The 72,089-nt window shown below is 35.1% G+C and overlaps 6 protein-coding genes across 6 annotated transcripts; 5 read left to right on the top strand and 1 right to left on the bottom strand.

Annotated features, from left to right (window-relative positions):
* The first annotated feature begins 15,749 nt into the window (after positions 1-15,749).
* On the top strand, positions 15,750-18,182 carry LOC109788474 (uncharacterized). The gene is made up of 2 exons (XM_083070641.1): positions 15,750-16,138; positions 17,430-18,182. Exons 1-2 carry the CDS (start codon positions 15,831-15,833, stop codon positions 18,085-18,087), a joined length of 966 nt encoding a protein of 321 aa, XP_082926767.1. The 5' UTR covers positions 15,750-15,830; the 3' UTR covers positions 18,088-18,182.
* A 1,787-nt stretch (positions 18,183-19,969) lies between these two features.
* On the bottom strand, positions 19,970-21,184 carry LOC145956130 (uncharacterized). Its single transcript, XM_083071693.1, has 2 exons — positions 20,735-21,184; positions 19,970-20,260 (listed from the first exon to the last, which is right to left on the bottom strand). Exons 1-2 carry the CDS (start codon positions 21,182-21,184, stop codon positions 19,970-19,972), a joined length of 741 nt encoding a protein of 246 aa, XP_082927819.1.
* A 446-nt stretch (positions 21,185-21,630) lies between these two features.
* LOC109788467 (putative UPF0481 protein At3g02645) lies at positions 21,631-22,905 on the top strand. Its single transcript, XM_083070642.1, has one exon. The coding sequence runs from the start codon at positions 21,661-21,663 to the stop codon at positions 22,369-22,371; it is 711 nt and encodes a 236-aa protein (XP_082926768.1). The 5' UTR covers positions 21,631-21,660; the 3' UTR covers positions 22,372-22,905.
* A 3,354-nt stretch (positions 22,906-26,259) lies between these two features.
* LOC145956129 (uncharacterized) lies at positions 26,260-26,859 on the top strand. The gene has a single exon (XM_083071692.1). It carries the CDS (start codon positions 26,260-26,262, stop codon positions 26,857-26,859), a length of 600 nt encoding a protein of 199 aa, XP_082927818.1.
* A 33,566-nt stretch (positions 26,860-60,425) lies between these two features.
* On the top strand, positions 60,426-65,119 carry LOC109788473 (UPF0481 protein At3g47200). The gene is made up of 2 exons (XM_020347203.3): positions 60,426-61,129; positions 62,384-65,119. Exons 1-2 carry the CDS (start codon positions 60,819-60,821, stop codon positions 63,753-63,755), a joined length of 1,683 nt encoding a protein of 560 aa, XP_020202792.2. The 5' UTR covers positions 60,426-60,818; the 3' UTR covers positions 63,756-65,119.
* Positions 65,120-65,575: 456 nt separating this feature from the next.
* On the top strand, positions 65,576-67,321 carry LOC145956127 (uncharacterized). Its single transcript, XM_083071691.1, has one exon. The coding sequence runs from the start codon at positions 65,576-65,578 to the stop codon at positions 67,319-67,321; it is 1,746 nt and encodes a 581-aa protein (XP_082927817.1).
* The last annotated feature ends 4,768 nt before the right edge of the window (positions 67,322-72,089 follow it).

The following is a 72,089-nucleotide window of genomic DNA, read 5'->3' as shown; positions in this document are numbered from 1 at the left end:
GGGACATCAAGAAAAACATTATTAAATCAATATAATATTAAAAAAAAAAGTATCATTAAATTATATAAAATATTATAAAAGCAAATCAATTACAAATAACTAATTAATTCATAGATCATTTACTATCTTTTAGAAACAAACCTATTCATAACATTAGAAAAATCAACGAGAAAAGTGTAATATATATTATTTTTTTATTTCAGCATGAACCTTTGTTAACATAAAATTAGAAATAAAGTTTATCTAAAATTTCCTATTTTTCTTTTTATATATAATTTCTTTAATCGTGATGTGTCATTGCTATCAATACTTTTTTTATTGCACAGTTGTTTTTAAGAATAATTTTTAGAACAAAACTTAGGTAAAATTTATTAGTTGCGATTGATTTTCTTCAAGTTTTATTTCGATAATATGTTTAAATATATATTAATGAAAGTTGCGATTGATTTAAATTCTAATTAGAGAATAATATTAACTGTATCTAAGGAATTGTACTTAAGTTTTTTCCTAATTTTTATCTCATTAAAAAATGAATCTACTATATTCTAGTCAGTTTTTTTTTTTTTTTTTAATTTGGAAAATGTTATTTAATCTTGGAGGGGCAAAAAAATATTATTTAGTATATATAACATAAAAATAAGAGAAAAATTACATCAATAAATTGAATATAAAAAAATTATTATAGAAAATAAAGTTATTTACAAACAACTAATTAATTGATTGATGATTTTTCATCTTTCAACAAAAATCTACTCATAATATGAAGAGGCAAGTGTGATATATATATTAATTTTTTTATTTTTTATTTTTATTTTTATTTCAAACGTAAACCTTTGTTAACATAAAATTATAAATAAAACTTATCTAAAACTTTCTATTTTTTACTTTATATCTTATTTCTCTGACTCACCTTTTATTCTCTAAAATGCAACCTCTCTTAATTTGCTTAAATCTCAAATTTAAATTGTGATGTTTCATTTCTTAGTTATTATAAACTTTTTTTTATGATGTATCACTATTAATTTTTTTTTACTATGCAATTGTCTTTAAGAATAATTATTGGTCTCATACAAAATGAAATTACTATAAATCTAGTATTTTTTTTTTCAACAAATGAGTGTTTATTGTTTTTTGTTTACATTTGAATTTGAGAATTGAAACAATAAATAATATTCAAATAATTTATGTGGACTTCATTTTATGATTCGCTCAAGACATCAAGAGAATCTCAGAGTCAACCTTGACTGTCAGTTTCAAATATAATTCTGAGTTAAAATTTAATCTAAATAAAAGGTTGATTTTAGTCAACGCAAAATGTCTTTGCAGTAATATTGCACACCACATGTTACACAAAGTCACATTAAATCCTATGAAAGTATTACCTGCAGATAAAATTTCACAGAAAAATTCATAAGAATAATATTTGCTATGAATTTTAATACAAAATTCACATGAAAAATTATATGTAATAAGAGAAATTTTAGTAGTAGACATAACAAAAGTGATAAATAAGAAACGAAACTCAAAAGGAGAGAAAAGAGGACGAAGACGTTTTCCTTGATATATAAAGCTATTGTTTTATGGAAGGAAATGGCCAAATCAATAAAACAATGACAACAATAACGTCCCAAGCAGAGGTTGAGTGGAAAAACAGTACCAATTATTGATGGTAGTTTTCAGGAGATAAAAAGTGTGGTGCTTCACGAATCACGGGAAAGAAAGTTTTTCTCAAAGGAAAAAAAAAAAACCTAGTAGTTGTTATGAATAATAATTAGTAGTTTAATTAGTGGAAGTCAATATTCATTAACAACCATTACCTTTTATATTTCTATTATATATTATTCTTTTTATTGTGTAATTATTCAGTTACCACATGTATTTATAAATAAATTAGTCATTTTCCAAAAATAATGCACAAGTCAGATTTTTTTCTCCATCTCATATTGTCTTATTTGTTTTCTCTATTTTTCTTTTTTTTATAATACGTTATCAGCACGATAGTCTTTTATCTATTGGTGTTGCAACTACAAGAGAAAGCTGTGAAGAATTTTCTTGAAAAATGTCATTTTTTAAGACAAATATTTTAAGGTTATCTATTCATCTCCCATAATAAGAACTTTATCAAATATTTATATTATTTACATTATTATGAATCAAAGTAACCTTGAAGATATTATAGTAGTTCTGAAGATACTATTAAATAAAGAAATCCTTCATACATTTTTTGAAATGTCTAGAAGACATTATCAAAGAAGAATGTTCAACCTCTATTACTTTATTAATTTTTTTTTTCTTTCACTAGAAGGGAGAAATATCTATGTTTTATTGACGTGATACATTCTACATATTACATATATTTATTCTGCCTAATAATAATAATAATATGACACATATTTTATGCTCATGTTATTAATTTAAATATTCTGCAATAATTTTTTTAATGTCATATCAATATATATATATATATATATATATATATATATATATATATATATATATATATACCATATATTCAATTTTTTTGTGTGTGATAATATATATTAAATCAGAGACAATTTGATTTCCATAATTAAAACACTATTAATAATTAATTTATAATTTTAATTTTATGGCTATTTATGATTCATTTATTTTTTTTATCCTAATTTTGTCTCTCTTTTATTATAGTATTGAACATGTCAAATATTGTGAAACTCGAATTTGTTGCTCTTGACATTATGGGAAAGAATTATTTATCTTGGATATTAGATGCTGAAATACATTTAGATGCAATGGATCTTGGAGACTCTATTAAAGAAGGAAACAAAACATCTAACCAAGATAAGACTAAAGCTATGATTTTTCTTCGTCATTACCTTCACAAAGGGTTAAAAGTTGAATATCTTACCATAAAAGACCCACTTGTTCTTTGGAACAATTTAAAAGAAAGATATGACCACCAAAAAATTATGATTCTCCTAAAAGCTCATTATGATTGAATGCATTTACGGTTATGAGATTTTAAATCTGTAAGTGAATATAATTCTGTAATATTTAGAATTACTTCTAAATTAAATTTGTGAGGAGAAAAAATTACTGATGAAGATATGTTAGAAAAAACATTCTCCACTTTTCATGCATCTAATGTGCTCCTGCAGCAACAATATCAAGAAAAGGGGTTTAAGAAATATGCCGAATTAATTTTCTGCCTTCTTGTGGCTGAACAAAATAATGAGCTTTTATTAAAAAATCATGAGGCTTGACCAACTGGCTCTGCTCCATTCCCAGAAGTGAATGTTGCTACACATGATAAAGAAACTAGTGGTCATGGCTATGGTCACGGTCGTGAAAATAATCGTGATCGTGGTCATGGTTATGAGGTAAAAAATAATTTTTCACACCATAAGTGGAAAAATAATGGAAAAATAAGAAGGAAATGGATGGACATGGTAACAAACACGATGAAAATAAATGTTATCGTTGTGGTGCCAAGGGTCACTAGTCACATACTTGTCGTACACCAAAGCATCTTGTTAAACATTACCAAGAATCAATTAATAAGAAGAATAAGATAAAGACACATTTTGCTTATGAAGACAGTGATTTAGATTATGGTCGTATGGATGTTACTCACTTAGATGTTGCTAATTTCTTTGCTGATCCAAATGGAAAAATTGATCACCTTATTGGTGATGGGAGTGTTCAGAAATAATTTTTTCAAATTTTATTTATTGGATTTTGGGTATTTCTTATGGTTTGATGTTATTAGATTATGAATTTTTTTAATATACAAATTATTGTTAGATTTTATCATATTGCTTATTTACATTTTTTTTAATTTTATGAAGAATGGATATTGACAATAACATCAATAATGAAGATATGTGTCTCCCTGATAGTGCAACAACTCACACGATTCTCAAGAATAATAAATTCTTCTCAAATTTAGTGATGCAAGAAATCAATGTTAATACCATATCTAGTACTACAAATATAATTGAAGGCTCCAGAAGAGCTAACATATTGTTACCGGGAGTAACAAAGTTGCATATTAAAAATGCATTATATTCTTCTAAGTCTTATAGAAACTTATTAAGTTTCAAGGATATTCGTTTAAATGAGTTTCATATTGAAACAAACAATGAAGGAAATGTAGAATATCTTTATATCACAAAAATCCACTTGAATAAAAAGGAAGTATCGAAAAAATTACCTACTTTCTCTTATGGACTGTATTGTACATATGTTAATATATTTGAAACACATACTATTGTAAACTAGAAGTTTACAAATCAAAATAAATTTGAGGTTTGGCATGATCGATTGGGTCACCCTGAGACTATCATGATGCGAAAAATAATTAAAAATTCATGCAGAAATTTATTGAAGAGTCGGAAGATTTTGCAATCAAATATTTTCTCATGTATTGCTTGTTCTCAAGGGAAGTTAATATTAGACCATCATCAGCAAAAAATGGAAATGAATCTATCTTATTTTTAGAATGGATACAAGGTGATATTTGTGGACCAATACACCCCCATGTGGACCATTTAAATATTTTATGATTTCAATTGATGCATCAACAAGATGGTCACATGTTTGTTTATTATCAACTCGCAACCAGACGTTTGCGAGATTATTAGCTCAACTAATTAGATTAAGAGCTCATTTTCTTGACTATCCAATTAAGAAAATTCGTTTGGATATGGTGAATTCACATCTCATGCTTTTAATGAGTATTGTATGTCAATTGGATTGATATTGAACATCCAGTAGCACATGTTCATACACAAAAATGGATATACAAAATCATTTATCAAACGTTTTAAACTAATTGCAAGACCATTACTCATGAGATCAAAACTTTCAATGCCAACTTGGGGGCATGCAATCTTACATGCCGCAATATTAATTCGCATCAGGCCAACAAGTTATCATAAATTCTCTCCTTCACAGTTGGTTTTTGGTGAGCAACCCAATATTTCTCATTTGAGAATCTTTGGGTGTGCTGTATATGTTCCAATTGCCCCCCTCAAAGAATCAAAATGGTTCCTCAAAGAAGGTTGGGAATATATGTTGGGTATGAATCTCTATCTATAATAAAATATCTTGAATCATTAACAAGAGATTTATTTACGGCTAGGTTTTCCGATTGCCATTTTAATGAGTTGATTTTCCCAACATTAAGGGGAGAACAAAAACAGCTGGAAAAAGATATTAGTTTAAATGAATTATCGTTATCTCATCTTGATCCTCATATAAAACAATTGGAACTAGAAGTTCAAAAGATAATTCATATGCAAAATCTAGCCAACCAATTACCAAATGTATTCACAGATCCAAAAAAGGTTACTAAGTCATATGTACCAGCGGCTAATGCTCCAATAAGAGTTGAAGTCCCTATTGGATAATTTAATGCTACAAACGAGTCACAAATACGCCTGAAGCGTGGTAGACCAATTGGTTCCAAGGATAAGAATCCTCGAATAAAAAAATGGAGTTAAAGAGCAAAATGACCAAATTGAGGATGTAAAAACTCAAAAAGATTCCTCTGACATAACTAATATTCCAGTTCCAGAAGAAACTCATGTATCTGAAATTATTGAAAATGAAGAGATCTCAATAAATTATGTCATGAATGAAATACAATGGAATAGAAACAATGTCAATATTAATGACGTTTTTGCATATAATATAGCATTATATGAAATAAATGATATTGAGGATCAAGAACCAAAGTCCATCAACGATCGTCGACAAAGAAATGATTGATCACAATGGAAAGATGCAATTGAGGCAAAATTAGACTCGCTTGCTAAACAAAATGTAACAGCCCAATTTTCACTGGGCCTTGGGCCCAATTCGTTGCCTGGAACGGGCCGTTTCAAAAGTGAAACGGGCCGTTCCGGAGTAAAGAATTTGCCTAAAAATGTAGTTGAGAACAGGCCGTTCCGGTTGGAGAACGGGCCGTTCTGAAACTGGAACGGGCCGTTCTGCTGGGATTGTGAACGGGCCGTTTTGGTTTTAGAACGGGCCGTTCCAATTCAGAAATTTACGTAGGTTTGAAGGGCCCAGAACGGGCCGTTCCGCTTTTAGAACGGGCCGTAGTGGTAGGTGAGCCAGAATTCCTATAAATAGGGGGTTTCACTTCTCATTTTTCACACACCTCTCATTCTCATTCTTTCTTCTCTTCTGTTCTCTATTCTTTCCCTCTCCTTCTTTCTGAAGACCAAGAGGAATCTAGAGGAGGAGGTTCTACCCTAGTTTTAGTTCCGGTCCCTGTTAAAGGAAAAAGAGGAGGAGGTTCTGCCCTAGTTCCTATTTATCCAGGTACGGGGGAAAAGGAGATTATTTATATGTAGAGTTACATGAGGGAATTGGGTAGAGAAAGAACCCTAATTTTATAATTATTTCTGTTTAGAGAATTCTTTGTTTTATGTGATTCTGTATGAATTTAGGATTATGAATATATATTTTATTTGTAAAAATGATGCTCTAAGAGAGAGAACGAAATTATAGAAAAGTGCATGTAAGTTAGGTTTTAGAAAAATTGGACTATTTCTAATTGAGAAATTGAGGATCCCATTAGATTCTGTATGTGTTGAGGATTAGAAATATATATTTAATTTGTAAGAATGATGATCTGAGAGGGAGAACGAAACTGTAGAAAAGTGCCTATGGGCTAGGTTTTGAAATAATTGGGAGTTTTACTGTTTACGTTAAAATTATATTAAATTGATAATTTCATTGATTATAATATTAATTTATGAATGTTATTGGTATATTATTTGATAAGAATTGATGATCTAGATGTGAATTGCTTGAGGGGTGTGTAAACCCTTATTTTGTTGGACTTGTCTGTTGTGTATGTGATATGGAATTGTGCATGGAATTGAGATATGAAATGAGATGTTGTATGGATGTGATTATGATTGTGATTGTGGTGCCTCACATCAATGACTAGGGATGGCACGGCCCCTGGGTAGGTGGTGCTACAGGGAGGGCGTGACCCTAGCATGGTGTGGGACGAGTAAGACAGTTAACACACACCACTTATGTCGATTATGGCAGCCCAGACATAGGGTTAATTGCAAGAGATTGTGTGGATTGCGATGTGATTGTGGTTCCTCACATCAATGACTAGGGATGGCACGGCCCCTGGGTAAGTGATGCTACAGGGAGGGCGTGACCCTGACATGGTGTAGGATGAGTGAGGCAATTAACCCGTATCACTTGTGTCAGTTGTGGCGTGGCCTTGGCATAATGTTAATTGTATGATTGGTGTGGATTGTGATGGATTGAGATATGGATGTGAAATGAGATATGTGGAATGTGAATAAGATGTGAGTGTGAATTCTTGTATTGATAACCCGTATCACTTGTGTCAGACGTAGCGAGGTCTTGGTATAGTGTTAATTGTAAGATTGACTTGAATTATGGATGTGGAAATGATATTGTTAATCGTAAAATTGTGTGGATGGTGATGGATTGATAAATTATGATACATGCTTATATATATGAATTATGATGAGATTTCATTATGATATGTTGTATGTACTTTGCATATAGATATTTTCTTTTCTGACCGTATAAATTGTGGATGTTTTAGGTGAGGAAGATCCGACTACGAGTAGAATGCCAACAGTTGAATTGTGGGTATGCTCTGATATTGTGACATCGGGACAGAGGATTTTTAGGACATAGATTTTATATGGATTTGGAATTGTAAATATGATTTTGAAAACAATTTGTAAACTTTCAAGTTTAATTTTCAATTATTATGTTGGTTATTGATAAATGAATATGAAGGTTTTATGTGAACCCTTTTACCAACGTTAAAATTTTTTAGTTTATTTATATGATTAATATTTATATATGTGTTGGGGTAGTAAAGGTGTCACATTTAGTGGTATCAGAGCTGGTCGATCTAATCGGCCGTGAGTTATGAGTCTACTATGCTTGTTTGGTAGATGAATGATGAAATGAATTGTGGAACTTATTGATGTGCTAATGATGAACGACTATGTTTGTTGTTTATTTAATTGTGTGTACTCTAATAATGTTTTGCTTTATGGTGAAGATAATGATAATGATGATGATGTTTCACTTGCGTTGTTAGTGTTGTGCTTGCACTTATATTGTTTTCTCATAGTTTGGCTAAAAGACATGATATAGCTTAGTTGATGCTAGTCATGATTGCTTATTTGTTTTGATACTTCTTGCTTACGTAAGAAATAGTTGTTGAGTGGTATTGCTCGTGTTGCGAGCATATGTGTCAGTAGTAGTGGACGAAGCCTTGTGCTAGCCAACTAGAACTGTTAGAACCTTGGATATGGGTAAGGCATTCATTTGTCGAGTGTATTAAGAGTTTTCGATTGGTGGAGTTTCCGAAAGCCATAGTTGTAGTGATTGAATCCAAGAGGTTATGTGTTGAGCATTAGAGCTTTGAGCGTTCTTGATGAAAGGTCAAAGTTTTGGTGATTTCCTTAAGTTTTAGTGCTTGCATATTAACCTAGTTAGGGGTTAGGTTGCATGAGGATTTTACTTCAGATATAAGTCTTTTGTGTGGAATATGTGAGTTGTTTTGGTTTAGGATTGTAGTAGAAAGCTTGAATATGAAGTTGAGGAGTGAGTTTGGAATGGTTGAGGTATTTTGTGGAATGTTAGTACACTATCGCTATATGGTATAAGGGATATTTTTGCTGCAGTTTCGTTGTGCCAATATGAGTATAGTATTGACAGAATTAGATTTTTTGGTCTTCATGAAAGTGGTGGCTTTGGATATTATATTTTCAATGGAACTGGATTAAGATAAAATAGAGGTCTAGAACTTCAGTTATAACTGCTTTGATGATCAAAAGTCTAGTTGTAAGCGTTGAATATATTTGTTATAGTTTTTGAATTTTTAGCTAAGAAGATGAATTTTTTTTGAGTCTTATGACTTCATAAGAGTTATAACTTATTCCCTTAGATTTCTTTTGATATAGGTTTGAGATCATTTTGATGAGTATAACTCTTTGTGTGTCAATTGCTTTGACATTGTTGAAGGGAGGTATATGTTGTCATGATGTTTTGAGTTATTAGGCATAGCAAGGATAGAAACTGATTTGGATATGATGTTCTCTGAGGTGTTGTCATTGAGAGGTTGTTTAAGGTGATATGATGCCATGTGGTAAGGTTGATTCATGCTTTATGGTGTAAACGATGATTGATTCGTATATGCTTAGGGATGGTATATATGAAGGTTTAAAGTAGGTATTCTAATATGATTTATATACATGTATGTTGATATGAGGATAGATGACTTTATGGATCAATTAGTGGATGTTTGTGTATTAATGAGATTGGCCTTAGGATGTGATATCATCATATTAAGAGTTAAGTGTGAAGATATATCAAGGATAAATTTAGGATAGATTATCTAAGTATGATTTTTGACTGTATGAGATGAGTGTTCTAGGCCATGTAATTTCTTGTGGAGGTATAACGTAGATCTATCTAAGATAGAAGTTGTGCTTAAGTGAGAGATACATGAGTCTATTAGCGAGGTTATGAGTTTCTTGGATTAGCTCATTGTTGTTGGATATTTATTGAGTAACTTTCTAAGATAGCATTACCTTTGAACAGATTGAGTAAGAGTGTTATTTTTGTGTGAGATAGTAAGTGTGAGAGTAGTTTCCAAATTCTTAAGGAAAGATCGACTAGTGCGCTAGTGTGAGCATTGGCCGATCTTAGTAAGCCTTTTGTGGTATGGGTTGATGTTTCTAAGATAGGTTTGGGTGGAGTATTGATGCAAGAAGAAAGGTAGTAGCTTGTGATTCTAGGCAAATGAAAACTCATTACAGGAATTACCTTACCTATGATTTTAAGTTAGCAGTTGTAATATTTAGAGACACTGCTTATATGATTCTAAGCTTGAGGTATTTATTGATAATTAGAGCCTTAATTATTTGTTGACTGAAGGAGTTAATTATGAGACAAAACAAATAGTTTAATTTTTGGAGGACTAATATTTCAAACTTAGTTGTTATTTGAGTAAAACCATTGTGGTGACCAATGTTTTGTGTAAGAAACCTTCATATTTATCTTCCCTTATGATTAGAGAGATGAATCCTTTTGGCTCAAATTAGAGATTTAAGTTTGGCTTATAAGGTTACTCTTAGTAGTGTGAAACTAAGTATGACTTGAGTAACGAATGGATTGTTGAAGGAAATTGGAGAAACACAATTTTGGTGACAAGATATGAGGCTATAGGATAAGGTGATGGATAAGAGTTTGACTTGGGTGTAGATGGAGTGGTGAAATTAGAGATCTGATATGTATACCTAGTGAACTCACACTTAGGTGCTTAATCTTTAGAGATGATCATAGAAGTAAAACCAATGTTGTGGCAGATGCCTTGATTATGATGACCTCTGGTATATCATTTTTTGATGATTTAAGGGTTGTATTTGATTGAATAATTTAGAGACTTATGCTTTGTGTGTGAGATTATCCTTAGGAGCATTGAATTGATTATGTTGAAAGTGACTAGTGAATTAATGGATGAGATTAGAGAAGCCTAGGAGTTAGAGCCTTTCTTAGAGGACCAAGTGGAAAAGATTGGTAGGAGTGTAGATAACTTTTTTGAGTAGAATCGATGTTGTTTTGAGGCGCAAGAACAAATTTGGGTGCTTAGTAACCTTCAATTAAGAAAGATGATTTTAGAGGAAGGACATTTATTTAGGAGCTACTGAGATGTATCGGGACCTTAGGAGGATGTATCAGAGTGGTGCAGCGGAAGCATGGTGGCCTAAGGTGAAGAGAGGAGTAGAGAAATTGTATGCTCGTGTTTAGTATGCAAGAAGTCTTTTGGAATTTTGTAGCACTTAGACGTCCCATTTTAGAACTGTAATGGTGAGTGGATAAGACCTTAATTGTAGGTTTGTCTGAGACACTTAAGAGATCGATTCTATTTGTGTTTTAGTGGATAGACTCGCCAAGTTTACTTGTTTTACCTTTAGATATCCTTTGGTGAAATTGATAGAGTTGTACATCAATAAGGTAGTGAGGTTGCATAAGAATTAGAAAGTAAGAAGCGAGGAGTCTACCATTGCAAAATTTCGGGGACGAAATTTCTTAAAGGAGGGGAGTATTGTAACAGCCCAATTTTCACTGGGCCTTGGGCCCAATTCGTTGCCCGGAACGGGCCGTTTCAAAAGTGAAACGGGCCGTTCCGGAGTAAAGAATTTGCCTAAAAATGTAGTTGAGAACGGGTCGTTCCGATTGGAGAACGGGCCGTTCTGGTTTGGAGAACGGGCCGTTCTGAAACTGGAACGGGCCGTTCTGCTGGGATTGTTAACGGGCCGTTTTGGTTTTAGAACGGGCCGTTCCAGTTGAGAAATTTACGTAGGTTTGAAGGGCCCAGAACGGGCCGTTCCGCTTTTAGAACGGGCCGTAGTGGTAGGTGAGCCAGAATTCCTATAAATAAGGGGTTTCACTTCTCATTTTTCACACACCTCTCATTCTCATTCTTTCTTCTCTTCTGTTCTCTCTTCTTTCCCTCTCCTTCTTTCTGAAGACCAAGAGGAATCTAGAGGAGGAGGTTCTACCCTAGTTTTAGTTCCGGTCCCTGTTAAAGGAAAAAGAGGAGGAGGTTCTGCCCTAGTTCCTATTTATCCAGGTACGGGGGAAAAGGAGAATATTTATATGTAGAGTTACATGAGGGAATTGGGTAGAGAAAGAACCCTAATTTTATAATTATTTCTGTTTAGAGAATTCTTTGTTTTATGTGATTCTGTATGAATTTAGGATTATGAATATATATTTTATTTGTAAAAATGATGCTCTAAGAGAGAGAACGAAATTATAGAAAAGTGCCTGTAAGTTAGGTTTTAGAAAAATTGGACTATTTCTAATTGAGAAATTAAGGATCCCATTAGATTCTCTATGTGTTGAGGATTAGAAATATATATTTAATTTGTAAGAATGATGATCTGAGAGGGAGAACGAAACTGTAGAAAAGTGCCTGTGGGCTAGGTTTTGAAATAATTGGGGGTTTTACTGTTTACGTTAAAATTATATTAAATTGATAATTTCATTGATTATAATATTAATTTATGAATGTTATTGGTATATTATTTGATAAGAATTGATGATCTAGATGTGAATTGCTTGAGGGGTGTGTAAACCCTTATTTTGTTGGACTTGTCTGTTGTGTATGTGATATGGAATTGTGCATGGAATTGAGATATGAAATGAGATGTTGTATGAATGTGATTATGATTGTGATTGTGGTGCCTCACATCAATGACTAGGGATGGCACGACACCTGGGTAGGTGGTGCTACAGGGAGGGCGTGACCCTAGCATGGTGTGGGACGAGTAAGACAGTTAACACACACCACTTATGTCGATTATGGCAGCCCAGGCATAGGGTTAATTGCAAGAGATTGTGTGGATTGCGATGTGATTGTGGTTCCTCACATCAATGACTAGGGATGGCATGGCCCCTGGGTAAGTGATGCTACAGGGAGGGCGTGACCCTGGCATGGTGTGGGATGAGTGAGGCAATTAACCCGTATCACTTGTGTCAATTGTGGCGTGGCCTTGACATAGTGTTAATTGTATGATTGGTGTGGATTGTGATGGATTGAGATATGGATGTGAAATGAGATATGTGGAATGTGAATAAGATGTGAGTGTGAATTCTTGTACTGATAACCCGTATCACTTGTGTCAGACGTAGCGAGGTCTTGGTATAGTGTTAATTGTAAGATTGGCTTGAATTATGGATGTGGAAATGATATTGTTAATCGTAAAATTGTGTGGATGGTGATGGATTGATAAATTATGATACATGCTTATATATATGAATTATGATGAGATTTCATTATGATATGGTTGTATGTACTTTGCATATAAATATTTTCTTTTCTCACCGTATAAATTGTGGATGTTTTAGGTGAGGAAGATCCGGCTACGAGTAGAATGCCAACAGTTGAATTGTGGGTATGCTCTGATATTGTGACATCGGGGCAGAGGATTTTTAGGACATAAATTTTATATGGATTTGGAATTGTAAATATGATTTTGAAAACAATTTGTAAACTTTCAAGTTTAATTTTCAATTATTATGTTGGTTATTGATAAATGAATATGAAGGTTTTATGTGAACCCTTTTACCAACGTTAAAATTTTTTAGTTTATTTATATGATTAATATTTATATATGTGTTGGGGTAGTAAGGGTGTCACACGAAAAGTTTTTGGACCAGTACTACATACACCAAAAGGTGTAAAACCTATTGGATACAAATGGGTTTTTGTGCAAAACCAAAAATGAAAACGTTGAAATTATGAGATACAAAACAAGGCTAGTTGCTCAAGGTTTTTCACAAAGACCTAGTATTGATTTTAAAGAGACATATGCACCTGTAGTGGATGCAAACACTTTTCAATATTTAATTAGTTTGGTTGTACATGAAAAACTTAATTTCCATCTAATGGATGTAGTTAGAACATATTTATATGGCTTTCTTGATGCTAACATTTATATGAAACTCCCTAGAAGGATTTAATTTTCTTGAAGATGCAATTTATAGAGAAGATTTATTCGATCAAATTGAATAAGTCCCTATATGGGCTAAAGCAATCAAGTCGCATGTGGTATAATCGACTAAGTGAATACTTGTTACAAGAAGGATATAAAAATGATCCAATTTGTCCGTGTATATTTATAAAAAGATCTGAAAACAGATTTCTCATAATTGTAGTTTATGTAGATGACATAAACATTATTGGAACTCTTGAAGATCTTTCAAAAGAAATAGATTGCTTAAAGAAAGAATTTCAAAAGAAATAGTTTATTTAGGAAGGACAAAATTTTGTCTAGGACTGCAAGTTGAATACTTAGAAAATGGATTTTTGTGCATCAAGAAGCTTATATAACAAAGGTGCTTAAAGGGTTTTATATGGACAAATCACATTCATTGTGGACTTCCATGATTGTAAGATCTTTAGATGTTAACAAAGATCTATTTAGACCCCAAAAAAGGATGAAGAAATACTTGGTCTCGAAGTATCATATTTTAGTGCTATAGGAGCACTAATGTACCTTGCTAATTATACACGACCTGATATAGCATTTGCTATTAATTTGTTAGCAATATATAGTTCTTCACCTATACGAAGACATTGGAATGGAGTTAAATAAATCCTTCATTATTTTAGAGGTACAATGGATATGGGGTTATTATATTTAAATGTTCCCAAACCAGAACTAATTGGTTATGCAGATGTAGGTTATTTGTCAAATCCTTATAATGGTAAATCACAAACAGGATATTTGTTTATAAGTGGTGGTACAGCCATTTCATGGTGATCTGTAAAACAAACCATATCAGCCACTTCATTTAATCATGCTGAAATTTTAGCATTACATGAGGCAAGTCGTGAATGTGTTTGGCTAAGATTTGTGTTCAACACATACGGGAAACTTGTGGTTTATCTTATGGAAAAATGATATTGACAGTTATATATGAAGATAATGCTGCATGTAATTGAAAGATGGATACATAAAGGGAGATAGAACAAAGCATATTCTACCAAAAAAAAATTTTACTCATGATCTTCAAAGGAATGATGATATAAATGTTCAACGAGTCCGCTAAAGTGACAACCTAACAGATCTATTTACAAAGTCACTTCTAAGAAAAGTTTTTGAACAGTTGATACACAAGATTGGACTTCGTCGTCTTAAATATTGTATGCATAAGGGGGAGAAAAAAATATTTATGAATGATGTACTCTTTTTCCTTCACTAAATTTTTATCCCACTGGATTTTTCCTAGTAAGGTTTTAACGAGGCACATTCTAAATAATGAACATCCAAGGGGAGTGTTATGAATAATAATTAGTGGCTTAATTAGTGGATGTCAATATTCATTATCAATCATTACCATTTATATTTTCGTTATGTATTATTTTCTTTATTGTGTAATTGTTTAGTTACCATATGTATTTATAAATAGGTTAGTCCTCTCTCAAAGATAATATACAAATCAGATTCTTTTCTCCATCTCATATTGTCTTCTTTGTTCTCTCTGTTTTTCTTTTCTTTATAACACTAGTTATAATTTTGAATTTTTTTCATTGATTGTTTCTTTAACATAATAAAAATTACTTTTTACATCAATTAAAAGTTAAACCGATGTAAAATATTATCTTTTAAATTAATTAAACAATAATAGATATAAAAAGTTGTATTTAGTTTCAAAATTGCTGCCATTTTTTTTTTTGTTTTTACATTGATTATATAGAACCTGAGTGGATAATTTATCAACGCGTGCTCAAAAAATCATTTTTTTTCTTCCTGTCGACTATCTATTGTATTCTATAATATAAGGAATAACCTTTTTGATACATTACACATGTTCCACAGATAACAACCGATCAATAAAGTTTATTTTATGTACCTAAGATCACGTAAATTAACTTATTATACGAGTACTTAGTTTCAATAATATGAATCATTATAGTCTATTTAGTAGTTTGAAAACTTATTATATGCGTACTTAGTGTCGATTTTTATTATTATCCTCATTCTAAAAAAAAAATATTTTTTATTTTCAAAACATTAAATATGCTTTACTTTCATATGATATATTCTTTATAAATAATTAAGAAGATCAAGAGGATTACTAGGAAGATATAATAGTGCTCAAACATGTGGTCCAAAAAATGTTTGTTTTTGTGATTTTCTAAATTAATTTGAAGTAGGGGACCAATATCCAAATTAAAATGCATGTGGAGTGGTTTTCGAATAGACTAGAGAAACAAAAGCAAAACTGCAATTTGCTAAGCAAGGACCACAATGGAGTTTCACAGCAATTCATGGAAACTTGAAGAGTTACAACTAAACAACAATTCAATGCAAGACCTTCATGTTTCTGCCATTGGAAGAACTGAACCCACCATGAAGGAGGAGGTGGAGAGATCTCAACTAGGTGTTAAACACGAAGTTGCGAATACTGTTCTTCAGGTTGAGAACATGATGTTGGAAGCAAAAGGTAGAGATTCAGAACTTGACCAACGTGTTCGGGAACTCATTGACGAACTACAGGATCTTGTTAGTTTCAAAAAAGAATATGGCTCAACTGTGGTTACTTCAATAAACAGAAGGTAGAAAATGTAGAAAATAGTGTTTTTATTTTTTCCTTTCAATTTCTTTCTAAAATGCAATCACATATACTTTTATTACCATTTCTTTTTCAGTTCCCTGTAAAAATATTAAAATAGAAAATGTCCAAACCAAGTAGATACTAGGTTAACTATTAAAGTTTGTCAATAATTTCTAGAGTGATTTGATGAATTTGACTCAGTCATGGTTTACAAATCCTTTTGAGAAGGCATAATCATTCTGTTAAGTTCTAGCCAAATTTCTTATGATAAAGAAGTTATGCAGGTGTTTTTCAGAAAGAGATCATTGAGACCATTTAGGAGATGAAATTAATTTCTCATTTTTTGAAAATTCTTGTCTGGAACTCCTATCTTGTATTTTGAAAAAACAACATCTCATTTTAAAGAATTCATATCTTAAATTTTTTGTCAATAATGTCTCCATCTTCAATGAATTCTTGATGAAGAACTTAAAGTATAATTGTTATTGTATTTAGACTATGAAATTTATCTACTTGTTGCATAACTCTTAAATTATGGTACTATTCTTTCAAAGTGCCAGTAATTCAAGATTAATCCTCCGTTGGAAAGGAGGAGGTAACTTGCATAATCTCATCATCACTTATCTCCCTCAGTTACCTTAATGAGCATTATATATATGACGTTAATTTTAGAGGTTATTTCTCACGAATTCAAATTTTTCTTCCCATTCTTTAGAGCATACGCATACGCATAAAAAACAAAAATAAAAAACATAAAAAAGAAAAAGCATGATAAACTCTCCTTTTTAAAACTTAACTCATATATTCTATAAAAACATTTAACCGTACTTCTCTTTTCCTTCCCTCAATTATTAATAAAATATATTTTAATAAAATCACATATATATATATATATAATACATTTATATATAAAAGTTATTCCCATCATTTATTAAAAATAATATTTAATAATTAAACGAAAATGTCGGAGTGTTAAAAAACAAGCATATCTTGAAAATGAAAACTACTTTCAGAAGATGAAAATAACAAAATTGCACAGTCGCTGGTTGCCAAAATCATGATAAAAACGAATTATACAATCATACAGTACGCAAGCCTCACCAAGACACCAACGTTACTGGCTAATTTAAATACTTGTTATATAAAAATTAGTATTCAAATACAAAACAAGGGAATGTGGGACTTTTTTGTCTTTTATAATATACTATAAAATTGCAATAAATTGTTGGCTCATAATTTGTAAGACACACAAGTGATTCATTTGTCTGATGGTTGATGTGCTTGGTCAACAGGGACAGTGAAATAGAACTTGTGGGGCCTTCTCTTCAACGTGCAACACACCAATATGATTATGAACACATAGTTGACAACATCCCAGACCCAGAACAAATTCATGAGCATTCCCTATTGTCTGAATGGTGTATCTACAAGGTGCCTACTACTTTATTGAAGGTGAAAGAGGTTTCCTACACTCCTCGATTGATCTCAATTGGCCCTATGCACCACAACAAACAAGAACTAAAGGAAATGCAAGAGCAGAACCACATATACTATTATTCCTTTCAGGCACGACTAGTGAATAAGAATAATTTAATGCACTACACAACCTTCCTTGAACAAGAAGAGCAACACTTACGCCGTTGTTACCAAAAGAAATTCTCCAATATCAGCAAGGAGCAATTTGTGCACATGATGCGGTTGGATGCAGTGTTCATCATGGAGCTGATTCTGCGAGAAGCAGAAAGGGAGAAACATAAGAATGACTATCTAGTAACTCAAAGATGTGTTAGCAAAAGCATCCAATGTGACTTGATGCTACTTGAGAATCAGATTCCAATAACAGTGTTGGAAAAACTACATGAATATGATACTGTCCCAAGCAATGTCAAAAAACCCACCAGATTCATTGAGCTTGCCCATAACTACTTTATATCTTATTATCCTCTGTAGAAAAAAAATAAGAGAGACGAGGTAATACTAATGTTGTGGGTGAACGTAGCAACTCAATGTATTTTTTTTATTGAATAAGAGATGACCTTTAAATAGCCATTTTACAACGAACTAAACTAACAAGAAGATAATAAAATATCTTATTAAATCAAAACTTATCAAAAAACTATCTTATCTAATCTGAAACAAAATAACTCAAAAAATAAATCAAATAATTCCAGATAACTTAAATCGGATATCTCGGATATCTCGGAATCTCTAGAAATTTAAGATTTTCCAACAAAACTCCCCCATAAGCTTAAATTTTTTTCATTTTGATGCCTCTTCCACCAGAGCGCGATACTCCTCCGCGTACCATGGCCTCGCGAGCCACACGACGTCCAGCACCCCCGACGCCGCGGTGGCCGATGCCTCTTTTGGGACACAAAAGTACCCGTTGTTCTTTGATCCACCTCTAAACCCAGAAAATACTTCATGATGCCCAAATCGGTCATCTCAAACTCCCTCTTCATCACTTCTTTAAACTCCTCAACTAGCTCAGCTTTGCTTCTTTCGTGATTGATTGGATTCTTGGCTAACTCGATTGTCGACCTGTTGTCTACTCGGGTCAACACTTTCTCAGCTTTCATAATTTCCAGTTTGCTTAGCAAGTTTCTAAGCCAAACTGCATGTTGGACACTCCAAGATGCTGCTAAGGACAGTAATAATCGAATCGTTTCCATCCTTGTCACGGATGCAAAGACTTCATCATAATCAATGCCTTTCTGCTGTTTATAACCTCTCGCCACAAGACGAGCTTTGTAGCGCTCCACTTCGCCATTTGCATTTGTCTTCCTTTTGTATACCCACTTCAAACCAATTGGCCGAGCTCCTGTGGGTAAATTTGTCAGCTTCCACGTCTCACTCTTCTCAATTGATCTGATCTCCTCATCCATTGCTTTCTTCCATCTCTCATCAAGAACCGCCTCTTCAAACTTTATATCTTCTGTTCCTGTCAATAGACATACTACATGTAACTCGTCAGTGGAGTTGTAGATGTTTTGCAAGCTCCAAGTTCTAAGCTGCTCAGGTTCATCATATTTCTCGGAATGCTCATTGGTCCTATCCGAGCTTCTCCCTATTATCTCCGATCTCTCCCTCTCAGAGTTCGAGTTCCCCGAAGTCTCTTCAGAGTTACTCCAGCTCCACTCGCTTTCCTCATCTACCTGGACATCTCGGCTTACCAGAATTTTTCCTGTAACAAGGTTGTACAATTTGTAGGCTTTTGCCTATTCATCATACCCGATCAAGATATACTTCTTGCTCCTATCATCAAGCTTCGTTCTGAGCTGAGCTGGAACATGACCGTAAGCAAGGCTTCCGAAGATCTTGAAGTTATGTATACTCGGTTTTTGTTACCACTGAAGGATGCAGGAGAGATTGGTCCACACAAGTCAGTGTGTATCAGGCCAAGTTGCTCCTTTACTTTGTACTCGGACGAGTTCAGAAAACTTGTTCTTGTATGCTTTCCGAGTACACACGCTTCACAAAACTTCTTGTCAAATTTAACACCACGTAGTCCGTGCACCAACTCCTTCCTTGATAGCTCGGCCAAACCTCCAAAGTTTAAATGCCCAAAACGAAAATGCCACATCATGGCTTCATCCTTCACGTCCAGCTTTAAGCACTTATTTTGAATGATGTTCAGCTCCAGTTTATACATCCGATTCTTTTTCATCTCTACTCGGACTATTAAACGATCATGTTTGTCCTTCAAATAAAGCACTCGATCTTTCATCAGAACCGAGTTGCCTTTCTCCATCATCTGCCCCATGCTTAAGATGTTATTCTTAAGCTCGGGAACGTAGTAGACATTCCTTATTTCTCCAACTCGTCCATCCTTCTACATATGCCTGATGGTTCCACGCCCTTTTACCGCCACCTTGGAATCATCCCCAAATGACACGAATCCAGCCTTCACCTTGATGAGTTCGTTGAAGAAACTCTCTTCTCCACACATATGATTGCTCGCTCCAGTGTCCAAATACCAGACCGATTTGTTTAAGCAACTCGAATCAAGCTCGGCTTCTGACTTCTCATCTGAGTTTGGAAGCTCAACTACTGATCTCTCCATGCAACTCAAGTTTAGCTGAACCTCAGAGGCACAACTTGGACGTAGCTTGGTCTCCGAGCTCTGCGTCATCATCAAAATTCCTGCTTCCTCGTCCTCTTCTTCTGTGAGAAGATTCTTCTCTTTCTCTTCACTTTGGCTTTTAACTCGGCAATACTTTGCTATGTGACCGTATTTGCCACAGTTGTAGCAATTTTCCGATCTGCATTCCTTTGCGTAGTGGCCGAGTTTGCCACACTTATAACATTCCACCTCTGAACTTGGCTGACTTCCTTGGCTACGATCACCTCGTCCTTGTCCACCTCCATGATCACCTCATCCTTGATCACCTCGTCCTTTGCCTCGTCCTTGATCACCTCGTCCTTGTCCACTTAATCTTCGGCCCTGGGTGTTCCGAGTTTCATTCAAATAAAGTTGCGCCTGTAATGCTTGATCAAGAGTACCCTTCATCTTCCTCCTCCTTTGTTCGTGGGTTTCGAGTGACCCAGCGAGCTCTTCCACTGAGAGAACTGACAAGTCCTTTGACTCCTCAATTACGTATGCAATACTCTCGAAATCATTTGTTAATGATCTCAAGATTTTCTCCACAATTCTACTTGCTGGCATTGGCTCCCCATTCCTTCCGAGTTGGTTAGCCAACTTCTCCACCCGAGTTATGTACTCGGATACTTGTTCCTTATCCTCCATCTTCAAACACTCAAACTCTCCTCGGAGAGTTTGAAGTCGGATCTGTCTGACACGGTGGTTACCTCTGTGCGCAACCTCCAAGATCTTCCATGCTTCCTTTGAAGATGCAGCGTTTGCAATCTTCTCGAAACCTGACTCATCCACGGCATTGTACAAAAAATACAAAGCCGATTTGTCCTTCACTCGTGTCTTCTCCAATGCGGCAATCTGAGCCACAGATTGGTCTTCGTCCTCCTTGGGTTCTTGGAACCCCTTCTCCACTATGTCCCATAGACTTTGGGAACCCAACAGGGTCTTCATCTGTAAACACCAATTATCATAATTGGTTTTCTTTGACAGTTGTGGTACGGTCATTCCATTAACAACCTTCGCCATTACTCTCTCTTTCTTCTTTCTTCCCCTTCACATGCGCACACTGTTTTCCTCTCACACTCGGCACTCAGAGCATAAAGCTCTGATACCAATTTGTAGAAAAACTAAGAGACGAGTAATACTAAAAATTGTGTGATCGTAGCAACTCACTGTGTTTTTTTTATTGAATAAGAGATGGCCTTTAAATAGCTATTTTACAACGAACTGAACTAACAAGAAGATAATAAAATATCTTATTAAATCAAAACTTATCAAAAAAACTATCTTATCTAATCTGAAACAAAATAACTCAAAAGATAAATCAAATAATTCCAGATAACTTAAATCGGATATCTCGGATATCTCGGATATCTCGGAATCTCTAGAAATTTAAGATTTTCCAACATCCTCATCAACGAAAAAGCATGTTTGAGCCATGCAAGTGGGAGAACAAGAACATACTACATTTCACTGACCTAATTAGAAATTCCTATCTCCCTAAGAAACTGAGAATCCAGAGAAAACATTCTCAAGAGGAGTGTCTGCTAAGGACTGCCACAAAGTTGAATGAGGCTGGGATAAGCTTTGAGAAGGTTCATAATAGATGCTTACTTGACATAAAGTTTAAGAAGAAGAGATTCTTCAGCTGGTTTCTTTCCTTGGGTTGCTTGCCACGTTGCAAGTTGTTCAAAGCTAGGTTTCAAATCCCCCAGTTGAGAGTGGACCACACAACAGAATGTGTTCTTAGGAACCTAATAGCCTTTGAGCAGTGTCACTATCCTGAGGCGCCTTACATTTGCAACTATGTTTCTCTAATTGACTCTTTTATTCACACCAAAGATGATGCAGAGTTGCTTGTTGAGAAAGAAGCTATTGTACATGAACTAGGGTGTGATCAAGAGTTAACAAATCTGGTTAATGGTCTTTGCAAACATGTAGTGACAGATTCAACATGCTACCACAAAATTATTGAAGATGTTAATGGACACTACAACAACAAGTGGAAGTGGGCAATGGGTACATTAAGGTGGGTTTACTTCCGTGACCCTTGGAGAAGTAGTTCTACTATAGTCGGGGTTGTTATCCTAGTATTCACTATCTTCAACTTTTACCGTGTTAGTGATATAATATTTTAGTAAGTATTTGTTTGAATAAACTTTCTTCAATAAAATGATTTTTGAAAAAAAAAAAAGAAAAAAAAATTCTTCATAACTTAAAACTTATGTTCAAATTATTATAAATCTCTCTTGTTTTAATTTTTTTAGTTCTACATAAATTGATTTTAACTTATGAAGCAATTTATTTTAGTTATTTCTTTTTATTTATTTATTTTAAAAGTGTTTTTAATGAAATTTATCACTTCAACACAAATGGTATTTAGCGACATTTAAAAAATGTTGCTTAATTATGTATAAATGTTGTTAATTTGTTTTAGCAACATATTATTAAATGTTGTATATAGCCCATGTTGCTAAAAACTTTTAATAACATTTTTGCATAATTAGGTAACGTTTTTTAAATGTTATCAAAGTAATATTTTTGTAACATTTTAATGATGTTGTCAAGATTTTGTTAACTTTATAAAATAATAATTAATTTTAATTTAAATATTACTATCAATTATTATATTTCTATGTCTTATAAACTTCTAGGAGTTCCTTAAGTTTTTAGGTAAAGACATTTTTAGTTAGTCACCACAAAATATATATAATATCAAATTTCATTTATCTTAAATATAAATATATGAGTATATATACTCATTATGAATCATTAATCTATTCGATGTGACACTTTAATTATGGGTTATAATTAGATATAAGAGAAATATATATTTTTTGACTCGATGTGGGACTTTGATTTTAGAAGCAATTATAGTAACATTTTTCAAAAAAATGTTGCAAAATAACTTATGTAATTTTTTTTAATCAATATGGGACTTTGATTTTGAAAACAATTAGAAATAATAATATTGAAATAAAAAATGTTACTCTATCTATAATGACATTTTTCAAAAAAGTGTTACAAAATAACATATTTATTTAATATATAGTAATATTTTAACAAATGTATACAAGAAAATGTTGCTAAAAGATTAGAATCTAGTAGTGTATCTAAATGTCTTAAACTGATAATTGTATATTGAACCACCTTTTCTGTGTTACATTTTGCTATAGGCCTTTTCTGTGTTACATTTGTATTAACTATTGCAATGTAAATCTTACATTTGCCATTTACTTGTACTAGAGCTGGCTTATATATTGTTGAATATATGGATTAATAATAGTTGCATATGTGTGATGATCATACGGTTACATCGTGAAATCTTCGAAGGGTGCTAAAGTGTGCAACAGCCTTATTGAATCAAGCTACTTCGATTGGCTGGATGTAATTCTTGATAAGATCCTCCAAGTTATTTTTATAATAATAATAATTGTATGGGTAAGGCCGTTCGGTCATACCTTTCGGCATATCATTCGGCATAACCGATGGTGAATGGTTATACCGGTTTGTCCTACCCGAAAGCGCATCGGCCAATTGCATCATATCAACCCAATACTTACTGTTTCAGGTGACCGACACCCGATCGACACCCCCAATAGCTGAAAGGCTTCAAGTAGAGTAATCCACGAATCTAGTAATCATTCTTAAACAAACGATTAAGGGTTAATTACACGCATAAGTTAATTAAGGACGTATTACCTAATCAGGTAATCTTAGTATAGGGCCCATAGAGAGCAAGGCCCATGGAGGGCAGGGCCTAGGGATGGCAACGGGGCGGGGCGGGTACGGGTTTCATGATACTCGTCCCCATCCCCGCAAGTTAAACTCATTCCCGTCCCCGTCCCCATATATATCCGTCGGGTATAGATTTTCATCCCCATCCCCATCCCCGTTGGGTATCGGGTATACCCGTACCCGTACCCGTACCCGTCAATTTTTTTATTTTTTATTTTTTGTAAAAAAAATGATATTTTTAAATTTATTTTTTTATTATATTATAATTATAATTAGGTTATTTCTTTATCTCATATTATAATAAATAATCACACATAAAAAAAATATTAAATTTTTTTAATATAATTAAATTAAAAGTGAATATTAAATTAAAAATGATAACAGGGACGGGTACGGGTACGGGTACGGGGCGGGTAAGTACATACCCGTACCCATACCCGTACCCGGTCAAACCGGGTATGTCAAAGTCGGGACGGGTTCGGGTATTACCCGCGGGTACGAGTATATTTGCCATCCCTAGCAGGGCCCATTAATGTTACTATAAATAGTTTACATCTCGAGGTAACATCATTGTTCATTGATTACTATCGATATTCATGCTTATCTTGACTTGAGCGTCAGAGTGCCTTTTACAGGTACCCTCTCTCTCACCAAACTATTCTCTTGGAGCTCTCGTTCAGCCTTCAGATTACTAGAAAATTACTAGTGTGCCCTTCAGACGGGTACATTTTGGAGCCCACCGTGGGGCTGAACAGAGAGTTTTGTGAAGAAAAATTGACTAAGTTAGAACAATGGCAAAAACAAGGAAGACAAACACAAAAGACCACCAATCCGAGGGAGAAGAGGACCATGTGGAAGTCGTTGAAGAAACGAACCTTTTAGAGACCGTTTGTCAACTGAAGGAAGAGATGGCCACATGAGGAACCAAAGGGAGAAAGATGCTAGGGAACTTTCGACCTTGAAAGCTGAAAATGTTGTTTTGAAGAATCAAGACCCCTCATGGAAGCCCACTCAACCAACCCATACATAGACACAAGGATCTTCCCAATCCCAAGAGATCCACACCTCGAATCCTCGCGCTTCGGCCATTGCACCGGAGAAGCTCCCAACAATCGGTCGGTCCACCAGTGTCCAACCGATTAGCGTACATCGACACCCTTTCACCTCACCCATCATGCAATCACCTTTGCTAGACCATTGGAAGTCTCTTCCAATAGATAAGTACGACGGCACAACGGACCCCGATTAACATATTGACGTGTTCCTCACACAAGTAACATTGAGTACCACTGATGACACTACTCTATGTCAAATTTTCCCGACATCCTTAAAAAGTTGGGCCTTAAGTTGGTTCACTTGGCTTTCGACCAACTCGATTGATTATTTTAATACTCTATCATCACTATTCACCATCCAGTTTGCAACCAGTCGGCCACACCAACTGACTTCCCTGTCATTTTCAGCATTCAACAAGATAAGAAAAAGTCACTTTGGGCCTTCATGGATTGGTTCAACAAGGCAACATTAGAAATCAGGAATCTTAACCCAGCTATGGCACTCCACCATCTCACTACGACCTTAAAACTGGGGCTTTTTGTCAACAGCATTTGCAAGAATCCCCCATGGACATGGAAGACCTGCGTAGGCGAGTTGACAAGTACATGCATATGGAAGAAATGGCTGATTTCTGCAACCAAGCTCGAGGCGAACACGTTGCCAAGATAGAGAAGTCGGTGGAACAACCATTCCGAAGTCAAAACAAGGAGATAACACTTTGATAACAGTTCGCGCGTGCTCTGAAATACTCTCACTACATTCCTTTGAATGCAAGTCGGGCAGCGGTGCTCAAGCAGGCCCTTGCATCAGAAATATTGGCAGTTCCAAAGAGAGCCACAACTCTCCTGCACACTAACATGAACAAGTCTTGGAAGTATCACCGCAATCGTGGACACTCCACCAAAGAATGTGCAGCCCTGAAGGATAAGATTGAGGACTTAATAAAGCAGGGGCAACTCCAAAAAAATTTCGATCGGCCAACCTCATCTTGGTCTTGGTCTGGTTACTAGCCTCAGCACCATGACCAATACAAACAAAAGCGCTCACAAAGGCATCGTCGCAAGCGCAGCCGATTAAGAGATAGGAAGGAAGAACCCCAAACGTTGCATAGGCGTGTCATCAACACGATTACAGGAGGGCTTACAAGAGGAGGATCAATCTCTTCAGTACAAAAAAGACATTTGAGAGCGGTTCGGGCAGTTCATTCGGTTCAAGTAAGGTTAGTTAGAAGGATGCCAACCGTAACGTTCACAGATGCTAATTTCCAAGGGATCGACCCCATGCAAGACGACCCTATGGTTATCAGTGTAGAGATCCATAATTGTATCATTAAGAAAACATTGGTGGATCAGGGCAGCTCGGCCGACATCTTGTATTGGAATACCTTTAAGCAATTGGGAATCTCTGAGAAAGAATTGATCCCATATAATGAACCTTTAGTCAGCTTTTCAAGAGAAAGGGTCAGCGCCAAAGGTTACATTAAGCTTTTTACTTGGTTTTTCTTTGATGAAGAGGAGTACCGAGATATCCAAGTCAAGTACATCGTGGTACACGCCAATACATCATACAACATTCTCCTTAGCCGTCTATCTTTAAACGCGTTAGGAGCCATAGTCTCTACGCTTCACCTAACCATGAAATTTCCATCTGATACAGGAAAGATCCTTACAGTTCATGCAGACCAAAAGGTCGCCCGAGAATGCTACTTTGCCAGCTTAAGAATCACTCCCTTGAAAGAAAAACCCAGGTCAAAATGGGTTAACTCAGTAACCCCATTATCTTCAGCATCCCTCTCAACTTGGGATCTTGACCCAAGATTGAACAACCACTAGTACAAAAGACCCTTTTTACGTCGGTTATTTAGGGGTTTTTACGTCAGGGAAACGTCCGACGTAGAAGCGGGAGACGTAAAATTTACGTCGGGGGTCAAAAACCGACGTAAATTTACGTCGGACATACCCAGGTCCGACGTAAAAAATCGTAAAAATTTAAAAAAAAAAGAAAAATAATGCAGCAGAACGGCCCGTTCTGCTTGGAGAACGGCCCGTTCTCCTTGCAGGACGGGGCATTCTGTTTGGAGAACGGCCCATACTGCTTGGAGAACGGGCCGTTCTCCTTGCAGAACGGCCCGTTCTGCTTCCCAGAAATCGCTTTTCTTCTGCGTTTTCCTCCCAGAAATCGCTTTTCTTCCCAGAATCGCTTCTCTTCTCTGTTCTCCTCAGGCTTGGCTTCAGCCACTGGTTGTTCCTACTCAAAATATATAAAGAAACACACATAATAAGTTCAAAATACACATTTAGTCGTATGAACGCAAACTGCTTGTTTTTGTCGTATGAACGGAGACTGAATGATAGAAAAATTATAAGGAAGGAAGGACCGAAGGAGTAGGAGGCGGAGGGATTTACACAACGAAGAGGAAGAGGGTTTACAGAGAAAAAAATGAAAAGTGAATGCGCGCGGTGTGCCTCGCGCTCTCTTATTCAAATTTGCGTCTTTTTTTACGTCGGACCTGGTAGGGTGCGACGTAAATTTACGTCGCACCTGGGAAGGTGCGACGTAAATTTACGTCGCACCTGGGAAGGTGCGACGTAGATTGGACTTTTTACGTCGCACCTGGGAAGGTGCGACGTAGATTGGACTTTTTACGTCGGACCTTACCAGGTGCGACGTAAAAAAGTTCGCAAAAATTACAAAAATGCCACCGCATTTTTTTTACGTCGGATTTTCGTATTTCCGACGTAAAAGGGGTGACGTAATATACTTATTTTCTACTAGTGAACGAAGAACACGTAGAACCAATCGAAGAGAAAGTTTCCATACAGATCAGGTCGATACAATCTCAGGTCACGTACATTGGGGCCGGCCTAGAAGAAAATGATCGGCTGGTGTTAAGTAAGGTGATCATGATGAACAGCGACCTCTTCGCAAACTTCATGTGCCATAAGTTGTCTATCTGCCCTGAGGCTAGGTCGATGACTCAACGAAAAAGAAAAATGGGAACAGAAAGAAAGGTAGTGGTAGAAGAGAAAGTCGCCAAGTTGCTTGAAGCTAGATTCATTCGGGAAGTGCAATACATGACGTGCTTGGAAAACGTGGTCATGGTTAAAAAACCCAACGATAAATGGAGAATGTGCACAGATTACACCAATCTCAATAAGGCTTGTCCGAAAGACACTTACCCATTACCAAACATTTATAGGCTAGTACACAGTGCGGCCAGACACAAGATGTTGACCTTTCTGGATGCCTACTTGGGGTATAATCAAATTCGAAAGCACGCACAGGACAAAGAAAAAGCTGCCTTCATAACCAATTCGGCTAATTATTGCTATCGCGTTATGTCTTTCGGCCTAAATAACGCTGGGGCCACTTATCAAAGACTGATGGATAAAATCTTCAGGCACCAGATTGGTAAGAATATTGAGGTGTATGTCGATGACATGGTTGTAAAGTCAAGTGACCTCGCTAAACACACAATTGACCTCGCCGAGGTGTTCACCAACTCCACAATCACGACATGAGACTCAACATGAAAAAGTGTGTCTTTGGAATAGATGGTGGCAAGTTCCTCGGTTTATGTTGACATACGACAAGGGGCATTGAAGCCAATCCTGACAAGTGCCAAGCAGTGATTCACATGAGAAGCGCGCAAAACATTAAGAAGGTACAAAAATTGGCTAGGCGATTAACCTCCCTATCATGATTCCTCCCTTGCCTAGCCGAAATAGCCAAACCCATCATTGGCTTATTAAAAAAGGCAAGTAAATTTAGCTGGTCAAAAAGTTGTGAAGAAGCATTTCGTATGCTTAAGTAGCGACTCGACACACCACCAACCCTCTCTAATCCTGATCCCCACCTAGACATGGTGGTATACATGTGCGTTTCCAACGAAGCAATTTTCAGTTTTGGTACAAGAGAAAGACACACAAAGGCCTGTCTACTTTGTCAGTCGGATGCTACAAGAATCTAAAGAGAGCTATCAGCTTTTGGAAAAAGTCGCGCTTGGGCTTGCTCACACAGCTTGGTGCCTCCGACAATATTTTCATCGTCACCAGATTATCGTACGCACTGATTGCCCGATCGCCAAAGTTTTGAGAAAACCCGAATTGGCAGGGCGCATGATGGCATGGGCAATTGAGCTATTAGAGTTTGACATATCATTCGAACCAAGAGACCCGATCAAATTGCAGTGATTGGCCGATTTCATCAATGAACTATAGCCAAAAGGGAATTTTGAGAACGGTCAATGGACAATGCATGTAGACGGCTCTTCTAATAATCAAGGTAGCAGGGTTGGAATAATCCTAGAAGGACCCACAGGTTTGGCGATTGAGCAGTCTTTGCATTTTGCATCCAAAGCATCAAATAACCAAGCTGAATACAAGGCATTACTAGCAGGATTGGGGCTGGCACAGGAAGTAGGCGTCTAGAAATTGAGTTGTTGGACTGATTCAAAGGTCATCTTGGAGCAGGTAAACGATACTTTCCAAGTCAAAGATGCCCACCTACTAAATTATTATCACATCTTCCGGGGCATGTGCTAGAATTTTGACAAAGTAAGAGTGAAGCATTCCCCGCATGAGAACAACGAAAGGGTCGATCAGTTGGCTCGGCTAGCCAACAGCGCCACAAGTCCGGACAGCTCTGAACCACACTTCACTTAGAACTTTCCACTCCAAGCATTGGTGCCACTGAGTGCCTTGTAGTAGCCCAACTAGTGGCAACATGGATAAGTGAGATTATATGTTTCATCACGAAAGGTAAGGTACCAACAGATCCATCGGCTGCCAAAAAACTTCGAACCCAAGCTACTAGGTACTTGGTTGTTGGTGGAGAACTTTACAAGAGAGGTTTCTCAACACCTTTGCTCAAATGCGTAGACTCGGAGCAAGCAGACTATGTGTTAAGTGAAGTCCATGAAGGAATTTGCGGATCCCACTCGGGTGGAAAGACCTTAGCCGCCAAAGTGATGAGGGCTGGCTACTATTGGCAAACCCTCAAAACTGATTGTGTTCAATTCATCAAATGATGCTCCCAATGTCAAAAACATGGCAACCCAATCCATGCTTCAGTCGAGGAACTGCATAGCATCAGCTTCCCTTGGCCATTTACATTATGGGGGATGGACATACTCAGACCATTCCCCCTCGCAAAAGGGTAATGCAAGTTCCTCTTGGTTTCCATTGACTACTTCACAAAGTGGATTAAAGTTAAACCACTTGCTACATTCACAGTAGGCATGGTTCAGAAGTTCCTATGGAAAAACATCATCACACGCTCCGGTATCCCACACGCCATCATAACGGATAATGGTCTTCAATTTACAGATCAAAAATTGAATAAGTTTTTTCAAGATTTGGGCATTCGCCACCAATTCACGTCGGTAGAGCATCCTCAAACAAACAGGCAGGCTGAGACTGCAAATAAGGTGATCCTCACGGAACTGAAGAAATGCTTGGTCGACGCCAAGGGAGCTTAGGCCGAAGAGTTGTTGGAGGTATTATGGGCTTACCGATGCACTCCTCAATCAACCACGAAAGAAACTCCCTTTCGATTGACATACGACACCGATGCCATGATCCCGGTTGAAGTTGGAGAAGGGTCCTTTCGTTGACTACACTTCGATGAGAATTCTAATGACACATCCCTTCGTGCTGAAATCGATATGGTTGATGAAGTGCGTAACAATGCTCAAATAATTGTAGAAGCTTGCAGGAAAAGAATGACTCGAAGATTCAATTCCACCCTTACAAAGAGGGAATTTAAAGAAGGACCTAGTGTGGAGGGTCCAAGGGTCAGCCAGGAAAAACCCTTGAGAAGGCAAGTTGGTAGCCAATTGGGACGACCCATTCAGAATCCGACACAACCTTCATAACAGAGCATACAAGCTTGAGGAGCTTTTGGGCAAGATCATCCCAAGAACTTGGAACTCCACTCACTTGAAGACTTATTATAGTTGAAACTTTTTTTTGTAATTCAAGTTTAAGTTGATGTATATAAAGGGTGCACTCGTTTCCTTGATCGATTTTTTCTCCCCTTATAAAAACGTGAAAAAGGGTTTTGGCCAGCAAGGTTTTTAACAAGGCACCAATCAATGAAATATAATTCATTAATATTTCAACATTTTCTTCTCTACTATTCAAACATCACAAGGCTTCCCTCCCGAGTGACCCACTCGGCCAAGGACGTGCCTTCGGAATTCGCACAAAAGGCTTCCCTCCCGAGTGACCCACTCAACCACGGACGTGCCTTCAAAATTTGCGCAAAAGGATTCCCTCCCGAGTGACCCACTCGGCTGAGGATGTTCCTTGGGATTTCTCTCAAAAGGCTTCCCTCTCAAGCGACCTACACACCCACGGGTGTGCCTTCAGTTTCCCTCAGAAAGGCTTCCCTCCCAAGCGACCTGCTTGCCCAAGGACGTGCCTTCAATTTCCCTTAAAAAGGCTTTCCTTCCGAGTGACCTGCTCAGCCAAGGACATGCCATCGATTTCCCTCAAAAAAGGCTTCCCTCCCGGGTGACCTGCTCAACCAAGGGCGTATGTTCAATTTCCCTAAAAAAGAATTTCCACCCGAGTATTCGTTTGGCCAAGAATGTGCTTTGGAATTCTCTTAGGATTTTCCTCTTATATACTCATTCGGCCAAGATGGTATTTTTGCACTAGTCAGGAAACCAAAGCTACACTTGCTTAAATTAATTAGTCGATGTTCACATGGTTCGCGATCAAATTCAGTTAGAAAAATTTCAAATTCTACCTCAACCCTCACCGTTTGGCATCAATGCTACAAATTTTTCAACAAAAGACACTTTGCATTTCAAAGGAAAAGATGGCTTTACCGACCCAAAAGTACAACCACTAATAGAAAGGCCTTTATCAGCCAACAACAAAACAACAAAAACTAAGTACTAGAGGCTCTATCGACCCAACTCACTAAAGCCTAATTATCGGGATTCTCACCATCTTCCTCTTCGTCATCATTCTCGACTCCACCATCATCCTTTGGGTCGGCAAGAGTATCCTCGTTCATAACCTGTTCGGTAGTGGTGGTGGTTGCAAGCTCCTCAGCATCGGGCTCGATTCCTTCTGGCATTTGACCGAATGACATGAAGGTGCCTTGGTAAAAGTCTTGGCCCATATCAAACTAAAAGTCATCCGAAAGATGGCAAAAGGATTTTGCCTGCTGAACAACTTAAAGGAATCTAGCCTCACATTATGCCACAGTACGATCTTTGGCTACCTCCTTGAAGTTGGCCAGTTCGGCCTTGACCCATTCGGCCTCTTCTAGATGGGCCTGCCCCTCATTCGATGCCTTCTAGAGCTCTAGTCGGACATTATCATTCTCTCTCCTCAGTCGGTTCAGCTCGACGACAAGATCTTTTTTTTTGTCACCAAGCTCTCTATCGTCGAAAGAGCTTTGGCCGATACCTTTTTGGCCTGTTCTAGCTTGTGCCTCATCTACATTAGCTTACCGACTGGCTCCATGGCGAGATGATGAAAAATCACAAGAGATTGAGCTTGAACCTCTCAAAAGTACTTCCACTTGGACACGGTATCCAAACAAGACGTCTTCGTTCAAGAAGAACTGAGACATCAAGGTGGGGGCACCACGATGGTGTCCCGGGTTGTCATCTCAGGCATTGTCAGCTGCTTAAGTTTTTTGGCCCTCCTGAACAACCTTCTTCCCCTTATGCGTCTTTCGGCGCTTACGATCCAAAGAGGGAGGCACTAGATTGTCTTGCTACACTCGGGGAGTCTGGGCAACTACCAAACCGCTACTGCCAACCCCATTTTTCCTAGCCTGCTACATCTGACTGGCTAGCAAGTCCCAAATATTCAGCTCATCAGCACCCTTGGTCACCATAATTCCTACAAAAACAAGTAAGTCAAAATCAATATGAATTTCGTCGAAAGAGGACAGATGACGCACCTATTAAGTCATTCTTCCACTTGGGGGATTCAATCAAGTTAATAAGAGCCCTTGTTGGCAAGCGCCAAGGAAGGCAGAGTAATAACTTTAGGTCCTTCTGCTCTTCGGTGTCGCAACCTGAAAATTTCTGATCTTGCGACCTATGATTTAGACATCCTTTTGAAAATCTCATCAATTAAGGAGTGCTCGGACACTAGACTAATCCTTAATTAATAGTTTTGAAAATAGGTTCATGGAGTCACCACCAATGTTTTACTCAAAACATTGGAAAAAGAAAAGGTTTTTAAAAAGTCCAATAATGGCCTTGATAACCAGAATTGAGTTCGGGGGTCGGTTACGTGTAGGGAAGGTATTAAGCACCCCTAAAACACCCTAAATCGGTACCCTATGATGAAGATAACGTAATAAGAATTATTAGGTTAAATATTAATCCCTTTTATTAATGATTATTTACATGAAAATTAAATTACACGATGAACCCTAAGATATCTACATGATTGCGTTTATTATAGCAATATATGAAATAAAAGAAGAGAAAGATAGAACAAGAGATTGATGAGTAATACCTCGTAGCAAGCTCTATTAGATCTTCAACTATGGAGATTTTAGGTGCTTTGCGGAAACCTTTCACACTACAATATGCCTCACAAAACTCAAGAAATACAATAGGAGAGAGAGAGAGAAATTTCAAGATCTAAGGAGTCTTGGACGAAACTTTTGAGGTCCTGAGAACTGTGCCCAAGTTGTCTATTTATAGGCATCAGAAAGTGGCCAAAACGGCCCGTTCCAAAACTGGAACGGCCCGTTCTGGATTCGAACGTTGTGTGTTAATCACGCACCTAGGAACGACCCGTTCTGAACTAAGAACGGCCCGTTTCAGAGTTGAGATTAACACTATATTCCCTTTCTTAGAACGGCCCATTCCAAACTAGGTTTTTAGGCCTTTTTAACAGTTTGGAATGGCCCGTTCTGGTTTAGGAATGGCCCGTTCCAGACCAAGTTATTTTAGGCCTTTTGATTGGTTTGGAACAGCCTGTTTTGGTCTAGAACGGCCCGTTCTAACCAAGAGTCTTTAAGCCTTTTAGGTGGCTCGGAACAGCCCGTTCCAATTTAGGAACGACCCATTCTAGATTTGGGAACGGCCCGTTCTGGTTTTGGAACAGCCCGTTCCAGGCCACTAAAACTAGTTGTTTTGGGCTTTCGGCCCTCTAATGTCCTGTCTTGTTGTCTTCTCTTTGTCTCTTTGTGTGACGCTTCTACGTTGCTTCCCTTGGATAGGTGTATTTGCTCGTATCATTACCTTTTAGAGCAACTGAGTGTTGGGTTGCATACTCTATGGGGTAACAAGGGTGACAAATTATACACCTGATCTTTAGTCTTCGAGTAAATGCTCCATTGTTTTTCTTGTGATAGTGTGTCCCTTTATTTGTATCTTGTTTAAGAGGGAGTATTTTCGTAGCCTCTCCAGGCTGGACTGATATTTTAAGGCTTCAGCTAGCCTCTTCTAAAGGTAGGTAACCCTCTTTGTTGTAGTATTTTTCGTAATCTCTGCAAGCTGTAGTATTTTCATAGCCTCTCCAGGCCGTAGTATTTTCATAGCCTCGTCAGGCCGTAGTATTTTCATAGCCTCTCTATGCCGTCTGCTAGTGCTGATGATGTGATTGCCCCTTTTCTTTGGGGAGGACATCTGATGAAGATAAGGATTGCTGGTAGGTGGTGCCCTTTTGCTGGTGGGCAAATGAGTAGATGGGTGATAGGGATTCTGGTGCTGCCCTTGTCATGTGAGTATTGTCATGCCTCTCCAGGCGTTGATCTTGTGGTAGAAATATTTTTCTGAACTTTATTTTCTTAGCTTTGGCTTTTTCATGATTAAAGCTTTCCTTTTTTCTATATATATATATATATTTATTTAAATGCTTCGGCTTTTTAAACATTTACGAAGCTTGCCTTTTTCTCATGTTTTTTCCTCTTTATTTTCATCATTGGTGGAGGGATCTATTCCCATGATATTCGCTGAATCTTTATTGATAAGTATTATTTTGGAAGCCAATCCTGGCTTTGGTAAGGAAAGCATTCCTAGTCTTGGCATTCTCTTGGATCATCTTTCATTTGGTGAGGAAGTAAGGCGTGATGGCCTCTTCATGCTTATCGGCTTAATTATTCTTCCTCGTCCGGTTTTATCCCATCTTGCTATTGATGTGTCTTTCTTTTCTTAGTGGCTATATGAAACCACTTGTATGGAATGACCTTGTTGGGGCTAGGTTTTTTCTTTTTTATTTTACATGATCTTGGCTCTTAAGGAACTGTCTAGCTGTTGATCTTTTTTACGAGTGCTTCGGCCTCTTGATTCCTCCAACAAGTGATGGATAGACACACACGAAGAATGCAAGAATGCAAAACAAAATGCAAAGTAGAAATGGATTGGATACTTTCTTAATTTTTTTTAAATGAACTTATACCCTTTTGTGCACGTTTGTGCCATATGCATGTTATGCAATTATGCTTCTATGCTAATGCTTAAAATGAAAATTTATTTTTACTTTCAAGAAATTAATCTATGCGCATTGATCAATGACATGGACTCTTAGCCTTTAGCCCTGTCGAATTCAGCGTTGCTTCTCGAACCTGAGGTTTGTGTAGTTTAGCCCTCTCACTTGTACCGGATGTGATATGTTAGCCCTTAGATCAGGTGTACCTAGACTCTGTTCTAGGACACCTCTAACTTTTTCCTGTGAGTGTTCACTGTGCATATTCCGTATATCTCTGAAATTTATCTTAATGCCATATAGGTCAAGAGAAAAGAGAAGAAGGGGATATATACATATATTTTTTGTAAAAGTTTTGTTAGAAAGGATTTTTTCAAAAATGGTTTATAAAAGAATGGTTGGTCGAGGTAGGCTAGTGGTTTAGGCTGATGAACAAGCACATTCAAAGTGAGGAAATCATTTTCCGGGTTAGCTTATTATTTCCTTCAAAGTTAAGCGATGACTTGGGATTGCATATTGATTAAATGATCTTCCCGAGCTGCCTTTCGGTTTTCAGCTCGGGATGCTACTTTGTCCTAACTTTTGCTAGGTTACTTGAGATGTGTTCCCTAGTAGACTTTTTTTTTTATCCTCACTTTTGCCTAGGCTACCCTTTTTGTTTATGGGTCTCCTAGCAGACCTTGCCCTAATTTTTGAGCTGCCCTCTCGGTGGATTTCTTGCCGGGCTTTTGTCTTTGCAACATTTGTGATCATCTTTCATTCCTTCATTAAATGGTTTATGCCCCTTGCACTGACTTCGGTTGGACTTTTATCCACAAGTCATGCCAAATTTGATTGATCTTTATGTTTTTTATTGCGTATTAATCCATTGTTTCTAATGACGTCCTTATTTCAAATGTACTTGTTCATTTAAGGTTTGTTAATGAGGCTTAAAGTAGATAAAAGGAAGAAGAGAAATGAAGTAGAAAAGTGTATGGCATTAAAATAGAATTTTTAATTTACACGTGCCCATTTAATGTAGCTTGAGGGCCCGGGCATGCCACGAGTTCGTGATTCATACATAGAGAAGTAGAGGGAGGTTTCCCCTTAGAGAGGCCTAGGTTGTTTGACTGTAGGGCTAGTCCTACACTTGCTTGGATGTGGTACTTCAGAAGATCTCGTGTAGATGGAGGTCCTTTGACTTCTTCTCTCATGAAGGTGTTGTCAACCCATATCCTGAGACTTTCCTAAGGAGTAGGAATGGGTAGAAGCGATGATAGAGCTTTCCATGGAGTCTTGCTTCTTAAGAGGAACATTCAAGCTGATTTTCAGCTCAAACAAACATCGCTTTTTTTATATACCTAGAACGCCCTTTGCAGGTTTTCAATCTAGCAGCTTCTTAACAAGCAATGTTTCTCTCTTGTTGAAATCACTTTTCGAGAAAGCTCTATTCACTTTGCCTTAGTGTTTGAAGGATTCATCCTCCTCAGGTTCTCTTTATTAGCTTGCAACTCATTAGGAATGTGGATCCATCCATTCCTAGTCGTTTCCCCTATTCCTCTTGGATTTCACGGTTGCACAACACGGCTTTATCCTCTTGGGGCAAGAGTTGACATCTTAATGATTGTGGAGTTCTTTACCCTAAACTCTTTATGCATGGCTTACTTTCCATTATTTTTTACTAACGCACATAGGTTAATTTTCCTTTTTATTCTCATTTATTCTTTTACAAGAAGGTTATGTTCTAAATGAATGTAATGCAGAATGAAGATAAAGTTGAGAATAATAAATATCAATCTCATTGATTTGTTTATTTGTGAATGCTCAAATAGATTTTCATAGTATTAAGCTAGAATCTATATTAGATTCTAAGAAGACTTACTTTAACAAACATATCAAAGCAAGGGCCCACCCGTAGTAATTTTTTTTTAAAAAAAACTGGTTTGGGCTTTGTCGTATATTAGAGCATTCACTTTTCTTAACTTTCTCTACATGTTGCTACTATCTAGTCTTAACCTAGAATGCATGCCATTTTTTTTTTGCCTAAACTTTATCATGTTTTGATTAACTAAAGGGGAATGATGCATGGATATGAGATTTCTTTTATTTATTATTTTTTTAAAAAAGGAAACTACCTATATGATGTTAATGGAATGATGACCTAAGAATGTACAAAGAGGTATAAAATTTTTATTATTATTATTTTTTATTTTTTATTTGTTTGCTTATTTTAAAATTCCAATCCATATTATTAGAACAAAATAATACAAACAAATGCACACACACATGCTCAATCAACGTACACCCACAATATGCTACGAGAAATTTTGACACTACAATATGCCTCACAAAACTCAAGAAATACAATAGGAGAGAGAGAGAGAGAGAAATTTTGAGCTCTAAGGAGTCTTGGACAAAATTTTGGAGGTCTTGAGAACTGTGCCCAAGCTGTCTATTTATAGGCATCAGAAAGTGGCCAGAACGGCCCGTTCCAAAACTGGAACGGCCCGTTCTGGATCCGAACGTTGTGTGTTAATGACGCACCTAGGAACGGCCCGTTCTGAACTGAGAACGACTCATTCCAGAGTTGAGATTAACACTATATTCCCTTGCTTAGAACGGCCCGTTCCAAACTAGGTTTTTAGGCCTTTTTAACAGTTTGGAACGGCCCGTTATGGTTTAGGAACGGCTTGTTCCAGACCAAGTTTTTTTAGGCCTTTTGATTGGTTTGGAACAGCCCGTTTTGGTCTGGAACGACCCGTTCCAACCAAGAGTCTTTTAGCCTTTTAGGTGGCTCGGAACGGCCCGTTCCAATTTAGGAACGACCCGTTCCAGATTTGGGAACGACCCGTTCCAGATTTGGGAACGACCCGTTCCGGTTTTGGAACAGCCCGTTCTGGGCCACTAAAAATAGTTGTTTTGGGCTTTTGGCCCTATGATGTCCTGTCTTGTTGTTTTCCTGCTTTAAGAGTTCCTTTCCTTGATAATAGACGTCCATTTCTTTGTTTGTATGCCCTCTAGATGAAATTGGGTGTCTACATTCGTCTATGAGAAGGTCCTTCGGCACTATGTTATATGGTCGGGGAATACGCGTCCAGTAAAATGGGAACAGACTCTTGTCGTCTCCATCATAGAAAAAATGACGCTTGTTCAGTTGGATGGTCACCCAAAAGAACCCCGCTTTTAAATTCTTATACGACAAAGTGAAACTATCTAATAATTGTCAATCTCTAGCTCGGCTTAAGGACACCCACTTCGCCAGATCAGATGATCTAGACGAAAAAAAATACAGAAATAGCAGGGGTGAAGGATTGATGTTGAGGCATTAGCATAGGTGGTGGAAACCTTGCATTTGAGCCCAACTGTTCAGATGTAATTGGGTCGGCGCCACACGCCACGTTTAATACCTTTAACACTCCCATTATGAACTCATCAAACAACAACTTCACCTTCAGGTCTCGGAACAGGCAGTCATAAACATAGATTGAATCCATTTTTTCAGTGTGCTTACCAAAACAAACCATGTCAGGGTCTAGGAAAGCATTGTTTCAGCATGCCTGAACGCCTATCAGGTAAGGATTTTTTGAGGCATCAAACCTCAAACACTTTGTGTATTCCAACAAATGGTGATCATTGACACATCTTGGTAACGAGAGTAGTAGGAAGTCACCTCGTTGTTCACCTATTCAAAGTCAGGTACCTCATACGAACCATACCTTTAATGATTAGAAACCTGTTTCAGTTTTTGAACCACTAGACTTCCGCTGGTGGACGTTTGGGCAGAGCTACTCTCGTTCCTTGCAGGTCGCTCATCCTGTATAGACAATACCTCAACACCCGAACTACTCGAATCATAGTAGGTTGGTTCAAGGTTAGTGAATGATAGAGGGAAGGGTATTTAAGGTTTTCTCTAAGAACAGAGCCTCATAAGCTCATTCTCAAAGAAACCTAGGGAGAGGTTTTAAAGAGAAGGACTCTGATCCGTGAACTTCTTTCTCTCCCAAACTTCTCTATTTGAATCTTCTTCTCCCCTAGGTCACTAATTCCTTCTTTCCTTCTTGCAATTTAGGCAAAGAAGCTTGTTCTGGAGAATTGAAGCCTATGGGTTGAACTCGGAGGAAAATCTTATTCTTCTTCTTTTCCTTGGCCGTTTTGAGCCAATCTTCAGGTGAGGGAAGCTAGATGGTAAACTTGTTGGTTGTGTGAGTTTAGGAACTCATTTGGAGTAAGAATGTTGAGAATCATTGATTAATTTAAAGAATTTATCATTTTCGGGGTTTCGAGGAAAATTGGGAAAATTGGTAATTTTAATGTCTTGATGGTGGTATGTTGAAATTAAGCTTGTTTTTGAGCTGTATGAAGTCAATGTTTTTCATTTCTTGTATTGCATGTGTCTGAGTTGGCTATTTTCAGGTTTTTGGTTGAAATTTTTGAAGTTGTGAGAGTTTCTATTTGAGTTCAAGCCGGGCGTAGTTCTTGGCGTCAGGCGTGCGTTCATCAGGGAACTCCATTGTCTAATCATGTCGGGCACGAGGTTGGTCGCGTCGGGCGAGATTAGGAATGGAATCCTTTGGATAAATCACGCCGGGCGTGGAAAAACCACGTTGGAAGCGATATCAGATGATTGCTTTGAATTTTTGTTACTGATATGGCACCATGCGTAATCTCAGCGTGCTGGCATAGAGACTCCTTGGGGGTCTCTGCCTGGGGTAGCGCCGGGCGCAAGAGGGCTGCGCCGGGCACGAGACCCTTTTGAGGTCTCTCTGCCTTATTTCACGCCGAGCGCAAGTTGGGCATGCCGAGCTTGGGAGACTCCTTGAAGTCTCTACCTACCAACACGTCGGGCATGAGAGAGCTTTAGAGCTCTCGGGTTGGGTTCAAGCCGGGCGCGAGTTTACTTGCACCGGGCGTCAAGGTGTTTGGTCCTATGATTAAGAAAATGTTGAATATTGTGATATGATGAGAAGATATAGTTGTGTATTGTGTAGAAATGTCGTATGTATGATTTGAATGAGTTGCTTTGTTGCTAAAACATGTTGTTGAACACTGTTGAGAAGTTGTTGTGTTGTTGAGTTGTGTTGTTAAAATTATGAGTTGACCAAGTTGTTTTAAGTTGAAAGTTGATTGAGAAGATAAGTTGAAAAGTTGTGTGTTGTTTAAGTTGTTGAGCTGAATTGTGTTGTTGAGTTGAAAATTGATTAAATTGTGATGATGAATTGTTGATCACTTGGACTAGAGGATATGTTTTCGAAGTTACTCATCCCATTGTGCGGATTGAGATAGTTGTGGTGCTATGAGAGCCCAATTTGTTGAAAACCTTCCTTGGAAAGTTGTCCCTTAGAGTGGACGTTGTGTTGTTCTCCTCTAGGACTTAGTTGATCCTGAGTGTGGGCAAGGTCAAGGCACACATGTACAAAGAGACCAAAGTATAGGGGCCAGGTCGAGCTATACCGATTACAAGCGGCCAATTCGAGTAAAGTTTGAAGTTGGGAACTTAGTTCCTAACTGAGTATCGGAGGGTTATAGTATTTGGAGGATAGTCGGTAGGCTAATCCCATAGGTGGCTTAGTTGAGCTAGCTAATGTCGTGGTAGGCCTAAACCCTGTTGTTCTATCTTGACATAGTACTATACTTCCTTGTTTAAGTGGCAAAGTCTGAGAAACCGTTATCGTGTTATGGATTGATATCCAAATTTGTTGTTTACCTAGCAAGCCCAAAAAGGTTCTGTGTTGTCTGTTCGGTAGGACCTAGCCACTTAGACTGCTCACCCATTTTGTAGGAGATCTCCAAGTTCAAATGCGTGACGACGCATAAGTTGTTGATGTGTTGATCTTGTGTTGATTGAGTTGTATATATGTTGTGATGTTGTGAAGCTGTGATTGAGTTGGGTGTTGAAATGTGTTGTATGTCGAACTATTGAAGATGTTATTCCTGTTGATGAGTTGTAAGTTGTTTATATATATATATATATATATATATATATATATATATATATATATATATATATATATATATATACACACATATATATATGTTGATTATTTACACTATTTTACCTTTGCGTGTTTTCATGTGGTTTGGATTGCTATGATCATACTATGTATGGGAGTAGAGCAGGGATAGGCTGGAGAGTAGCAGTAGTGTCACATGTGGTGCTTGGAGCTAATCTTTCGTGTTGGCTACCTTGGAGTAGCATTTTGTTAGTATTATATATATACTTTAACTTGTTGAGCCTCAGGGCTAGATATATGTATATATTCTTTTATGTATGTATATTCTAGTAGTGTGAGGTGTTGTTCTACAGTTTGATGGTCAAGCGGGTCGTTACACTTTTGTGATAAACATGTACCGTTGTTGAAGCACGTCCTTCGGGAAGCTTAGTTGCACGCGAGAACTCGGTCGGTTACTCAAAAAACCTTGATCGGCTGCAGAGGCACTCGGCTGCTCACTCGTTTGATCGCTGAGAATACGCGTGGTGGGCTCTACCATGCACCTCCACCTATTTATAGTCCAAAATTTGGGCGGGAAAATTCAAATGGAAGAGTTACAGCCCTTAGATCATAAAGATCTAATGGTGGGAGTTGTGCAACCTTTCAACTCAACCGTTCGAAAGGTTAACCGACTCGACTGTTACAAGATGACATGGCCACACTGACATTCTTACCCTTGAAGGTAATCCTACCTCCAAGGCTAAGGGGAAAGTGTACAGGCAAGGTCGTTCAGTCATACCTTTTGGCATATCATTCAGCACAATCGGTGGTCGAATGGTCATACAGATTTGCCCTACCCAAAAGTGTATCGGTCACTTGCATCATATTGGCCCAATACTTGCCGTTCTGGGTGGCCGACACCCGATCGACACCCCTGATAGCTGAAAGGCCTCAAGTACTCAAGTAGAATCGACGAAACTAGTAATCATCTTTAAACAAGCGGTTAAGGGTTAATTACGCGCATAAGTCAATTAAGGATGTATTACCTAATCAAATAACCCTAGTACAGGGCCTAAGGAGGGCAGGGACCATAATGTCACTATAAATAGTTCACATCTCGAGGTAACGTCACTGTTCATTAATTACTATCGATATCCGTATTTGTCCTAACTTGAGCGTCGGAGTGTCTTTTGTAGGTACCCTCCCTCTCGTCGGAATATTCACTTGGAGCTCTCGTTTGGCCTTAAGATTACCAAAAAATTACTAGTGTGTCATTCAGACAGGTACAATAATAATAATAATAATAATAATAATTATTATTATTATAATTATAATTATATATGCTTTTGAAACTAATTAAAAAGTTTTGTTAAATAGAGAAATGTTTTGTGAAAATAGCAATTATATAGTATATGTATTTTGGGTTATGTTGATTTCAATTAATAATAATAAAAAAAAGATGTTGATCCTAGATTAGTTTCTTTAACATAAGAGTTTTTGACTTGGTTACGAGAGTTTATCTAAAGAGTTGCTTATTAGTTTCAGTAAAAATTAGTCAAAAATCTCATTAAATGTAATTCATAAAAGATATATTGCATAAGGTTTATTTTATAGAATATTTTGATATTGAAATCATATTTTTATATATTTGTTTTGATTAAATTATTTGAGAATCATGATATAATATATTTTATTATTGTTATTATTATTATTATTATTAATTGAGGGGAAGGGATATGTAGAGTTAAGGTTGAGTAACCGTCGATGGATTAAAGGGAGGTTGAGTTAGGTTTAAAATTAAAAGAGAGAGACACGTCAATTTTCTTCTTACATTCTTATTTTTCTTTTTATGCTCTGAGAAACCAAGAGAAGAAGAGTTAAAAGGAGATCATTTGGGAGACATGTTCTTTGCTTTTGCTGATCAAGGTAATTGGGAGTGATAATTCTCGCTCTAGAACATGAGATAATTGATGAATATTGAGGTTGACCCCCTACCTTTGTATGTTTCATGCATTGTATGATCATGGGGGAAACCCTATTGTTTTTTATTAGTGATTTGTTATTTGTTTCATGACCCTTCAACTCTTCTATTGATGTTAAATGAAATTGTTGATAGTTAATTTCGTGTGATGAGTCCTTTTTGATATGTTGAGTTGCTTATGGCTTCCTATGAGAACCCTATAAGGTCATGCGTTTTTGGTATAATATATGAGTAATTGTAATTATATGCAATTCATGTTTTATTCGTGCTTATTATGAGTGTTTCGCATTGTTTTACTGATTGAAATGATAAATGCATGTTTTAGGATTCGTTGTTTGCAAATCACAATTTTGTAGGTTTTAGGTTTTTGATATGGCGTTAGACACCATTTGCGTCTTGCCAATTGCTGTGGTGCCTAAAAGCAAAGTTCACTCTCTATTTTGTTTGCATCGGGCATAAGATATGCCTTATAGGGTGCTATCAAGGTTGTGAGTCTTTGTGACATTCATGTTGGGCGTGGGTTGAGGCTTGTTGGACGTAGGGCCCTAAGGAAGTCACTAATATTGTAATATCCTAAATTTCTGGAACAATACTTTCAATATTATTATTAATGAGTGTATTCTTCTTAAAATAATAATTTAATTTTTTTTATTTTTATATACATATAATTAAAAGGAAAAAGAAAAGGAACGTGACAATAGATGCATCAGGTACGTACCTCGCATTTTCCTTCCTCTATATTACTACTATTCATCATTAATGCCTTGCGCTACATCTATTGATATATATGCAACTAAGACAAGAGTGTTCAGGAAGCTTGTTGCGTCATTGATTGATTTGTCAATCTAAAAAAAAATAATAATAAAATAAAATAAAAACGAGATGAGACGGATGCAGTATATGCACGTGACGTGTAATGGATACAACGGATGTGGTAGGATAATTCTTCAATTGAAGAATCTTCTCTGACAAAAAATTGAATGCAAATAAATCCATAAGCAACTAAACTATCTAACCAAGATGAAACTTAGTTAATTATAATTAAACCACCATTCTATTTTAACTATTGTAATCATTACAATACACACTATAAATAGGCTTAAGGATGGTAAATTTGAAGGCACAAAAAACTGGCAGCGTTATAAACAAAAGAAAGAACAGCGAGTGAAGAGAGAAAAGAGAGAAGGAAAAAGAAGCGCGCAGTGAGAAAAAAAAATAGAAATCTACATAACTACAAACCTATATTTCAAGGTAAGGGGGAGGAGAACCTTGTTTCTTTAAAATTTTATTTACTACTATGTTATTTATTTATGTTATTTTCTTGCTACATTTATTTAGTGAGGTGTCCCTAACCTCATTTATTTGCTTAATCTATGTTTATTTTTATCTATAATAATTGTTAAGGTGTTCATATTTTTTTATTGTTTAATTATTTTATAGTAATTATCATTATCATTTAATTAATATGTTATTTAATTAAAGTTTAAATAACGATAAATTCTTAAATTTTTTTTAGTGTGATTATTTTTCTATGATTGATTAAATTTTGTCTTTGACTCGTTTTGAAGATAAATATTGTTCTATGGCCATAGAAGATAAAATTTGATTTATTTGTAGCTGGAGGTTTGACCTTGGGGATTTAAATGAGTAAGAAATTGTGATTAAAATTTTTTATGCTGATTGATATTACAATGCTCATTTATCCTGACTAGTCACTGCAAGTGTAAATCAAATTTTATATATATATTGTTTAATATTAATTATGGTCACGCATGTTGATTATAAATACTTCTTTGAAAAATGTTCTTACTCCTTATGTTTCTTGTGTAATACAATCTTAAAAATAATTAAATAAATATAGATGGATGTGCCAACGATACCTGCCCCTTTTCCTGCAGTCATATCTGCTGTTTTCTCTGGAACCACTTGGAGCATCGATGCTCTCGCTAACTCTGTAACTTTCAATGGGGTCGCAGTGTCGTCGTTCACTTTTTCTCCACACCAGGAAGTTCCCACGGTGATAGATGGACCCATCATTGTGACTTTTTACTTACCCCCAGCTAATCACGTGAACCCTATTGTCAACTTGTTCCAGCCACCCATGTAATTAGTATAGAAGTAGAAAAATGAAAATATGATGTATAAATAGGCTCGCAATAATCTGTACTACAAATATCTGTAAGAAAAACAACTACGTGCGTAGTGAAAAAAAATGATATAATGTATAATATTATCATACATGTGTTCTTTTAGCTACGTATATATACATATATTACTAAAGTTAATACGATTAGGCGTTACATTTTAGTGGTATCAGAGCAACGTTCCATGTATAACTTGGGGAAATGTGCTAACCATGTTTCTTGTATAATAAACTAATCTATAAATTTCAGATGGCAGGAAGGAGAAATACAGAACTGACTGAGGCTGTGCAGGCTATTCGAGACATGGCTGCCGCCTTGTTAAGGAATCAACAACCCGAAAGAATAGGGGAGTCACAGGGACTAATAGAATTTAGAAACAATAAACCTTCTCAATTCGATGGAGGATATAATCCTGAGAAAGCTGAATTATGGATTAAAGAAATAGAAAAAATATTTCGAGCCATGAACTGTCCCGATAACCAAAAAGTGAACTATGCAGTGTTTATGTTAGTAGGAGAAGCAGAATATTGGTGGGATAGTACTAGGAGATTATTAGAAGGTGGAGGAATAATTATTACATGGGAAGTGTTTAGAGCTAAGTTTTTTGAAAAATACTTTCCTAATGATGTTAGGAGAGCTAAAGAAATAGAATATATGCAGTTAAAACAAGGAAACATGACGGTGGGAGAATATGCTTCTAAGTTTGAGGAATTGGGAAAATACTCTACTTTCTTTTATCATCCCGATGAGAGAATGAAGTGTATTAAATTTGAAGATGGACTTAGACCAGAATTAAGAAAGGCAGTAGGAATACTAGAAATCTCTGATTTTCCCACATTAATACACAAGTGTAGATTTTTGGAAGGTTTTGATTATAATAAGGATAATAGACCAAAATCCTTTGGCCCTCAGTTTAATAAGAAAAAGAATAATGAAGGGAAACCTTATGATCGACCACAATGGAAACCCCAATCTTCTCAATTTGCAGGAAATTCCGGTAGACCCATGAATAATCAAGCTAAGTGTCTTAAGTGTGGACAGGGTCATTATACTAAAGACTGTCATCTCAAAGGACCTGTTTGTTTCAAGTGTGGAAAGCCTGGTCACGTATTTTCTGAGTGTGGACAACCAAAGGTAACCGCAAATACCTCTGGACCCAAACCGAGACCTCCTACAACTGGAAGAGTTTACACCATGACCGGAACTGAAGCTGCTCAAAACGACGATCTAATACAAGGTAAATGTTTCATTAAAGGTAAAACTTTAAATGTACTGTATGATTCAGGCGCAACTCATTCTTTTATCTCCAATGATTGTGTTCAACACCTCCAATTACCAATTTCTTCCTTAGAAAATAATCTAATTGTTTCAACCCCTACAAATAAATCTGTTATTGCCAATAAAGTTTGTTCAGACTGCCCTATTTTTATTGGTGATAAAAAATTCCTTGTAAATTTGATTTGCTTACCTTTATCACAATTAGATGTAATTTTAGGTATGAACTGGTTATCTTCCAACCATGTTCTTCTCAATTGTGCAGAAAAGTCTATCATATTTTCTGATTCTAAGGACCTATCGATTTCATTATCTAAACCAATAAACAAAATTTCTTGGGGTAAAATTCAAGGATATTTAATTTTATCTTCTATGGAAGCTAAAGAGGAAGTCAACTTGAAAAACATAGCTGTTGTTCAAAATTTTCCTGAAGTTTTTCCTAATGATATACCTGGTTTGCCACCTGACAGAGAGATTGAATTTTCGATTGATTTAATACCTGGAACTGGACCAATTTCAATGGCACCTTATAGGATGTCACCTTCTGAGTTGACGGAGTTGAAGAAACAATTAGAAGAGTTACTTGAAAAACAATTCATACGTCCTAGTGTATCACCTTGGGGTGCTCCTGTTTTGTTAGTTAAAAAGAAAGATGGAAGCTTTAGGCTGTGTGTGGACTATCGGCAATTAAATAAGTTTACCATAAAGAATAAATATCCTCTTCCTAGGATAGATGATTTGATGGATCAATTGAGAGGAGCCACTGTGTTTTCTAAGATAGATTTAAGATCAGGATACCATCAAATCAAAGTAAAAGCAGAAGACATACAGAAAACTGCATTCAGAACAAGGTATGGTCATTATGAATATCAGGTAATGCCTTTTGGAGTAACTAATGCACCTGCAGTGTTCATGGATTATATGAATAGGATTTTTCGTCCGTATTTAGACCATTTTGTGGTGGTCTTTATAGATGATATCCTCATATATTCTCGAACTCATGAAGAGCACGAAGAACACCTTCAAACTGTTCTTCAAATTCTAAAAGATAAACAATTGTATGCCAAACTTTCTAAGTGTGAATTTTGGTTAGAGGAAGTTAAGTTTTTAGGACATGTGATCTCCAAAGACGGAGTGTCTGTAGATCCGTCTAAAGTTGAAGCAGTTCTATTATGGGAACCTCCAAAGACGGTAACAGAAATCCGTAGTTTTTTAGGTTTGGCAGGATATTATAGGAGATTCATTGAGGGATTTTCTAAAATAGCTATGCCTTTAACTCAACTCACCAAGAAAGGGCAATCCTTTGAGTGGACAGAGAAATGTGAGAATAGTTTTCAAGAACTTAAGAAAAGATTAACCACTGCACCAGTTTTAGCATTACCCAATCCTAATGGACAATTTGTCATATTTTGTGATGCCTCAAAAATGGGATTAGGGTGTGTTCTTATGCAAGATAGAAGGGTAGTAGCATATGCTTCTAGACAATTGAGAGCTCATGAAAAGAATTACCCAACTCATGATCTAGAACTAGCTGCTATTGTTTTTGCACTTAAGATATGGAGACATTATGTGTATGGAGGTAAGTTTGATGTTTTTAGTGATCATAAGAGTTTAAAATATTTGTTTGATCAAAAGGAATTGAACATGAGACAAAGAAGGTGGATGGAATTTTTGAAAGATTATGATTTTGAATTACATTACCATCCAGGGAAAGCCAATGTTGTGGCTGATGCACTAAGTAGAAAATCTTTACACATCTCTTCATTAATGATTCATGAGAGAAAATTGATAGAAAAATTTAGAGATATGAATTTATTAACTACAGTAAGTCAGGATAGAATACAATTGCATGCGGTTCATATTGCTAGTGACTTACATGAACAAATTGGTGAGGCTCAGGTAGTTGATAAATTTATCCAAAAGAAAAAAAAGTTATTAAGTCAGAAAGATGGTGAAAAGTTTAATATAGATCAAAGAGGAATTTTGAGATTTAACGATAGGATATGTGTGCCTAATGATTCTGAAATTAAGAAAATAATTTTAGGTGAGGCACATAAGAGCAAGTTGAGCATACACCCTGGGACAACAAAAATGTATCAGGATCTCAAGAGAATGTTTTGGTGGCCAAAAATGAAAAAGGAAATAGCACAATATGTGGCCACATGTTTGATTTGTCAGAAGGCCAAGATAGAACACCAAAAGCCGGCAGGAATGTTACAACCCTTAGATATACCTGAATGGAAATGGGACAGTATAGCAATGGATTTTGTAGTTGGTTTACCACGAACAATTCATAAGTATGATTCCATATGGGTCATCGTGGATAGGCTAACAAAATCTGCTCACTTCTTACCCATCAACATTAGGTATTCTCTAGAAAAATTGACTGAACTGTACATAAGGGAAATTGTAAGATTGCATGGTATACCATCTAGTATAATATCTGATAGAGATCCTAGGTTCACTTCTAAATTTTGGGGAAGTTTACATCAAGCATTAGGAACTAAGCTTCGCCTTAGTTCTGCATATCATCCTCAAACAGATGGACAATCAGAAAGGACCATTCAATCCTTAGAAGATTTATTGAGAGCTTGTGTGCTAGAAGATTCTGGTAGTTGGGACCAATATCTACCTTTGATTGAATTCACTTATAACAACAGTTTCCATTCTAGCATAGGTATGGCACCCTATGAAGCTCTATATGGGAGAAAGTGTAGAACTCCTTTGTGTTGGTTTGAGACAGGAGAAAATTTAATCTTGGGTCCTGAATTGGTGCAACAAACCACGGAAAAGATCAAAATGATTCGAGAAAAATTGAGAACAACTCAAAGCAGGCAGAAAAGTTATGCTGATAAAAGAAGACGACCTCTTGAATTTCAGGAAGGTGATCATGTATTTTTGAAAGTTACACCAACAACTGGAATTGGTAGGGTAATGAAATCAAAGAAACTCACACCTCGATTTATTGGTCCTTATCAAATTCTCAGAAAAATAGGTCCTGTTGCTTACCAAATTTCCCTACCTCCTTTTCTTTCTAATCTTCACAATGTTTTTCATGTGTCTCAGTTAAGAAAATATATTTCTGATCCTTCTCATGTAATAATGCCTGATACAGTACAATTAAAGGATAACCTTACATTTGAAACAATGCCTGTACAGATCACAGACAGGAGGATCAAGCAGTTGAGAGGCAAACAGATTTCACTGGTAAAGGTCATCTGGAATGATGTTACTGGGGATGCAACGTGGGAATTGGAAGATAAAATCAGGGAAAACTATCCTTATTTATTTTAAGCAATGCAAATTTCGAGGACGAAATTTCTGAAAGTAGGGGAAAATTGTAATATCCTAAATTTCTGGAACAATACTTTCAATATTATTATTAATGAGTGTATTCTTCTTAAAATAATAATTTAATTTTTTTTATTTTTATATACATATAATTAAAAGGAAAAAGAAAAGGAACGTGACAATAGATGCATCAGGTACGTACCTCGCATTTTCCTTCCTCTATATTACTACTATTCATCATTAATGCCTTGCGCTACATCTATTGATATATATGCAACTAAGACAAGAGTGTTCAGGAAGCTTGTTGCGTCATTGATTGATTTGTCAATCTAAAAAAAAAATAATAATAAAATAAAATAAAAACGAGATGAGACGGATGCAGTATATGCACGTGACGTGTAATGGATACAACGGATGTGGTAGGATAATTCTTCAATTGAAGAATCTTCTCTGACAAAAAATTGAATGCAAATAAATCCATAAGCAACTAAACTATCTAACCAAGATGAAACTTAGTTAATTATAATTAAACCACCATTCTATTTTAACTATTGTAATCATTACAATACACACTATAAATAGGCTTAAGGATGGTAAATTTGAAGGCACAAAAAACTGGCAGCGTTATAAACAAAAGAAAGAACAGCGAGTGAAGAGAGAAAAGAGAGAAGGAAAAAGAAGCGCGCAGTGAGAAAAAAAAATAGAAATCTACATAACTACAAACCTATATTTCAAGGTAAGGGGGAGGAGAACCTTGTTTCTTTAAAATTTTATTTACTACTATGTTATTTATTTATGTTATTTTCTTGCTACATTTATTTAGTGAGGTGTCCCTAACCTCATTTATTTGCTTAATCTATGTTTATTTTTATCTATAATAATTGTTAAGGTGTTCATATTTTTTTATTGTTTAATTATTTTATAGTAATTATCATTATCATTTAATTAATATGTTATTTAATTAAAGTTTAAATAACGATAAATTCTTAAATTTTTTTTAGTGTGATTATTTTTCTATGATTGATTAAATTTTGTCTTTGACTCGTTTTGAAGATAAATATTGTTCTATGGCCATAGAAGATAAAATTTGATTTATTTGTAGCTGGAGGTTTGACCTTGGGGATTTAAATGAGTAAGAAATTGTGATTAAAATTTTTTATGCTGATTGATATTACAATGCTCATTTATCCTGACTAGTCACTGCAAGTGTAAATCAAATTTTATATATATATTGTTTAATATTAATTATGGTCACGCATGTTGATTATAAATACTTCTTTGAAAAATGTTCTTACTCCTTATGTTTCTTGTGTAATACAATCTTAAAAATAATTAAATAAATATAGATGGATGTGCCAGCGATACCTGCCCCTTTTCCTGCAGTCATATCTGCTGTTTTCTCTGGAACCACTTGGAGCATCGATGCTCTCGCTAACTCTGTAACTTTCAATGGGGTCGCAGTGTCGTCGTTCACTTTTTCTCCACACCAGGAAGTTCCCACGGTGATAGATGGACCCATCATTGTGACTTTTTACTTACCCCCAGCTAATCACGTGAACCCTATTGTCAACTTGTTCCAGCCACCCATGTAATTAGTATAGAAGTAGAAAAATGAAAATATGATGTATAAATAGGCTCGCAATAATCTGTACTACAAATATCTGTAAGAAAAACAACTACGTGCGTAGTGAAAAAAAATGATATAATGTATAATATTATCATACATGTGTTCTTTTAGCTACGTATATATACATATATTACTAAAGTTAATACGATTAGGCGTTACAAATATACTATCTCGTTGGGTGTGACATAGGTAACACAAGGCATGAATCATTCTAAGAGCTATGAGAGCTCTTTGGACAAGCTATGTTGAGCATAGATTGACTTCCATTAGGCGTTACCCATGTATGAAACTGGTTCCTTTACTCAAGCTGAAGGTTTGGGTTAAGTGATTTGAATGTTGATGAGCATGAAAGGAACATGGATGTTTTGATATATTGATTGAATGAGATATTTGATTTATGTGTGGCAAATATTTGTGTATATGGAAAATCGTATGTGTGGCAAATTTTTTAGTATCTGTAATGATTCATGATATAATAAAGAGCTTGTGTGACATGCATCATATACACTCAAATTGGCAAATCGATAAATTGTTTAATATGCACTACTCATATATACTGATTTGTACCACATACATATAAATCGAGAATCTGTATCCATTGTATTTCATAATGTCACTAAATTGTATTTAGAGATTATGATTTGATAAGTGTTGAATGAGTGATTGCTTCTAATATTATGTACTAATTATATGTTTGATATCATTCTATTATTATAAATAATGTATCGAGTGTGTTTGACTATTCATATCCTATTTTATACCATGAAGTAGAGTGAGAAGTTTTCTCACTCCCCTTATTTCCACGTCTTGTTATGTATGTTGTAGCAAGTGACACTCATTGGGATATTGATGATGCTAATGAGGAGGCTTAGACCTTCTATTGGGAATGCTTTTATAGGATATATGATACCGAGACTTAGACTAAGATTTCTTTTTTACATTATGATATAATAAGAATTATGTTTAGAGTTGAATTTTTGCAAATTATGATTTGTTGAGAGATTATTATGTAACTCTATTTACTTTATGTTAGAGTTCATGCTTCTTAAATTATTCATAAATTTTAATATTCTTATATATGTTGTTTCTTAAATATAAGTTATACATATATGCGGGGTAGAAGATGTCATAAAAGGTATAATATACATTTTTTAAGAAAATAAAAATAAAAATAAAAAATAAGTAAGAAAGTACTTTATTATTTAAGCTTTTTTTATATACTCTCCTATTATATTATTTTACTAAGAACTTTCTTATGGTTTCGTATCTTAATAAGAAATGTTTATTTAATTTAGTGCACTTTATGTGATGTTATCTATCTGCATATTTGGTGTAGTTCAACATGACTTTGGGCACAATGATTTGTGAGAGAAAAGGATGCTCTCTATCTCAAGGGTGTTGAACATCATGTTTTTTTATGTCAGTTATTTAAACTCTTGTCATAAAAAAGTTTATCATATTTACGTTATTGTCACAGTGTCGCTTACCGTGATGGGTGAATAGTACTCATTATTAAATTATACTTTTTGCACTAATGATTGTATATATGTAATTTAACTTTTTAACATAGTGTAATTTGGTTAATATCATTTATTTTTTTAGTTTAATTTAGCTTAGTTTACATAGGTTTATATAATTAATTTTTTTTAGATTTTAGAAAATAAGTGTAGATCTTGTCAAAAAAAAAAACAAGTGTAAATTATAATATATGCATATATGTATTATAATTTATTGGATATTAGGATAATTTAATATTTTTTATTTAATTTTAGTCCATATAAAATATTACAAAATTAACGATAAGGATTAAACTTAAATCTTCATGTTTCCAACCCTTTCTCTCAATTATTAGACTAATTGTAGTGATTTTGTTTTTACTTAATTTAATTTGACTTTGCATTAATTTATTTCACTTAATTGATTAGATTAATTTACATAGATTTATAGGATTATTTTTTAAAAAGTTTTAAAGAATATATGAGTAGATTTCAGTTAAAAAAGAAAGAAAGGATGAATATGTATGTCAGTGTGTGTTAGAATAATTAAATATAGGTACTTTATTTAATTTGATTTATAATTCTTTTGTTTGTATGTTTGTAAAATTAATTCAATTTTTATAAGTTTTAGAAAATATATGAGTAGAATAGAATAGAATATATGCGCATATTATAATTTTTTTAACTTTATAATAAAAAAAAAATAATATACATTTATTCATTAAATTAATATATGATTATAGAATCAATGTTTTTGTTCTTTTAGTCGTAGTAAAAAATATTGTATAATATAATATATGCATGTGTTGAATAGGATAATTTAATGATTTTAATTGATTTAATTTTGTTAATATATATTTATTTAATTTTATTCAGTTTGTGTTATTATTTAGTGATGATACATAATTTGTACGTGTATATATATATATATATATATATATATATATATATATATATATATATATATATATATGGTTGATTTTATTTTTATTCGTTTTCGTAAATGCAATATGGCTAGATGAAAAGTACATCTTGGACCGCATAATATTTTATTATTGTAGTTGTAATTGGTTGATGTCTTTGAAAATATATGGAATGATGAACCAATGTGTTGAAGATAAGACGAGCAATAGGATGATAAAAACATGATGAGAAAATTGAAGAATATATCATATCATTGTGAATGTAAAAATCCAGATATTTGGGAATTGTTGAAATTGATGAAGTTTTTTCGTTTGATCATTAAGGTTGAAAACTAGCATTACATTAAATAGTTGACATCCACTTATTGAACAATTATTGGGAGTTTTTCAGCTTGAAAAAGAATTAAAGGGTGAGAGACTCATGAATTGGCTGAAGAAGTAATTTTTCCATATGTCCACAACAACTTTGAACAATTAAGATTATTTATACAACGTAAATTTTACGTTTGGTTGGAGAATTGATATTCCCATATATTTTGGGACTAGGTACCATGGAAATATTTTGTGATATGTGCAAATTTCAAAATGTATAGTTTTAACTAGGTATTCAATGTGCTGACTAATTTATACAATGAATTATGCTTAATCACATACTATAGCCACAAGGGAATTGGAGGCACATGCATTTTAGTACAATTGTGGCCATGAAACCAATTCCAATTTATTGCACTTATATGTTCGTCTTTACTGAAAGCTAGGGTTCCTTTTAAGTGTAATATCTGTATGTTAGAAAATATGGCTATAATTTAAGAGGGGTGAATTAGATTTTTTAAAACTTAATATGAGTTACGGATCTTTATTTAAATTTTTTTTTCTAAGATTCTTTTCAATTGAAATATATTGAAATCTTGATATATGGGATATGCTCCTATATGCTCATTAAGACTTTCTTTAATCTTTAGAATATTAACATGAAACTATGCATGGATCATATTTTAACTAACACCTCAAGCATACAAAAATATAAATCACATGCAATCTGTTTTAACCAAGTTAAGATACTAATCAAAGATTACACAATTAAAAGGAGTAAGGATAAGAGAAAGTGCAAAATAATTTATTTTGGTTCAATCACTTCACATGAGGCCTATATTCAATCCTCAATCAAAACTTAATCAAGATTTGTCCACTATCTTTATGTAAGAAGGTTTACAATCACACACAACACATGCAATATACTCCTACATACAAGATACCACCTTTCTTGTACCCAAGAAAGCACTTCTTGCAACAATCCACTACAAGAGTTCCCACACCTGAGAAAACCTACTCAAGATTTTACCATTTTTACACTAAACAAGTAAGGAACAAATTCACCTGTATGCTGAACAAATCAGAACGTGAATTCAAGACAAATTTTTATTCTATTCTTCAAGATTGTAGTGATGATGAGATCTTTAAAATATTTCACAAAATATTTTTACTTCTTGGTTTCACAAAGAAAATACTCCAAGAAGATCATAAAGATTCAAAGTTTCACAAAGTTCACGCTCAATATAACTTACTTTTGTTTTTGAATGAGAAAATTATTTTTATAAAGTTTTCAAGTGCAGATAATTGATTATTTATAATTATAATTGATTATTAAGTCCTAAGTAATTCTGAAAATCACTCAAGAATAGAGTATTTGATTATTTCACAAGATAATTGATTATTCTAAAGAGTGTTTTTTAGGATAATCGATTATTTCTACAAATAATCAATTATTTCAATAATGTTTTTCAATTTACTGAAAAACAAAGCAAATAATTGATTATTGTATGTGTTTTGGTATGCCTAAAAAGTATCACATCGCTTAGGAGTCGAGGCTAAGGATAGTTTACCTTCTCAAGTTATATTCCATCATCATCATACTACTTTCAAGTCAATTAGGATAAAAATTAACTACTTGTACAAAGCACAAACATATAAACATGCATAAAGATAAACACAAAGCAACACAAGCTATAACCTACACATAAACTACACTATTATAGTACATCTCATTTTATACACTATGCTTACCTTTTTGTAATCATCAAAAGTTTCATAAATTGATTCACCAACTTCCCAAGATGTGAATCTCAACAATCTCTCCCTTTTTGATGATGACAAAACCCAACATTGTTTTGCCTTTGAGAAGATCATCATAGAGTCTTTAATATGTAGTTCACTTGCTTTGTTGTTATTGTTTTGCCTTTGTTTTTCATAAGGCCTACAAAACAAACTTAACTTTTCTCCTCCTTTGAACATCATAAAAAACATATACAATATACTGATTCTATGTCCAAGCAGAGATGTTAAAAATTGCAATATCTAAAATATGCAAGTCATAATGTAATGAAAATTTTTAGCCCACTATAACAATGTGTAGACATATAGAATGTACAAGATTTCAAGCATTCATAACACATATTTTCAATGTAATGAAAATATTTACATTTAGTCCAACATTTCATTTTTCCAAACACACATACATGTATACAATGTGTGAAACCGTGTACAACAACTCGTATATATATTTAATTCAATCACACTTATATGTATTCAAAAACTAAAACCATGTGCAGTACCAATTTTTCAAATCAATGATTCACAAATTTAACATTCAATCAGTCACAAACAATGATTTAGATTACTTATGTTAGTACCATATATCACAACTATATAAAATAAAAAATTATCAATATGCATACAAATTTAAAACATTCAATCATGAGAATTAATACAATACCAAATTGAAATTAAAAACCATCAAATTGTACCAGAATTTACCAACTACAACCAAATTGAAATTAAACCAGATAATTGTTCAAGTATTGAAATCTTACAACCCAATTGAAATAGAATTAAAACCAGAATTCAAAAAAAGAATTAGAAAACAGAACATAAACATCTAAAAGCCTAAAGACTTAAAACTAGAGCTTCACTTCGAGTCATCTTCAATGTCTAGCTGGGTCTTGATTGTTGCTATTTCATAATCCAAGTTGTCAAACCTATCAAGAATCCTAGAAAATTGCACTAGTACAAAAGAGGTATTTCACGTCGGTTATTTTGAGCTTTTTACGTCGAAAAAAATACCGACGTTAATGCGGGAGACATAAATCTACGTCGGCCGTGTAAAATCGACGTAAATTTACGTCAGACATTACCAAGGTCCGACGTAAAAAAGTAGTAAAAAAAAACATAACGAGTGCAAGCAGAAAGGGTCGTTCTGCTTGTAGAACGATCCGTTCTCCAAGCAGTACGGCCCGTTCTCCATTCAAACAGCCCGTTCTGCAAGGAGAACGGGCCGTCTTGAATGGAGAACGGGCCATTCTGCTTGGAGAACGGGCCGTTCTGCTTCATAGAACAACCCAAAAGAAAAGGCCAATGACCTATACAAATAGAACAACCAAAAAATCGAATAGAATAGATAGCCACAATAGCAATGCGAAGCAAAAAGATGTTAACGAAACATTAATTCATACCTGATGAGCTGCAACAGTGTACAAATGAGTAACAAAGAGTTCACCCCACTCTGCAAAAGACAAAAAGTAGATTCAGTAACAAAGGAGAGGGAGAAGGTTTACAGAGAAAAAAAAAAGTGATGAAGAGTGAATGCACGCGGTGTACCACTCTCTTATTCAATTTCACACACACATGTATATATATATATATATATATAACACAACACACACATATATTATAATGTATATAGATCCGTCTCTAGTAAATACCTAATTAACTAAAATTTAAATTCTAATTAAAGAATAACACTAACTACAACGAATTGTATCTAAATTTTGTCTTAATTTTTGATCTCGTAATAAGAAATGAATGTACTATACTTCAAGTCAATTTTTGGCAAATTTTATTTAATCTTGGTGGAGCACGAAAAATTATTATTTAGTATATATAACATAAAAGTAAGAAAAAAAATACATCATCGAATTATATATAAAATATTATTATACGAAATAAGTTATTTACAAACAACTAATTAATTGATCGATGATTTTTCATTTTTCAACAAAAATCTACTCATAATTTTAAAAAAATCAATTAGTAATGTTAAATATAAAGGGGCAAGTGTGATATATATCGATTTTTTTTCCATTTTTTTTTTATTTCAACATCAACCTTTATTAACATAAAATCATAAATAAAACTTGTCTAAAACTTTCTATTTTTTACTTTATATTTAATTTCTTTGACTCTCTTTTTATTCTCTAAAATGCAATCTCTCCTATTTTGCTTAAATCTCAAAATTAAGTTGCAAAACCTTCACTTTTTTGTTATCACAAACTTCTTTGTGATGTGTTATTATTAATTTTTTTTTCACCAAACAATTGTCATTAAAAAAATTCTTGGTCTCATACGAAATTTTTTTCAGCAAATGAGTGTTTGATTGTTTGTTCTTTATACATTTAAATATGATAATTGAAACAATAAACAGTATTCAAATAATTGATGAGGGCTTCATTTTATGATTCGCTCAAGACATCACGAGAAACTCAGAGAGTCAACCTTGACTGTTAGTTTCAAAATTCAATGAGTTAAAATTTAATCTATATAAAATGTTGATTTTAATCAAAGTAAAATGTCTTTGCTGTAATATTGCACCCCACATGTTACACAAAGTCACCCCATGTACTTATCTAATCATTTTAATGTCACAGAAATAATGGTACGACAAAATTGGTAAAAGAGAAACGAAACTCAAAAGGAGAGAAAAGAGGACGAAGACGTTTTCCTTGATATATAGAGCTATTATTTTATGGAAGGAAATGGCCAAAACAATAAAACAATGACAGCTATAACGTCCCAAGAGGTTGAGTGGAAAAGTACCAATGATTGATGGTAGTTTTTAGGAGATTAAAGTGTGGTGCTTCACGGGAAAGAAAGTTTTTCTCTAAAGGAAAAAAAAAAAAAAAAAAGCCCTAGTTATAATTTTGAATTTTTTACATTGATTGTTTGTTTAACATAATAAAAATTACTTTTTACATCAATTAAAAGTTAAACCGATGTAAAATATTATCTTATACATTAATTAAACAATAATAGATATAAAAAGTTGTATTTAGTTTCAAAATTGCAGCCATGTCTTTTTTTTTTTTTTTTTTTTTTTTTTTACATTGATTATATAGAACCTGAGTGGATAATTAATTTATCAACGCCTGCTTAAAAAATCAATATTTTTTTCTTATTTTCGATTATGTATTGTATTGTACAATATAAGGAATCAGGATAAGGAATCACCTTTTTGATACATTACACATGTTCCACAGATCACAACCTATCAATAAAGTTTATTTTATGTATATGTCACTTTCATTTTATTGTTCTTTCACTTTCATTTCGTAACAAGAATTTTATTTTTAAATAGTTATGATTTAAAAAATAAAGTTTATTTTATATACCTATCAATCTAAAACACTAAAATTAACGAGACCATTGAAAAGGTACTTGTTATCGATCACTTTTAAGATATATATATATATATATATATATATATATATATATATATATATTAAAAAAAAACAAAAACACTTAAATTGTATTGTTATTTATATTTGAATGAAAATATGAAAAATATTAAATTATATTTTTTTATCTCTATTTTTATCTATCTATAATTTTGGTCTTTCTACTTAAAATAGAGATATTTAGACTTATTATATTTAAAAATATTGAAATTTAGTTTTACAGTAAATTTAATATTTGTTAATTATTAAATTTTAATGTTGTTTGATAAATGTTACTATTTAAGTGATGTGATATTTAATAATGCAACAGTTTAGAATAAAAATTTATATAATAACATACACAAAATATTTTTGTTTGTATTTATTTTAATGAATGATTGATATTTATTTTATTAATAAATATTATTTGTATGTATTTTTTTAGTTGTTTGATCTCTAATATCATTTCATTAAATGTTACATTATTTAACTATGAATAGCATTGAAATTTAACGATTAATAGATATTAATTTGACGAGATAATTAAAATTTCATATTTTAAAATTAGAAGAACTAAATATCTCTATTTTAAAATATAAGAACCAAAATTGCGAATAAATGAAAATAGAGAAACTAAAAATATAATTTAACTTACAAAATATATAGCCAATGCATACTCTATGAATAATTCTTCTTTTTATTTTATCATAAATATAATTTATGCATGCACAAAACTATCAACCAAATAGAGAAAGACTAGTTTGTACTCATAAAATGTGACTTCTGTTTATCAAGAATTATTTTTTAGCATTATGGGAATAAATCACCTTATTAATGTCACTATACCTTTTTACACTATAAGTATATATTAAATGTATTATTTTATATGAATCATTATAGTGAATTTAGTAGTGTGAAAACTTATTATATGAAGACTTAGTTTCAATTTTCATTATCTTTATTGTAAAAAAAAAATATAAAAAAATATTTTCTATTTTCAAAACATTAAATATGTTTTACTTTTTCATATGATATATTCTTTATAAGATAAATAATTAGGAAGATCAAGAAGATTACAGGACGATATAATAGTACTCAAACATGTAGTCTAAAAAATATTTATTTTTGTGATTTTCTAAATTAATTTGAAGTACGGGACCAATATTCAATTTAAAATGTATGGTGGAGTGGTTTTTGAAGAGTAGAGAAACAAAAGCAAAACTTTAATTTGCTAAGCAGAGACCACAATGGAGTTTGGCAGCAATTCATGGAAACTTGAAGAGTCACAACTAAACAACAATTCAAAGCAAGACCTTTGTGGTTCTGCCATTGGAAGAACTGAACCCACCATGAAGGAGGAAGTGGAGAGATTTCATAAACTAGGTGTTAAACACGAAGTTGTGAAGACTGTTCTTGAGGCTCAAAACATGATGTTGGAAGCAAAAAGTAGAGATTCAAAAATTGACCAACGTGTTGGTGAACTCATTGAACAACAACAGGATCTTGTTAGCTTCAAAAAAGAATACGGCTCAACTGTGGTTACTTCAATAAACAGAAGGTAGAAAATGTAGAAAATAGTGTTTTTATTTTTTTCTTTCAATTTCTTTCTAAAATGTAATCACATATAGTTTTATTACCATTTCTTTTTTTACTTCCTGTAAAAATTAAAACAGAATATGTCCAAATCAATTGTAGATACTAGGTTAGCTATTAAAATTTGTCAATAGTTTCTAGAGTGATTTGATGAATTGGACTTGAGAAATCCTTTTGAGAAGGTATAGTCATTTAGTTAAGTTTTAACTAAATTTATGATGGCAAAGGAGCTATGTAGGTGTTTTTTAAATTGAGATCATTGACATCATTTAGGAGATAAAATATTTTGACTTATTTTTTGAAATTTTTTGTCTAAATCTCTTATCTCGTATTTTGAGAGAATATCTCATTTCAAAGAATTTTTACCTTAAAATTTTTGTCAATAATGTTTCCATCTTCAATGAATTATTGATGAAAAGTTTCAAGTATAATTGTTTTTGTATTTAGATTATGAAGTTGATCTTATAATACTATTCTTTCAAAGTACCAGTCATTCAGGATTATCCGTTGGAATGGAAGGAGTGGCTTGCATGATCTCCTTTTTCATTGATCATTATCATCACTTAACTCTCCCTCATTTACCTTGATGAGCACTATACATAAGACATTGATCTTAGAGGTTATCTCCCATGAATTTAAATTCTCTTTTCCATTCTTTAAAGTGTACACATAGAAAACAAAATTAAGAATCATAAAAAGAAAAACCATCATAAACTTTTCTTTTTAAAACTTAACTTGCATATAATCCTTCGATAAAAATATTTAACTATGATTCTCTTTTCTTTCTCTCAATTATTAATAAAACATATTTTAATAAAAACCACATATATCATATATATATATATAATACATTTTTAAAAATTAATCTCATCATTTATAAAAACTAAAAGTTAATAATTAAACGAAAATCTAAGCATATCTTGAAAATGAAAACTACTTTCAGAAGATGAAAATAACAAAATTGCATAGTCGCTGGTTGCCAAAATCACGATAAAAACGAATTATACAATCAAACACGTAGGCAATTAGCCTCGCCACTGTGTTGCTAGCTAATTAAATACTTGTTATATAAAAATTAATATTCAAAGACAAAACTAGGGAATGTGGGACTTTTCTGTCTTTTATAATATACTATAAAATTGCAATAAATTGTTGGCTCCTAATTTGTAAAACTCACAAGTGATTCATTTGTCTGATGGTTGATGTGGTTGGTCAACAGGGACAGAGAAATAGAACTTGTGTGGCCTGCTCTTCAACATCCAACACACCATTATGAACACATAGTTGACAGCATCCCAGACCCAGAACAAATTCATGAGCATTCCCTATTGTCTGAATGGTGTATCTACAAGGTGCCTACTACTTTATTGAAGGTGAAAGAGGTTTCCTACACTCCTCAATTGATCTCAATTGGCCCTATGCACCACAACAAACAAGAACTAAAGGAAATGCAAGAGCAGAAACACATATACTATTCTTCCTTTCAGGCACGCCTAGTGAACAAGAATGATTTAATGCACTACACATCCTTCCTTGAACATGAAGAGCAACACTTACGCCGTTGTTACCAAAAGAAATTCTCCAACATCAGCAAGGAGCAATTTGTGCACATGATACGGTTGGATGCAGTGTTCATCATGGAGCTGATTCTGCGAGAAGCAGAAAGGGAGAAACATAAGAATGACTATCTAGTAACTCAAAGATGTGTTAGCAAAAGCATCCAACGTGACTTGATGCTGCTTGAGAATCAGATTCCAATGACAGTGTTGGAAAAACTACATGAATATGATACTGTCCCAAGCAATGTCAAAAAACCCACCAGATTCATTGAGCTTGCCCATAACTACTTTATATCTTATTATCCTCATCAACAAAAAAGCATGTTTGAGCCATGCAAGTGGGAGAACAAGAACATACTACATTTCACTGACCTAATTAGAAATTCCTATCTCCCTAAGGAACTGAGAAGCCAGGCAAAACATTCTCAAGAGGAGTGTCTGCTAAGGACTGCCACAAAGTTGAATGAGGCTGGGATAAGCTTTGAGAAGGTTCATAATAGATGCTTACTTGACATAAAGTTTGAGAAGAAGAGATTCTTCAGCTGGTTTCTTTGCTTGGGTTGTTTGCCACGTTGCAAGTTGTTCAAAGCAAGGTTTCAAATCCCCCAGTTGAAAGTGGACCACACAACAGAATGTGTTCTTAGGAACCTAATAGCCTTTGAGCAGTGTCACTATCCTGAGGCGCCTTTCATTTGCAACTATGTTTTTCTAATTGACTCTCTTATTCACACCAAAGATGATGCAGAGTTGCTGGTTGAGAAAGAAGCTATTGTACATGAACTAGGGAGTGATCAAGAGTTAACGAATCTGGTTAATGGTCTTTGCAAACATGTAGTGACAGATTCAACATGCTACCACGAAATTATTGAAGATGTTAATGGACACTACAACAACAAGTGGAAGTGGGCAATGGGTACATTAAGGTGGGTTTACTTCCGTGATCCTTGGAGAAGCAGTTCTACTATAGTCGGGGTTGTTGTCCTAGTATTCACTATCTTCAACTTTTACCGTGTTAGTGATATGCTCTTTTAGTAAGGGCCCTCCCTACATTTAACACATGCTGGTGTTTTCTTTCCACTCTTCCATTTTGCTGGGATGATTCTACACAACAAGTTTGATGAATAATGCCTTTTGAGGCATAAAATTGATTTATGAGAAACTCAGGTCCATTATCAGTTCTGATTATCTTCACTTTTGCATCATACTATTTTTCAATTTTCAGAATAAGGTGTTGTACAGGTTCTCTAGTCTCAGCTTTTGATTTTGTCAATATTATCCATGTGAACCGACTGAAATCATCAAGGGCTGTCAAGAAATACTTGTGACCATGTACAGAGGAAACAAAAATAGGTCCCCATATATCAAAGTGTATTAATTCATAAGGCTTAGAAGCTCTACTTGGACTTAACCGAAAAGACAACTTTCTATGTTTGGCAAAATGACACACATCACAAGCAGAGTTTTCATTCGCAGTAATAAATGGAAATTGTTCATGAATGATTTGTAATCTAGAATGTGACAAATTTCCTAAACGAAAATTCCATAAGGCTTCTTGAGGTAAATGCTGCAATTCTGAAACTGAGGAGTTTGAGGCAAAAACATTCTTTGCTCCAACTACTAGGTGATACAGCCCTTCATGTCTTTCAGCCAAACCAATCATTCTCTTGGTTTTCTGCTCCTGAATCAAGCATTCAAAAGTAGTGAAAGTAACTATACAGTTCATGGAAGCACATAACTTTGTGACTGATAGCAAGTTGAGAGAAAAATCAGGAACATGAAGGACTTCACTAACACAAAAACCAGGAGAAAATGTTACAGTTCCAACATATTTTGCAAGTGAAAAATGACTATTGGGAAGCCTGACACTAACAGGTTCAATGGAATGATAATTATCAAAGTGCTGCAAAGAAGAGCATATGTGATGACTTGCTCCCAAATCAACAATCCAAGAGCCAACTTTGCAATTATTTACAGAGAAGGAAATGTGTTGTATACCTTTGTTTGGATTCTCAATAGGTGATTTACCATGAGGGGAGGCCAAGCTGACCTGGTTTGTGGAAATATTTGTTTGCTAGATAAGACTTAACTACTTCTCATATTGCTCTTGTGTGAACATAGGTGGCTCTGCCTTGATCTCTTCATTCATACTAGCATTCTCCTTGTACTCAAAAGCTTCACTAGCAGCATTGCTTGAGCCATTTCTCTGCCAATTTGGAGGATAACCATGCTTTTTGTAGCATGTCTCTATGGTGTGTCCTGATTTACGACAATATGTGCACATTTTATTTCCATTTTTGTTGTTTGTTCCTGCAGTATAGCTTCCTCTTCCTCTTCCTTGTGACTTTTTGTAATCAACAGAATTAATTAAGATCTTTGACTCATCATTGCTTATGAAACCAATTTGTCTTTCATGTTGAAGTATGTCATGGGCCCAGAGGAGAATATTCCTCTTCAGGCAGAAAATGATAAGTTAGTTATTGAGGAAGGACACGTGGCAGCCTTTCCAGAGAATGCTTTGCTCAGGAGGAGCACACGCACTAAGATGACCAACACTAGGCTGAGAGATTTCGTGCAAGGAAAGTAGGCTGGCAGTATAATAACAACTTTTGCCCTTTAGTGAGAGTAGTGTAGAATGATGAATTGTCTCTTTCTCTTCTCATCTGTATTTTTCTGATTTCTCTCTCTCACCTCATATTCTCTAATTCTGTACTCATCCTTTACTATTGGTACCTATTTGCTGATAGAAGAATACAATCACTGCCATTCCTTGCCTTTTCCTTTATTCTGATTTCTTTTCCATTTTAGTACTGTTACATTGGTGCTTTCATTCTGCTACATCAACTTTTCTGCAAATGGCTGAGAATACTCGCATGAAAGAGGTGACCTCAGATATTCGTGATTTGAAGAAAGTTGTAGAGCTGTTAGAGCAACGCGACAATGACTTTGCTGCCTTATTAGACACTCGAGATCAACAAACTGCTACCCGTTTGGATGGAATTGAAGCTGCTTTGGAGAAACTAAGACTTACTCTGGTTCATCAAGGACCTCATACTCCACCTCCTTTTAGCACGATTCGGCGCGAAAAAGGCCTTTGCTATACTTGTGATGAACGTTTTTCACCAAACCATAGGTGTCCTAACAAGCATTACATGATCCTGCAAGTTGATGAGGAGCAGTGCACCCATGAGGACAATGTGATTCAGACTGATTCTGTAGACAGCTTACCACAGGATGCAACTGATCATCATTTGTCTTTCAATGCTCTAAAAGGCAGTAGTGGAGTTGGTACCATTAAGTTCCAGGGTCGAATTAATGGTTGTCCAGTAAACATTTTATTGGACAGTGGCAGTTCTGATAATTTCTTGCAGCCACGGATTGCTCACTTTCTGAAATTACCAATCGAACCAGCCCCAAATTTCCAAGTGATGGTGGGAAATGGAAATTCAATGTCTGCTGAAGGCTTTATTTCTGACCTGCAAGTTGAGGTGCAAGGCTACACTCTCCAATTTCCTGTCTATTTTTTACCAGTAGCAGGAGCAGACTTGGTGCTAGGTGCAGCATGGTTGGCAACCTTAGGCCCTCATGTGGCTGATTACAGTGCTCTAGCCTTCAAATTTCTGCTAGATGGTAAGTTTATCACCTTATATGGTGAAAAACAGAACTTGCCTCAGCTAGCCCAGTTTCACCATATCAAAAGGCTCCATCAAACTCATGCCATTGCTGAAGTGTTTTCTATACAGCTACAAGAATCTGACAACAAGTCTGAATTCTGTGAGGAAATACCTCAAAATTTGGAACCTGCACTTGTTTTGTTGTTGCATACTTATAAGGAGGTTTTCACCAAACCCTCAGGTCTACCACCTCAACGGTTTCAGGATCATTCCATACCTTTAATAGAAGGCAGTAATCCTGTTAAGGTCAGACCGTATAGGTATGCTCACAGTCAAAAAGCTCAAATTGAAAAGATGGTTGCAGATATGCTCGCTGAAGGCATAATTACACCCAGCACTAGTCCTTTCTCCTCTCCAATCTTATTAGTCAAGAAGAAAGATGGATCATGGAGATTTTGCACTGATTATAGGGCCCTTAATACCATCACAGTTAAGGATAATTTTCCTATGCCAACTGTGGATGAATTACTTGATGAGCTTTTTGGTGCACAATTCTTTTCAAAGTTGGATTTGAGGTCCGGATATCATCAAATTCTTGTGAAGCCAGAGGACAAACACAAGACTACTTTCAGAACGCATCAAGGCCATTATGAATGGTTGGTGATGCCTTTTGGGCTTACCAATGCCCCTGCCACATTTCAACAACTAATGAATCGGGTGTTTCAGAAATTACTGAGAAAGTGTGTTCTTGTATTCTTTGATGATATCCTCGTGTATAGCCCCAACTGGTCCTCTCATCTCCAACATTTAGAAGCGGTTTTACAGCTTCTACAATCTCATGTTTTTTATGCAAAGTTGTCTAAGTGCACTTTTGCTACACAACAAGTAGATTATTTGGGCCATACTGTTTCTGCGAAAGGGGTTTCTATGGACAAAGCAAAGGTGCAGGCTATTTTAAACTGGCCAGAGCCAACAAATCTCAAATAGCTCAGAGGGTTCTTAGGCATCACAGGTTACTATAGACGGTTTATAAAGAATTATGTTGCTCTTGCTGAACCGTTAACAAACCTGCTCAAAAAAGATGCTTTTCATTGGTCTGACATTGCATCAAAGACCTTTCAGAGCTTGAGAGAAGCCATTACCACAGCTCCAGTGCTTGCCTTACCTAATTTTAATCAGCCTTTTATATTAGAAACTGATGCATCAGGGACTGGTATAGGCGCTGTACTCAGCCAAGGCAAACACCCTATTGCTTTTTTCTCCAAAAAGCTATCCCCTCGGATGCAAAAGCAATCTGCTTATTCCAGGGAGTTATATGCCATCACAGAGGCATTGGCTAAATTCAGGCATTACCTATTGGGCCACCAATTCACAATTAGAACTGATCAACGTAGCTTGCGACATCTAACGGATCAGACAATTCAAACCCCTGAGCAACAACAATGGCTTCACAAATTTCTTGGCTATGATTTCAAAATTGAGTATAAACCTGGGAAAGATAACATTCCTGCGGATGCTTTGTCCAGATCTTTTTACATGGCTTGGTCTGAAACTCAGCCAACGTTTTTGCAAGAGCTCAAACACGACATTGCCACGGATGAGTATTGGAAACAGCAGTTACAGGATTGTGAGCTGGGTAACAATCAGAATCCTCATCTTTCTAGTAAGGATCAACTTCTATTTTGGAAAGGCAGATTGGTAATTCCACAGCAGTCTCCCTTGATATCCAAAATCCTAGAAGAATATCATTGCTCTCCCATTGGCGGTCATTCTGGAATTGCAAGGACGATTTCTAGAGTGAAAGCAGAGTTCTATTGGCCCAAAATGAAGGAACAAATACACAGGTTTGTACAACATTGTTCCATCTGTCAACAAGCCAAATATGCTGCTGTGCAACCTGCTGGGCTGTTGCAACCTTTACCCATCCCTTCTCAGATATGGGAAGATATCAGTATGGATTTTATCACTGGCCTGCCAGTTTCAAAAGGCTTTACTGTGATTCTGGTCATAGTGGACAGGTTATCCAAATATGCCCATTTTCAACCTTTGAAAGCAGATTATACAAGCACTCAAGACGCTGACCTGTTCTGCAATACAGTGGTTCGACTTCATGGCATGCCTAAGTCCATTGTCTCTGATAGAGATAAGACTTTCACAAGTAAATTTTGGCAGCAATTGTTTAAACTACAAGGCACCACATTGGCCATAAGTACAGCTTATCACCCCCAATCAGATGGGCAAACTGAAGCTGTCAACAAAGCCTTGGAGTTGTATCTAAGGTGTTTCACTTCACAATCACCTAAGACTTGGGTCAATTTTTTACCATGGGCTGAGTATTGGTACAATACTTCCTTCCATCATAGCATTGGCATGACTCCTTTCAAAGTGGTCTATGGTAGAGACCCTCCTGGCTTATTGAGGTATCAACCGTCACCATCTGATAACCAATCAGTTAAGGATTCCTTACTAGCCAGAGATGCTTTGTTGAACAAGCTTAAGGAGAATTTATTCAGGGCCCAACAGTACATGAAACATCAAGCAGATAAGAAGAGGATTGAGAAACACTTTCAGATTGGTGATAAAGTGTGGGTGAAACTAAAACCGTATCGGCAACATTCAGTTCAGTTGCGACAGAATCAAAAACTTAGCATGAGATACTTTGGCCCTTTTACTATCCTTGCTAAGATTGGTTCGGTGGCTTACAAGCTACTGCTGCCAGTCAATGCTAAAATACATCCTATCTTTCATGTTTCACAGCTAAAGGAATTCAAGGGAGATGGCACTGCAACAACTATTCCTTTTCCATTACTTATTGATGAAGAAGGTATCATGCTGCAACCTCTACAAGTCCTCAACAGACATATGATTCTTAAAGGAGAGCAACTCATTCCTCAGGTCCTGGTTCAGTGGAGTGGACAAGAGGTTTCTGAAGCTACTTGGGAAAATGCAGAGGACATGAGCCACCTATATCCCAATTTCAACCTTGAGGACAAGGTTATTTTCAATGGGGGAAGCATTGTCATGGGCCCAGAGGAGAATATTCCTCTTCAGGAAGAAAATGATAAGTTAGTTATTGAGGAAGGACACGTGGCAGCCTTTCCAGAGAATGCTTTGCTCAGGAGGAGCACACGCACTAAGATGACCAACACTAGGCTGAGAGATTTCGTGCAAGGAAAGTAGGCTGGCAGTATAATAACAACTTTTGCCCTTTAGTGAGAGTAGTGTAGAATGATGAATTGTCTCTTTCTCTTCTCATCTGTATTTTTCTGATTTCTCTCTCTCACCTCATATTCTCTAATTCTGTACTCATCCTTTACTATTGGTACCTATTTGCTGATAGAAGAATACAATCACTGCCATTCCTTGCCTTTTCCTTTATTCTGATTTCTTTTCCATTTTAGTACTGTTACAAAGTACCATAGAAAAAACTCGGTTTAAGTTTAGCAGAGGGTCCATTAACATAATTTGTGATTTAACCACAGAAAAATCATCATTCAAACTAGTCAGAAACCTAATGGTGCGATTCAGATCATGATAATACCTTGCAATTCGAATGCCTGAAGTACAAGTGCATTTTACTGGGCAGCCACACACTGGTGTTGGCATGTAACTCTCCAATTCTTCCCAAAGTACCTTCAGTTCTGTGAAAAAGTTAGTAACGCTGAGAGATCCTTGCCTTAATCCATAAATTTCTTGTTGTATATCTGAGATCCGAATCAGATCTCCTTGTGAGAATCGCTCCTTCAATTCTTGCCATACATCGATTGAGTTTTCAAGAAAAATAATGCTTTGGGCAATGGAATCCGACACCGAATTCATGAGTCATGAATGAATCAGCATGTTACATCTACTCCAAGCTTTATAGTTTGTCTCAATAGGAGTGGGTACTGGAATTGTTCCATCAATAAATTCAAATTTGTTCTTAGTTTCAAGAGCTCTCCTCATTGAGCGAGCCCAAGTATGGTAATTAGATTGAGTAAGAACTGGTGTGACTGTAAAGGCAAAAGGACCATCACCAGGGTGTACATAGTATGGATTAGTTGGGTCTTGACTTGGATTTGTGAATTGATTACCACCATGATTGTTGTTGTTGCACACCATGGCTGAGATACGCAGCGAAATTTAGCTCTGTGATACCATAATGAAAAGAATAAATGATATAAAGGATAAATTATAATCGACGTATTCAATACACGTCAATCCCTTTTACATCAGTATGTATATAAATAAAGCAGAGCAGCACACAGTAAGCAAACTATGCCTTATTTCATCATATAAAAGTCCTATAATAGAATAACAAAAAAAAAAACAACTCCAAAGGTGTGACTATGACACCTCATTTTCTTCATGTGTGAAAATGCTCTCATGATGATCTTCTAGAATGTTTCCATCCTTTATTACGTCTATTTTTCTATTTTCTTTCAACATAAATCATTCTGAGAGCTGAGTGCTCTTTGGACGAGCTGGATTGAGTATACATTGACTTTCGTTGGGCGTTATCCATGTATGAAACTAGTTCCTTTACTTAAGCTGAAGTGTTTGGTTAAGTGATTTGAATTTTGATGAGTGTGAAAGGAACATGAATGTTTTGATATGTTGATTGAATGAAATACTTGACTCGTGTATGGCACATTGTGTATATGGCAAGTCGTATGTATGACAAATTTTTGATTATGTGTAGTGATTCATGATATGATATAGAGCCTATGTGACATGCATCATATGTACTCAAATTGGTAAATCAATAAATTGTTTAATATGCCCTATATCCAGTTATTTATACCACATACATATATATAAATCGAGAATTTGTATCCATTGTATTTCATATTCGCATGTGACTGAATTGTATTTAGAGATGATGATTTGATAAGTGTTAAATGAGTGATTACTTCTAATAGTACTAATTATATGTTTAATACCATTATGTTGTTATAAATAATGTATGGAGTGTGTTTGACTATTCATCTCTTATTTCATACCATGAACTATACTGAGAGATTTTCTCACTCCCCTTGTTTTCATGTCTTGTTATGTATGTTGTTATAGGTGATACTCATTGAGATATTGATGGTGTTAGTGAGAAGGCTTAGACCTTCTATTGAGAATGCTCTCATAAGATATGTGATATTGGGACTCAGACTAGGATTTTTTTTACATTATGATATAATAGGACTTATGTTTAGAGATGAATTTTTGCAAATTATGATTTATTTTAAAAGATTGTTATGTGACTCTCTTTGTCTTATGTTGGAGTTCATATTCTGTTAATTATTCATAGATTTTAGTATTCTTATATTTGTTGTTTCCTAAATATAATTTATACATGTATACGAGGTAGAGGGTGTCACAGAAGTTATAATATACATCTTTTAAGAAAATAAAAATAAAAAGTAAGCAAGAAATTGCTTTATTATTTAAGCCTTTTTCTATATTCTCTTATTATAGTCTTTATTTTACTAAGCACTCTCTTATGGTTCCGTATCTTAATAAAGAATATTTATTTAATTAAGTGCACTTTATGCGATGTTATCTATCTGCACATTTGGCATAGTCGAACATGACTTTGGGCACCATGATTCATTAGAGCAAAGAATGCTCTGTTGAACGTCATGTTTTCTATTTCAGTTATTTAAACTCTAGCTAGTCATAAAAAAAAGTTTATCATATTTACGTTATTGTCACTACGTCACTTACTATGACGAATGAATAATACTCGTTATTAAATTATACTTTTTGCGCTAATGATTGTGTA

This window comes from Cajanus cajan, chromosome 3, assembly GCF_000230855.2.
Source record: "Cajanus cajan strain Asha chromosome 3, NIPB_CcT2T_4, whole genome shotgun sequence".
In the NCBI taxonomy this organism is placed as follows: domain Eukaryota; kingdom Viridiplantae; phylum Streptophyta; class Magnoliopsida; order Fabales; family Fabaceae; genus Cajanus; species Cajanus cajan.
The sequence above is the reverse complement of the archived record's forward strand: the minus strand, read 5'-3'. Positions and strand labels throughout refer to the sequence as shown.

Coding starts and splice junctions, on each gene's coding strand:
- LOC109788474 (XM_083070641.1), top strand. CDS start 15,831: ATGGAGTTTCACAGCAATTCATGGAAACTTGAAGAGTTACAACTAAAC. Junction 16,139..17,429: donor GTTACTTCAATAAACAGAAG/GTAGAAAATGTA, acceptor CTTGGTCAACAG/GGACAGTGAAATAGAACTTG.
- LOC145956130 (XM_083071693.1), bottom strand. CDS start 21,184: ATGAAGACCCTGTTGGGTTCCCAAAGTCTATGGGACATAGTGGAGAAG. Junction 20,261..20,734: donor ATTTCGAGAGTATTGCATAC/GTAATTGAGGAG, acceptor ATGATGACGCAG/AGCTCGGAGACCAAGCTACG.
- LOC109788467 (XM_083070642.1), top strand. CDS start 21,661: ATGTTTGAGCCATGCAAGTGGGAGAACAAGAACATACTACATTTCACT.
- LOC145956129 (XM_083071692.1), top strand. CDS start 26,260: ATGCCAACCGTAACGTTCACAGATGCTAATTTCCAAGGGATCGACCCC.
- LOC109788473 (XM_020347203.3), top strand. CDS start 60,819: ATGGAGTTTGGCAGCAATTCATGGAAACTTGAAGAGTCACAACTAAAC. Junction 61,130..62,383: donor GTTACTTCAATAAACAGAAG/GTAGAAAATGTA, acceptor GTTGGTCAACAG/GGACAGAGAAATAGAACTTG.
- LOC145956127 (XM_083071691.1), top strand. CDS start 65,576: ATGGCTGAGAATACTCGCATGAAAGAGGTGACCTCAGATATTCGTGAT.